At 45.3% G+C, this 72,089-nt stretch overlaps 1 protein-coding gene across 1 annotated transcript; it reads left to right on the forward strand.

The window, feature by feature from the left end:
• The first annotated feature begins 29,606 nt into the window (after positions 1-29,606).
• Positions 29,607-49,618, forward strand: opn5 (opsin 5). The gene is made up of 6 exons (XM_056295047.1): positions 29,607-29,730; positions 35,017-35,136; positions 37,682-37,852; positions 39,359-39,693; positions 43,065-43,309; positions 49,552-49,618. The coding sequence occupies exons 1-6, from the start codon at positions 29,607-29,609 to the stop codon at positions 49,616-49,618; spliced, it is 1,062 nt and encodes a 353-aa protein (XP_056151022.1).
• Positions 49,619-72,089: the final 22,471 nt, after the last annotated feature.

A 72,089-nucleotide genomic window follows, 5' to 3' on the forward strand; every position in this document is an offset into this window, starting at 1 on the left:
GGAGGGGGGGGGGCTGCCCCGCGCTGCCCCGCGCTGCCCCGCGCTCCTCTCCTTCACTGCCAGACACAGCGAGCCGCTGCGCACGCGGGAGGGGGGAGTTGGAAACAGTCGGGGATTCTTAAAACCCGGTTCCGGGAGGACTGCTGACCGATGAGAAGAGGACAAGTAAGGAACCGAACCTCCACTGTTATTGGTGTGTGTGTGGGGGGGGCGCAGTGGTTTAGAACAAATGGCTCTCGTTTAACTTTGGCTTTCTTCGGCTCGTGCGCTATAGTTTGGGTACGTATCTGACGGTCAGAGTTGGCGATGGGAGTGCTCGTGACCGTCTCACGGGCTGGTCGTGGTCTTGGGCGACTGCTGCCGATGCCGGCCGCTGCCAGATTTTACACCGACCTGATCTGCCGCAACATACAGCCGGCTTGCGGCCCCTCATTACCTCCGCGCGTGCACGGATCCATACGTATGGATCGCTTTCCTTTAATTGGATGGGCACGTGTTTAAACACTTGAGTTCACCTCAAATTGTATTTGTACAGCACCGTCTCACGCCAAACCCTGCAAAAAACCCCTCTGGAGTTCGGTTTTAAAAGAGAAGAGTGCTGGAGCAGGTCTGGGATCAGCAGCCAAACTCTTCATACTTGAGGTGCAGGGATGCTGAGTGCCGCCTCACCAGGCTTTGAAATGCTCCATGGGTGACAGGAGGAGATTTCCACCTTGTGGCTGGAGAGATCAGCTGGGGTTGTTGGCGATGTTACTCTATTATTATTATTATTATTATTATTATTATTATCATTATTATTGTTATTATCATTATTATTATTATTGTTGTTGTTGTTGTTGTTGTTGTTGTTATTTATTGTTGTTGGAAACCTGAAATGCTGAGCTGACAACCTGAAGCGTGGGTGGTCTCCACATCACCAGAGCAGAGCAGATCCACTGTAAGGCAGAACGCCTCCTTCGCCCCGTTCAGACACGCAGAACTTTAAACGGTTGGTTATTCAAAGCTGCCCAGTTTAATTAAGCGGACTGTCAGGGTCATTTTGGTCTTGTTAGGACGCGACAGCGTTTAATGTCCCAAGTCCAGTTTTAGTGAATTCCAGCTCGGGGGTCTTGTTGCGTCTCCCTGCTGCAGTTCTCCGTGCAATTTGCTTGTGACATTTTGACATAAACTAGTTTGTATGTGTATTTTGACCCTCGGAACGCTGACCGGCATTACAGCGTCTCTACAAAGTGGGCCAGACATGCCAGGGGCACCATGTCCAGCAAATAATGTTACTGTTAAAATTCTCATCTGCATCACTATAATCAATATTTATTCTAAGGGCATCTGTTTTATCCGTGATGGGCCACATTCAACTCTGAATCGTTTCTGCTGGGAAAAAAAGGTGAATTTGGCTGTGAAAATGTTATAAAACAGGACGGTTATGTTTTATTTCACCTGTTATTCGGCATTTTATGGTTATTTTTTCATCATGTGTAGGGGAAAAAAACAGTACAGGTATAGCGCGGACAAAAATGCCGCTCTTAAAAAACAATGTATGAATAATATTCATTCATTCATTCATTCATTCATTCATTCATCATCAGCCGCTTCTCCGGGGTCGGGTCGTGGTGGCAGCAAGCTAAGTAGGGCACTCCAGACATCCCTCTCCCCAGCAACGCCCTCCAGCTCCTCCTGGGGGATCCAGAGGTGTTCTCAGGCCAGATTGGACATGTGGTCCCTCCAGCAAGTTCTGGGTCTACCCCGGGGTCTCCTCCCAGTGGGCCGTGCCCGGTAAACAGCCAAAGGAAGGCGCCCAGGAAGCATCCTAATCAGATGCCTGAACCACCTCAACTGGCTCCTTTCGATGCGAAGGAGCAGCGGCTCTACTCCGAGGCTCCCTCCGGATGTCCGAGCTCCTCACCCTACCTCTAAGGCTGAGCCCAGACATCATATGGAGGAAACTCATTTCAGCCACTTGTATCCACGATCTCACCCTTTCGGTCACTACCCAAAGCTCATGACCATAGGTGGGGGCTGGAATGAAGATTGACTGGTAAACTGAGAGCTTGGCCTTCCGGCTCAGCTCCCTCTTCACCACATCGGTCCGGTACAACATCCGCATTACTGCTGATGCTGCACCAATCCGCCTGTCAATCTCCCGCTCCATCCTACCCTCACTCGTGAACAAGACCCCGAGATACTCGAACTCCTTCACTTGAGGCCACAACTCACCCCCAACCCGGAGGGAGCAGTCCACCATTTTCCGGTAGAGAACCATGGCCTCGGACTTGGTGGTGCTGACTCTCATCCCGGCCATTTCACACTCGGCTGCAAACCGCCGCTGAGTGTGAAATGATGAATAATATTATGAAGGACAAAAGTTTGAATGGGTGTTAAATGTTCCTAAACGAATCTGAAGAGGATGATATTGGAAAAACAGCTCGTGTCTGTGTGAATACCACATGACGGACGGGACTTTATAAATGAGTTTGGTGCACTTCCAGCGTGTAGAGAACACCCCGCCGTCACAGTTAGGACGAACACACCTGACAGCGCCTCTTCTGGCCAGCGGCTGCAACCTGCAAAGACGAGAAGTGTGTGTCGCCTAAAGTAGTCACAACAAAATGTGTCTGTCCGCTGGCTCTTCACACACACACACACACACACACACACACACACACACACACACACACACACACACACACACACACACACACACACACACACACTCAGACGGTGGTGCAGGTCCGAGAGTTAGTGTAACAGATGCGGTGCTTGGAGCTGTGGCGTTAGTGTTGTGCGTGAGAGAGGGAGGATTTAGTGGAGGAACTACCCTGTGAAATAGTAAAGATGATTTACTCAACTGAATTGCAGATGTCGGTTGCACACACATTGTTTGCTTTGGTAGCAACTTACACACTTGTGTTGAATCAGTGCAAACTATTTATGTTCAGTCAACACAATTACCTTCTACTGACACAAAGTTAATGAAATGTGATTTAAAAATGTAAATTAAACTCTCGTCACTTCAACATAATTATTTTAACCTCATTCAAATTAGATAAAATTACATAAAATGAAATTATAAATGTAAGTTTCTTAATTTTCAAATATATATATATATATATATATATATGAATAAGATAGAACATAGAAAACAATTACAATTAAGTATTTACAATTATGAAATAAGCAATTAATCACTTATTTTCTAATACATTTCAATTGACTATTTCGTGATCATTTTAAACACTAACCGCTTTTATTTTCATTTTATTTTCGAATGCACTTTAAATGTGCCATGGGAAGATGGCAAGATATTATATATAAAAAACTCAAGTCAGTTTTATTTGTATAGCCCAATATCCCAAGTACGTGGAATATAGTAAAAATCAAATGTGCCCAGAACTGTACAGTAATTACAGCTGTAAAGCATCAATATCACTGGACCGGTGGTTGCAGAACCAGGCTGCAGCACCACTCAGCCCGGGAGTGGAGCGCAAACAGACCGAAGGGAGTTTGCTAACAGTCCTACGTCCTGATCACACCAAGAGCCTCGAACAATGAGCTCGCTTCACCGCCGTGGCTTAGTCCTCCAACTTTGAGCCTTTCTTGACGGCTCACCCGCATCCACCGCCGTGATGATCTCCTGATTGCCTCAGAAGTGTAGTGGGGCTTGGTAGTTTACTGCAGGTTCGAAGCATAAAAGAGTCCAAACAGCACCGCGGGTGCAAGGGCTGCACACTCGAGATCTGGAGAACTATCTCTCGACGTCAGAGGGCTCGCTGCTGGCAGTGTCTTTCACAACATAGATCCCCACTGGAGATATTGGCTCTCAGACCCCCCCCCCCCGGTGAAAAGAAAAGAGCAAATTCTTTAAGGATGAGTTAAAACAATTTTTTTTTTATTTTGATCTACTCTAATGATCTCCATAGGGAAATTATGCTCTGCATTTAACCCACCCTAGCTGTGTAGCTAGGATCGGTGGGCAGCCGCCGTGCAGCGCCCGGGGACCAACTCCAGTTCGTCTTGCCACGCCTCGGTCGAGGGCACAGACAGGAGTATGAACCCTAACATGCATGTCTTTTTGATGGTGGGAGGAAACCGGAGCACCCGGAGAAAACCCACCGCAGACACGGGGAGAACATGCAAACTCCACACAGAGGACGACCTGGGATGACCCCCAAGGTTAGACATCCTGTGCCGCCCGTTTTTGTTTTTAAACTCAGACCTCATTAGTCTCATTAGGACATATGGCGTCTTTCAAACTACACAGCGAGGTTACTTCAACCATTACTTTTGGGCTAAGAAATGCAGCACTATGCAGAATCTGATCACTTGGCTTGTAAACAATCCAACAGGGGGTAATCATTTATATACCTCCAGCAAGGACAAACGGTACCATAGATGCCATGTCCCACTGTTTATTTGTACCCATGTTCTATAGCCTACACATTTGTGTTTCATAGATATCATATATGAAGGTATTTGCTGGTAGACACAGCCTGCACTGTAAGTTACTTTGGACATACGTACATAGGCTTTTTGGGGGACCCCCCCCCCCAAAAAAACTATGCCGCTTCAAAACCTTGGTTGAAAATTCAGTGAGAATTAGGAAGCAACTTGAACATGGACAGACCTTCAAATTAGTGAAATTGCTGGGTAGGCCAGATTGGTATAGAAAACACAATCAGTTAGGCTCCATGTAGGCACAACACACGTTTTACCATTTCAATTATGGCAAGGCACACCTCCACCACAGCTGCCATCTCCTGGCCGTTAAGAGTAACACTGGTGGTGGATTCATCAGTTAATCACCACTGAACTTAATAAGTAGATTATGAAGGAAGTTGAGCATCTACAGACGTATTTTCAGAATTTTGCCACCTTGAATGGTATCGAATACTCAGATATTGGGATATTTGCAACTGGAGACTTACAAATGCTTCACTAACGTAATGACAACATGGGCAAAAATGCGATTGATAATGAAATAGAATTATTTTTCCCCCCTTTTTTTTTCCCTAATTGTACCTGTCCAATTACCCCACTCTTCCGAGCTGTCCCCGTCGCTGCTCCGCCCCCTCTGCCGATCCGGGGAGGGCTGCAGACTACCACATGCCTCCTCCCATACATGTGGAGTCGCCGGCCGCTTCTTTTCACCTGACAGTGAGGAGTTTCACCAGGGGGGTAGTGTGTGGGAGGATCACGCTATTCCCCCTAGTCCCCCTGCCCCCTGGACAGGCCCCCCGACTGACCAGAGGCGGCGCTAGTGCAGCGACCAGGACACATACCCACATCCAGCTTTTTCATATTTTCAAGTCTTTCCTTAATGATGCAAAACGAAAAGTGTATCAAATTCTGCCATCGTGTATCAATTCACAAAATACACAGAATACAGTATCAGAATACAGTACACCACCAGCAAGGACGTGCAACAGGACCACATGCCCTTGTCACTTGAAAATGTGGCCACACTTCATAATGTATCAATGCATTTCCTTCAGACTGATGCAGATTTCGAGTTTTGTGTGACGTCTGTCGTGGACATTGTGAGCAGCCCTCCGGGTCAAATTCCTTGTATGTACAGACTTGGCTTATAAAACTGCTTAAAATGGCACCAAAGCACATCTCTTTTTTCTCTGAGAAATGGCACCATTGCGTTAAATAACAAAACTACATCTCTTAATTACCCGTATCTCCCCAGCTTAACGCTGAAAAGCATGATTGGAGTGACTGGAAGGTAAATGCCTTGCTTAAGGGCAGCTCGGTAACAACCTTTGAGGAGGGGAACAGATTTTCCTGGCTGGTCCAAAGAGTTGGACCTGCAACCTTTCAATTACAAGCCCATCACACTAGGTTGTAGGTCCCCTGCATCAATGTATTATGCATACTGTGACTGAAGGTTATGCTACTTAATATATTTGTTTTTGGGTGCGATGTTTATCAAAGCATCTTTGGAAGGCGACTTTGTTTTTATCACTGTGCAAGTACACAAACGCTAGATAGATGGATTTGACTCAAAGACGGACCCATGGAAGGGGAGACAGGGGAGAGAGAGAAAGAGAGAGACGGTAAGATATTGTAGATGGATAGATGGATGCTAAACAATTCAGGGATGCTCACACACAAACTCATTTAATAGACATAGGCAACCTTCATGCAAGCACCAACTAACCTGTTCCAATCAGTCTCTTTTGCCTAATCTAGAATTTTCTTCTATACTATATTCCATACCATATCAAGTCCCTCCGCCATCCTCTTTAGATTCCACAGCACATTGGTCAATGTCTGTTTTCAAAAGAGCTTAATGAATAAACTGACTTGATAATTAGATGTCAGCATGGTGCAAGACATATTTTAACAGTGCATACCTCGGGTCGCCAATAGCGCGGTGAAATTAATGTGTTTGGCGTACAGTTGCCTGCAGTTACATCGCATGAATCAACAGCATCTGTGTTTATAATTTGATGGAAGGGCTTGTTTTAGAGTTGTGTCACCCTGTGAGGATGTCAGCTATTTTCCTCCGTGCGTCCTTATGTAACGATCTGTCACTTTCGTTTTCACGACTGAGATAACAGAAAAGAGAAAAATTGAAGTCTTAGTCGTAGTGTGGCTATGTTTGGCGTTGTACCGCACTGCTTACTGCCATTTTCTGTGGAATGAGCCTTTAATTTCTCATCATATGTTCTGTTTCTATTTTGCCCTGCCTTGGATTGATTAGCTGTATTACATTGTGCACCGTGGTATAGTTCTGTTCAGTTCATTTTAGCCCGGTCCATTTCAAGGTAATTCAGTTCTGTTCTTTTCTGATATGCTCTCCTCTGACCTGTGTGTGTGTGTGTGTGTGTGTGTGTGTGTGTGTGTGTGTGTGTGTGTTTTGTGTTGCTTTCTACAGTTTGTTCCAGTCCTTTGCAGTTCCAGTTCTGCTCTGTATTGTTCTGCTCTCTCCATCCTATCTAGCTCAATTCAATGCGGTTCCACTTTGCCCTGTTTTTGTTTCCCTCATTGATCATATCTTCATAGCTTGTCGGTTCAGCTTGGTCTAATCCAGTTCATATACGTTTGGTTCAGTTCTGCACAGTTCAAGTCAGTCAGGGTCCATTCTGTTGTCGTGTTTTCACTCTGTTTGGTTCAGCTCTTCACACTTTCTTTGTTTGAGTCATTCTCCTTTTTTCTTCTCAGTTTTGGCTTTTAAATCATTATATGATTTGATGTTTTCACCTCTGTTCTGTGCTCTCCAAGAAGCCTTTCTGAATGTATTTCCTGCTACGATGACATAAACTTGTTTCCGTCGTTGGGAATTCCTGCTTTATCTGCTGCATGCCTTTTGTGCAGAGGAAAACTCCTTTATTTTAAAAACCTAAGAGCCGATCTGAGTGATGGGTAGGAAAACCGTTTTAATTGAGTCGGTATTGAGCAAACACACGTCGCCCCACTGCTGCGCACTAATCTGTGACATACTATGCTTTACCAATGTGTGAGTTGTACCAATGGGTACCAATGTGCACAGGAGGAAAGATGTGCATGTTGATTTGAAAATAGTTTATAGTTTTTGAAAGACTATGGTTACTTTTAATTAATAGCAGGGTCACCAGGGGCGCATAAGTTTCACTGCAGGGGGCCTTTTCAGTTGATCTCCGCTCACTATTACTGTTATGTTGCATGAAAGCTATGACAGAGGAGTGCTAATGCACATACTGGAACCGTGTGCAGACACACATATGTGCACAAATGCACTGTGATGTAAAAAGTAAATATGATGTGGCAAATGTTATGTTTTCTACATACAGATATACTGAGAGTTATAGGTAAACAGTGCAAAGTATATGATTGCTTATGGCATGAAACAGGCTTGAACTGTCATAAGGAATTTACTTGACTCACTGGATTTTATATATATATAAAAAAAATCCATATATCAATTAATCCATTATATATATATATATATATAAAAATCCAGTGAGTCGAGTAAACATATACATATAGACATAGCACAAAAAGTAAGGAAATGTGTGTTTGGTAGATTATTTCTTTGTTGTAGCAATGCTTCTTGGCAATAAATCGTATATCAGGCAGCTGATTGTCAGCACCTGGGGTACCAGAAGCTCAAAACAAGAGTCAATAGCAACAGCAAAATAAGCTGTTTGGCATTGGCAGAGAAGATTTGGCAAATTTTTCATGGGTGCAACCCACATACTCAGCTCTGCTGCTCATCCCACAAATGCATGTTCCTTACAAATGTGGCACCATTTAAAAAGGAAATAAACAGGCTTTCCAACGGTATAAGATTTACTGCCAAGAAGCATTGTTACCACAAAGAAATAATCTACCAAACACACATTTCCTTACTTTTTGTGCTAAATTTATATATATTTTTTTTTACTTGACTCACTGGATTATATTTTGTATATATAAAGTGAAGATTAAGGATCCGCCACAAACGCTGCCATATAGCAGATATGATCCCATACAGCAACACCTGTTATACCACTTTATATCTGTTTGTCTGTCTGTCTGTGTAAAAGTTGATGTTAGAACCAACCATGGCTGAGTTTAGTCAAAGCGTTTTTAATCTTCTCCCACATTAAATATTGAATTAAAAAAAGAATTTATCTACTCTTAGAAGTTGGGAATATTTTGCATTCCAGGTTATATTTTCTTATGTGAAGAACAGAGATGCTTCCCTCCATTGGCTGTTTCACACATGTAATCTGGGCAGTGCTCTGATGTAGATGTTGTTGGTTCAAGCGGTATTCGATCTCCAAACAACTTTCCCTGCACTGAATACACCCTCTCCTTTAGTACATATCAGTGCCTCATGCTTCATTGGGTTTTCATGGTATTGAGCAAACGTCCAGACCGTACCAGTTAAATAAACAGTGGAAATGCAAATCTTGGAGAAGAATGTGTCCTGTTGGAGTGCTAGGATGTTTTTCATTCTTTTTATATAGGATGTCACGGGACTTGGCTGACAGATCAACAGTTGCTGTTTCCATCATCAAGCTATCTTAATGGAAATTCTGAAGTTACGCTAAAAAACACTGAACGTGTTTGCCAGAAATATTCACGAACTCCCAGGTACTGCAAAAACTTTAACATTTGTCTTGCTTAAAGCCAGAAGGCTGAGGTGATTAAAAGACAATATGTAAAATCTAACTTCTTCACTCCAAGTTAGTCTTTTCAAAGCGGGTCTTTGTAACTTTTGAAAGAAAATATAGCCCATTGTGTCTCATACAAATAAAAATTGAATTTACCAGCGATAAAAGCCACTGATCCTCCATTCAGTAGACTCAGGGGTTTTGCCTGCAGAGGCTTCTGCAGAGGTGCAGGTTCTAAGTTTCTGTTCATTCCCTAGTAACTGCGAGGAAAGAGTTAAGTGGCTAGCGAAGATTCGGATGGATGCATTTACCGTCACCAAGAGTACAAAAGTGTGTAGTCGGCATTTTGAACCGGGTGGTTTCGCTGTGCCGGCTACAGGTGTGTTAAGGAGGCTCAAGAAAGGAGCTGTCCCCACACTCTTTGCGTGGAATGAGTACTCCAAACCCGCACCCAGGCTAGGTGTGTGGGAGCACTGGGAGCATCCTGCTGTTGCCCCTCTGCCAGCTCTGGGCTCCTCTGATAATGAGATGGATGTCAGCAGCTGCCTACAAGAGCATGACTATTGCATGGCTCCTAAACCCCGGCCCAAAACGAGTCAATGAGGAAACAAATAGAAGTGCTCCAAAAACAACTAGAGACCGTCCAGCTACAGTCCAAGTTCAGCCTGAGGCGATTTGCAGGTTCTGATGAGGACATTAGGTTTTACACCAGGTATGTCTGATTTGTATCATTTCATTTAATCGCCCCTGCCAAATTAACTCACCTGTTCAGTCTCTCCACCCCCCACCATGCCTCTCTCACACACACCCACATGTAGTAGATTGCAATAAGTAAGTTAGTTAGCTAGCTAGCTAGCGCTAGCATAGTTCTAATGATGCCGTTACTCACCCTTGTAGTTGTCAATGTCGAAATATGCATCTTGAACCCCTTTTCTTTTTTTGCTCGTCTGACCTACCGGGGAAGCACTCACAATGCGATGTACATCATTGACCGTGATTTTAGGAAGGTCCTGCAAACAGCGAGTGTAAAACAAAGCCATCTCCTCTCTCAACAAACCAGACCGGAAGTTCTTGTGCAAGTACTCGCACGTCGGAAGTCGAACAATGCCATCTTACGCACCCAAGCTATTATTGTTTCCCTTTTGACTCTTCAATTTGCCAAACGGTGACATCATGAAAGCGACTGAAGAGAATCCTGAGGAATGAATGAAGGAAATGATGGGAACTTGTGGCCACAGTGTTCAACAAAAGTTACATAAACTCGCTTTCATATCTCCCAAAGGCAAATAATCATCGCCAATGCTTCACCATGGGTGGCACGCACGGTGGCTCAGTGGTTAGCGCTGTTGCCTCACAGCGAGAAGATCCTGGTTTCGAACCCAAGGCCGTCCCATGTCCTTTCAGTGTGGAGTTTCCATGTTCCCCCCATGTCTGCGTGGATTTCCTCCAGGCACTCCGGTTTCCTCCCACCATCAAAAAAGACATGCATGTCCAGTCTGTGCCTCTGACCAAGGCAATAGGAAGAAATAAATGGAGTTGGTCCCCGGGTGCTGCACGGCGGCTGCCCACTGCTCCTAGCTACACACCAAGGATGGGTTAAATGCAGAGTAAATTTCATTTGTATGTATGTACAAAATGACTAATAAAGAGTATTCTATTCTTCTATTATACTTAAGGAAACTCAGAATATTACACAAAGCTGCCTTAAAACAAATACTTTTTAATACATTTCAAATGTTTGATTGAGATTGCTATCACATTAGCGCTGACATTTGCCAGATGACAGCATTCCTGTACAGTCAAGATCCAGACTGTACTGTATTTACTAATGCCGTGTCCTGCTTTTAAGTTGCCCTGGATGGAAAGCACAGTGTTGCTTTCTTCTGGTGACGCAGATCGAATGTGTCGTATCACTTAGGGTTTGAAAATCCCTGTATAAGCTCGGCTAAGAACACTAACTATCAGCTCCAGTTCTCTGACGCTGACCTGCTAAACTGTTTCTGGGTAACAAGACAAAAAATGTTTCCAAGGTTGAACCCCCATGAGGATGAACCCCCCCCCCCACTGCTCTCTACACCATGATGATGATGATAATTAAGCCCAGTGGGCCTCCTTCCTAACGAAGTATCCCGGAACGCCCCCCCCCCATATTCCAATTATAATTTCTACTAGTGACTAAGCCTCCTCTGCCCTCCACCACCTTGAATCTTGCAGGCTTTATGTCTGATTTAAAAACCAAAAAAAGTTGTGAGTCCTGTGCACATCTGTCACAAGTGCATGGTAATGGACCCTTCAGTTGAGTATGTATACACTACCGTTCAAAAGTTTGGGATCACCCAAACAATTTTGTGTTTTCCATGAAAAGTCACACTTATTCACCACCATATGTTGTGAAATGAATAGAAAATAGAGTCAAGACATTGACAAGGTTAGAAATAATGACTTGTATTTGAAATAAGATTTTTTTTACATCAAACTTTGCTTTCGTCAAAGAATCCTCCATTTGCAGCAATTACAGCATTGCAGACCTTTGGCATTCTAGCTGTTAATTTGTTGAGGTAATCTGGAGAAATTGCACCCCACGCTTCCAGAAGCAGCTCCCACAAGTTGGATTGGTTGGATGGGCACTTCTTTGAGCAGATTGAGTTTCTGGAGCATCACATTTGTGGGGTCAATTAAACGCTCAAAATGGCCAGAAAAAGAGAACTTTCATCTGAAACTCGACAGTCTATTCTTGTTCTTAGAAATGAAGGCTATTCCATGCGAGAAATTGCCAAGAAATTGAAGATTTCCTACACCGGTGTGTACTACTCCCTTCAGAGGACAGCACAAACAGGCTCTAACCAGAGTAGAAAAAGAAGTGGGAGGCCGCGTTGCACAACTGAGCAAGAAGATAAGTACATTAGAGTCTCTAGTTTGAGAAACAGACGCCTCACAGGTCCCCAACTGGCATCTTCATTAAATAGTACCTGTTAGAGCCTGTTTGTGCTGTCCTCTGAAGGGAGTAGTACACACCGGTGTAGGAAATCTTCAATTTCTTAGCAATTTCTCGCATGGAATAGCCTTCATTTCTAAGAACAAGAATAGACTGTCGAGTTTCAGATGAAAGTTCTCTTTTTCTGGCCATTTTGAGCGTTTAATTGACCCCACAAATGTGATGCTCCAGAAACTCAATCTGCTCAAAGAAGTGCCCATCCAACCAATCCAACTTGTGGGAGCTGCTTCTGGAAGCGTGGGGTGCAATTTCTCCAGATTACCTCAACAAATTAACAGCTAGAATGCCAAAGGTCTGCAATGCTGTAATTGCTGCAAATGGAGGATTCTTTGACGAAAGCAAAGTTTGATGTAAAAAAAATCTTATTTCAAATACAAATCATTATTTCTAACCTTGTCAATGTCTTGACTCTATTTTCTATTCATTTCACAACATATGGTGGTGAATAAGTGTGACTTTTCATGGAAAACACGAAATTGTTTGGGTGATCCCAAACTTTTGAACGGTAGTGTAGTTGTCGCATGTGTATGAGTCACATATGTCTCGTTTTGCTGCGGCTTAATAGCTGGCTTATTTGAGGGTCGTCTCATTGGCCCAATACCTTCCCTCTCCGAGGTGAAAGTCAAACTAAAATGAACTTATCCGAAATAATAAAATCTTATGAACTGTAAGTATAGATCCGCGGTGTTTGACGAATGTTCCTCAACTGCCTTTATGTTTCGCATACGATCATGGATCCGTGGAGTTTGATGCCACCTTGTCTTTTTCACTCTTTCCAACAGAGGATAAAAGTCTGATTTAAGTGTGAGTAAAAACAACGATATTGGTGGGGGGGGGGCAAACATAGCAGGTTCAACCATTCTCAGCCTGGTGTGTGTGTGTGTGTATGTGTGTGTGTGTCTGTGTGTGTCTGTGTGTGTGTGTCCTGGATTGCCACCTTGCTGTGATGGAGAAGCTTGCATGTACCAATGATTGATCCCAAGAGGTACAGGAGCATCTGTGCTAAATCCAGCAGAATGCTAAATAGCTTCGACCCACAAGCAGTCAGGATTATTAACAAACTGTGTCCTCCCCACAGTCACACCTACCCCCAAACCCCCAACCCCCCCCCCCCCATCAGTGCTGATCACTCGTCGACAGACACCGAGCTGTCGATATTTAAACTGAAATGGCACTTTAATGGACTGTGTTGCACCTGAATGGACTGTGTTGTCGATTGATTGTGCTTTTTTGTTTCGTTCTCTCCGTTTTTATGTTTTTTAGGGGTATCGTTTGTAGGGAACTTTCGGATGTGTATTTTTGTCTTCTCCGTCGCACTGCTGTGGGCTGGGAGAAACGGCATTTGATTTTTTATTTATGTGCGCAGGCACATAATGAAAATGACAATAAACTAAATCTTGAATCTACTTCCACAGCAGATAAATCACGCTTGTATTTCAATAGAGTCCTGCTAAGATATGTTAAAAAAAAACTTCCACTTTTGATTTTCAGCATTTATGCATCCCCAGTGTCCTGCAGGCCCGCTTAAGAGCACGTGTCTCGTGGCTAAACCAGGGTGTAGTTCTCTTTAGTTGCCTAACGGGTGGTGAGAGGTGCAACTGAATCCAGGAGACTAGAGAGGAGACTAGAGGTTGAGGCGCAGGAACCAAGTTGTGGGTGCCAAAACAACAGGAGCCCCCCCCCCCCCCCTGCAGTACAAATAAAGTTTAATATTCCCCGGTGACATTTCTGTTGCGTCAGGTGATCCTTAAATGGGGTGCAGAAAATTAAAAAAATCTGTCTCTTACACCTGAGTTGTACTTCGACTGCACAGCAGTCTCCAACGCCACCAGGTGTTCTCATTGATATTCAGGATTGGAGAATAATTAAACATTAACAGCTTTTTTAATCTTCCCCAAGTGATTCTCATGCTTTTAATGGATTCACCAGCCCTTTTTTTTTTAATAAGCAATTTCCTCAGATTTCTGATTAGGTCTTCTTTACGATCCAACAGTCTTGTAATTGAGAGACACCTTTCTGGTTTATATGGTTTCGGTCATACCATAAATTAAGAACTGGAGGTGTTATTAATTGTATAATCTGATGTAATTTTCAAACGATAAAAAAGTGCAGCATCAGCAGTAATGTGGACATTGCACCGGACCGTGGTGGTGAAGAGGGAGCTGAGCCGGAAGGCAAAGCTCTCAGTTTACCAGTCAGTCCTCGTTCCAACCCTCACCTATGGTCATCAGCTCTGGGTAGTGACCGAAAGGGTGAGATCGCAGATACAAGCGGCTGAAATGAGTTTCCTCCGTAGGGTGTCTGGGCTCAGCCTTAGAGATGAGGAGCTCGGACATCTGGAGGGAGCTCGGGGTAGAGCCGCAGCTCCTTCGTGTCGAAAGGAGCCAGTTGAGGTGATTCGGGCATCTGATTAGGACGCCTCCTGGGCGCCTTCCTTTGGAGGTTTTCCGGGCACGGCCAACTGGGAGGAGACCCCAGGGTATACCCAGAACTCACTGGAGGGACTACATGTCCAGTCTGTCCTGGGAATGCTTTGGGGTCTCCCAGGAGGAGCTGGAGGGCATTGCTGAGGAGAGGAACGTCTGGAGTGCCCTACTTAGCTTGCTGCCACCACGACCCGAGCCCAGAGAAGCGGCTGTTGATGAGATGACGAGATAAAAAAAACAAAAAACTAGTGGTGGGAATCGTCACTGGCCTCATAATTTGATTTGATTACGATTCACCTGTCAATGATTCGATTGCACGATGCATCTCGATGTATCGCATTTTCAATTTTCTATATAACTGCACGTGGCTACGTTTTCAGCAGTAAATACAAGCGGTCAGATAAACCTGAACTCCCTTTTTATTCAGAAAGTGCTTTAAAAAATCAGACTACAACAGTTTATAATATAAAAAGCTGCATCTTTTCAATACCCGTATCTGTGTGACCCAACCTCGGTGCATAAACATTACAAAAACACAAGTGCCCTGTGATGGCCTGGCGGGCTGTCCAGGGTGTCTCCCCGCCTGCCGCCCAGTGACTGCTGGGATAGGCTCCAGCATCCCCGCGGCCCTGAGAGCAGGATAAGCGGTTTGGATAATGGATGGATGGATGGATGGAAGGAGGTGTGCTGCGGTCAACAAAATTAAGGTTTTCACATAGCAACTCTAAGACAGGGCACTTCATGAATGTGCCAAACATCATAAACTCTGCTGAGGGGCACAGGTAATCCACTGAGCCCCGCTCGTGATGGGGATCGGTGATCAGCGGATGGTGGACACGCGCTGATCCACTCAGTGTGGTGCACGTGCAGCCCCAGACATCGGAGGGCATCACAAACCTGTGTAGCATAACTACACTTTTGCATTTGTTGAAGATTGGGGCACCACTTTCCAGAGGAAAGAAAATAAGGTAAACCAAATTAATCAGGCACAGATCTGAAAGTTGGGACCCCTCAATTCAGGGATCTCCATTCCTGCTCCAAAGAAGCACGCAACACAAATGAAGATTATAATTAAGTCACCTCTCAAGTTGAAGAAAATATGCACAATGATGTCCTGGAGATGGGAATATTTATTGACTAACCAATGGGATAAATGAGCATATATGCAGTTTGAACAAGTAGTGAAAGAAATTAAACAGGAATGACCGAATGAGTGGGGGGATAAGTGAAGGGGTGGATGAGTGAAAGGGCATTAAACCAACAAGTTGTTGCCAACAGAATGGATAAATGTATTAATTTGGAGGTTAGCAAAATCAGAAATGAATCTGAATGCAATGGGGGCGACTAAAGCCAATTGGAAAAAAAGGGACAATTTGGGATGGCTCTTTTTGCATCAGCTCCCATATGCAGAACGCATGGAAGATGGCACTCGGGGTGATAGACAGCTGGGTAGCGGACTTTTCCAAAGAACATCGGGTGTGCTGAAGGAGACTCGCTGGAGTTCGGGTTGCCGGAGGAGAACCGCTTAGAAGGAGTTGGTTCAGAGGTTCATCTGGGGGGATGGATCCACGTTGGAGACGCTCAGCTTAGCGGAGGCAATGCGGACGCAATACAAACAATTGGCATGTGTATTCCGGGTGTTGGTGCATTCGCTGAGAGGTGACAGGGACCGATACAATATCACAGAAGTTACAAAAAAGGTTTTAAGTACACAAAAATAGCAGGTTAAAAGATTACAAAAATATATGTGGCAAACTGGCGTGCAGTGACTAAACTGATATTTTGGGCTTCCTTGCGGTCTTTGAACGTTGCTTCCTTGATGAGCCTTCAGCTCATAAGCAGAAGGTGAAAATACGAGCCCAAGTGTAAAGACAAAAGTAGGACACTGCAGAAAGTCAAGTCAATTCAGTTTTATTTGTACAGCCCAATATCACAAATTAAACATTTGCCTCAGGGGGCTTTACAGCGATACAATATCCTGTCCTTAGACCCTTGCATCGGATAAGAAACTCTCTTTAAAAAGCCTTTGACAGGGAGGAAAAATAGGAAGAAACCTCCGAGAGAGCAACAGAGGCGGGATCTCTCCCAGATGGACAGACGTGCAAGGGATGTTGTGTGTACAGAATAAAAAACAATTTACACAACACAACATCGAAAGAGGATAACAGAATTATAACGGAATTATAAGATATATGAAGAATATGATGAGGAGGGTGCAAAGCAGTGTCCAGATGCCACCGGAACAGCCTAAGACCTGAGCCACGTGACCACCATCACCATGTAGACCTGGCAGGAGGACAGACTACCCATGCACACAGGGGAGACTCGCATCACAGCATTCACATATGCGGGAGAAGAGAAAGGAGAAGACATCTTTCAGAGCAGGGAGGGGCAACATGTTCCAGGAAGGGCCGGTGCTGTTTCAACCACGCAGTTACACACCTGATTGTATTAGTCAACCGATAGTCTTGCTCCAACCAAGCAGTCTGATTAAGGGCACTAAAGATGCAAAGTAACACCGACTGTGGGTTTCTCTTGGGAACCAGCTATAGCCTATAAGCCAGATCACCACAAATTCAATAGACTCTCTCGGGTAGCGCAGGCTGCTTACTGAACGTTATCTTTACTGTCCTATTACAGTGAGCAGTGTGTGCTGTGATTTCATAACTGGGGTGTTGCACACACAGAGAAACATCAGGCAAGCCACACGCACACAGAGTAGGCCGAGTGAATGAACAGTTGTGAGTCGAAGACTTCGTAGAGAATGTAAGCCTAGAGCAATTATGTACAGCAAAACCTATAATAAGCCAGCTGCATCTGCAGTCTCCATGGGGTTGAATACAATACAATACGATAAATTCCTGAATAAATTAAGTGTATGTTTAGCCACAAAGTAAACAGCTGCATAGCTTGCAACCTGACATTTTGGGGGAAAAAATGTGTTTTGAACATTCACCACTTTTGAAATCCAAATGGCCACTATAGAGACTATGGGAAAAATGGAAAGATTCGTTTTTGCATTTGTTATGTTCTAACGTTAGCCTCGGTTGGCAGCCAATCGGGGAGAAGGACAACTCTGATTTCGAACCCGGGTAGATGAAGCTCGTTAGCCTGTCGGGCAGTTCATCTAGGAGAAGGAAAACTGATTTAAGACTTCCGCCGCCTGACAGGTATACTTGTCTTCGGGAAGAAACCCTGAGGAAAAATCTGCATCCGTCTCCATTGGCAGTGGTCTCGCTTAGTCTTGCCACTGGTAGTAGGTGGTCTCGGACGAGAGAGTGGGTTTGATGATGCGTAACTCTTCCTCACTTCAAACAATCTGCATCCGTCTCCATTGGCAGTGGTCTCGCTTAGTCTCGCCACTGGTAGTAGGTGGTCTCAGACGAGAGAGTGGGGTTGATGATGCGTAACTCTTCCTCACTTTAAACAATCTGCATTCGTCTCCATTGGCAGTGGTCTCGCTTAGTCTTGCCACTGGTAGTAGGTGGTCTCGGACGAGAGAGTGGGTTTGATGATGCTTAACTCTTCCTCACTTTAAACATCGCATAAGTCATCAGTCATCCATCACAGGATGACTAGATGGTCCTCGTTGCTGCAACGCATGAATAACCATGTTCTAACGATTCCAAAAATGTTTAGTTTATCAACTCCCCCAGAATTTTGAACAAAAGTACATAAGGAACTGGACTAAGCATGCGAGCTATGTGGGTTCGGCGATAGCAGCGTCCATTGCAACAACCATGAAAACTTTGCATTCCAACGGTTTACTGGGGAGACCTGAAAGAATCTTCATAACTAACAAACTAAAGATCATATACATTCACTGAATGAAGGTTATTAAAATAAAATGCACATTTCTCACTAGAAATGTTATCAAATGGGATTTTAATGCCAAAACTATCTTAAAATATTGCATTTCCACTGAGAATGAAAGGAATGTCAGCCTTTTTTTGTTTTTGCATAGAGAAACTTGACATGGATGCCGGCCAAAGAAATGCAGCGGTGCCTGCGGAAGCGCTCCATTGAATGGGCTTGTTTTGCAGCCTCTACAACCTGGGTTAGGGGATTGTTCTACTCCACCCATAAGAATGTATAATTCTTATGCAATTTCTTTCCATTGAATGGAGGATTTATAGGAGTTGGGGGGGGGGGGTAAACAAGAAGTCAATTGTATTTCACAAGCCAGCAAATCATTCACTGCTGATCACGGCACAGAACTAGAGGAACACTGGATGAACCAAAAATAATTCGCCTCGTTCACCTCGCTGCCACGCAGACGTGCCACAGTCTCCAATGTAGAAACTCCGCTATAAAACTACAATTTCGGGAGTAGGATTAAACACAGTCACAGCTGGAAATCATCTCAGCAGCTTCTTCCCAATAGTTCCCATGGCCGAGCTATGTTTTCTTACCATTGGTTTATGAGTGAAAGTTGATGAGCAGACAAGCCATTTGCTTTGGTTCATTTAATATCATGAAAACCGCGATGGTTCAACCCATTTGAAGTCATTGAATAAGGGCTTGGAAATTCTGATAGCCAGATCTGTCATTTCATGTCCGACTTGGTTGCATTCGTGCGAGGGTCCGTCTAGGAGGCTGCTCATCCACAGACTGACAGGCCTTTTTATTGGGTAGATTTTTTAGTTTGAGCACTGCATATTATAAAGTTGTTTTTTTTTCTTCATATTTCTTGTTCAGTCGACCTGGGTGCTGCGCAAAAGTCTTATACGGGCAGGAGAAGCACTGGGTTTTCTGTCTGTGTGCTGTGTGTGTGTATTTCCCTTCTCCGGGTAGGTGGAAAAAGGGGTGGTTTGTTACCACGTTCGAGCACCAGAGGAGGGGGGATAGTACTCTGCACTCCTCTGGTGTTAGGCCATGTAACACAATTACATGACTGAAACTAGACAGAGACATCTGATTTGTCTTAATGCTGTAGACTTCATTATGCAAAAACCTCACTGATGTTTTATTAAATATATTAGGTAAGTGTTCAGCACATGAAATTAGCTATGTAGGTTGGACTAGACCCAGTGCCTCTTCATACCATCTCTTGTATTTTTTTTTGTGTCGTCTGCAGAGAATCAGTTTTCCCGTTAGAAAAATGTAAAATTAAGCAACAGAACAGAATTCTTACTTTCCATAATGGTCTAAAGCCCACACATTTTAAATCCCAGGATCCCTCCCATTATTGTTCATTGTCTAAACTGTCTCTCTGTTGAGCAGATAGTAACCCTTTACCTTGAAGCGCTGAAAGCACAGACTTCCTTTTCACAGTTAATTCAGGCTGACACTCCTCTCATCTTTTTCTTGTGCGCTGCAGTCATCGCAGAGATGCTGATAGTCTTTTCCAGTCATATTCAATGGCTTCAGGAGCTGTACGTCTTGCTGTTATCATTAGTGCTTTACAATATGTTATTAGCAGGTGTGAGGTGTCTTTCACCATAGAAATATGGAATTGTGCATTATGCAAAATGCAAAGTCAGGAGATACATTATTAAACCCAGGCAGAGAGAGGCCCACACATTATAGTGTTCATTGGGGCATCCTGCAGTTTGATCCATACCATAAATGGGCGGTACAGCGGTTAGCACTGTTGCCTCACAGAAAGAAGGTCCTGGGTTCGAACCCCGGGGTTGTCCAACTTTTTGGGGGTCATCCCTGGTCGTCCTCTGTGTGGAGTTTGCATGCTCTCCCCGTGTCTGCGTGGGTTTCCTCCCACCATCAAAGAGACATGCCTGTTAGGGTTGATACTGCTGTCTGCCCCCTGACCGAGGCATGGCAAGAGGAACTGGAGTTGGTCCCCGGGCGCCGCACAGCGGCTGCCCACTGCTCCTAGCTGCACAGCTAGGATGGGTTAAATGCAGCGCATAATTTCCCCACGGGGATCAATAGAGTATATCAAACCCCGCCCCCTAAAAATCTGATAACAAGTATAAAAAATAGTGTTACAGCCCTGGTGTTGTGTGTATGTGTGTCGTTTCCCTGTATAATTTGAAGCATCCCAGTTTGCAGTCAGTCTGTTCTGCCTGGCCTGAGGTTAGTGCAGCGAGTAAAGCGTTGATCGTAAGCAGATATTTTTTAAAGAGGTTGAAATTCGTCCTCCGTGCGACAGAAAGCTACTTTGAGAAGAGCTTTTAGATGAGTCTTTGCTGTGACGTGGCGGTCTATTCCGTTGCCTAACAACATGGGGACCGCCAGTTCGACTCTCTGTGTTACCTCCAGCTTGGTCGGGCATCCCTACAGACCCAATTGGTCGTGTCTGTGGGTGGGAAGCTGGTTTTGTCCTGGTAACTGCACTAGCGCCTCCTCTTGTCAGTCAGGGTGCCGGTACGGGGGGGGAATAGTGTGATCCTCCCACGTCCTACTTCCCCCTGGCGAAACTCCTCACTGTCAAGTGAAACAAAGCGGCTGGCGACTCCACATAGTATATCGGAGGAGGCATGTGGTAGTCTGCAGCCCTCCTCGGATTGGCAGAGGGGGTGGAGCAGAGACCGGGACAGCTTAGAAAATAGGGTAATTGGCCAAGCACAACTGGGGAGAAAAAGGAGGAGGACGAACAACTTAGGCACTTTGAGCATATGATAAGGTCACATAAAAGTCCTATGAAATAGAATATGAAAATGAATAATAGAATAAGACATGTGACTTGTTGCACAGTGCGTAACCCATAGCAGCTGTAGCAGCCCGGCCTAACTGACTCACACAGAGGTATGCCTTAGGGTGCTTCCATAATGGGAAAACTAACAACCACAGTGCCACCCCGAGAGAGCCACATATGAAATTAGACAGGTCCACACTTGCACTGTTGTTAATAGTGTGAGCATGTGTGTGTGTGTGTGTGTGTGGGGGGGGGTAGTATCATCTCCTTAAGCGCCTTCCCTGGTGCAGCAGAGCTGAAGAGCGGGGGACAAAAGAGAGCTTATATTTGTTCTCCTGTATCAGGGCATCCTGAATCACTTTCCTGAGGACAGTAGATGTTACTGCTCACGGAGAACATGAGCAGGATCAAGAGCAGTTTTGTCCACCAGTTTGAAGGGGGGCTCATTGTTCCGATAAGACGGCATCTATATGGGGCGTCCACGTAGCGTAGCGGTCTATTCCGTTGCCTGCCAACACGGGGATCACTGGTTTGAATCCCCGTGTTACCTCCGGCTTGGTCGAGCATCCCAACGGATGCAATTGGCCATGTCTGTGGGTGGGAAGCTGGATGTGAGTATGTGTCCTGGTATCTGCACTAGCGCCTCCTCTGGCTGGTCGGGGTGCCTGTTCGGGGGGCAGGGGGAACTGGGGGGGGGTAGTGTGATTCTCCCATGTACTACGTCCCCCTGGTGAAACTCCTCGCTGTCAGGTGAAAAGAAGTGGCTGGCGACTCCACATGTATCGGAGGAGGCATGTGGTAGTCTGCAGCCTTCCCCGGATCGGCAGAGGGGGCGGAGCAGAGACTAGGATGGCTTGGAAGAGTGGGGTAGTTGGCTGGATACATTTGGGGAGAAAAAAGGGGGAAAATGCCCCCAAAAAAGTCGATGTGTCATGTAGTTTGTCAGAAACAGTGCCAAAGAATATACCATATTTGTTGTAATATGCCACATTGGAAATAAATACTACTACTACTACTACTACTACTTTTGGCTGCTCCTGTTAGGGGTCACCATAGCGGATCATCCATTTCCATCTCTTCCTGTCCTCTGCATCTTCCTCTGTCACACCAGCCACCTGCATGTCCTCTCTCACCACATCCATAAACCTCCTCTTTGGCCTTCCTCTTCTCCTCTTCCCTGGCAGCTCCATATTCAGCATCCTTCTCCCAATATACCCAGCATCTCTCCTCCACACATGTCCAAGCCATCTCAATCTTGCCTCTCTTGCTTTGTCTCCAAACCGTCCAACCTGAGCGGTCCCTCTAATATACTCGTTCCTAATCCTGTCCTTCTTCATCACTCCCAATGAAACTCTTAGCATCTTCAACTCTGCACCTCCAGCTCCACACACTGAAAATAGACTAACCCTTAAAAGACTTGGGGTGACGTTAGCTGAGATGAAGGGTGTGTAAATTGTTTGCCTTTTCAGAGCTCAGGAGGAGGAAAGCGTCCAAGGCCACTGGACTTCAATTGTTAGAAGGGTTCCCGCTCTTCCTGTTGTTTACATGGACAGGGGAATTAGTGCCGATACGTTTTTGTCTTTACATGGTCCATTGTTCTGCAGTGTAGAATATTTTTTCCTGGTTTTATGCAACCTGACGCATGAAGGAATGTGTTCCCAAAGGGTGTTGATCACAACACGAAGGGTGTTACTAAGGGAAGTGGCTGATAAGCGTTTTGTTTTTGGGGTTTTTTTTGCCACAGAGAGGTCAGTGTCAGTGAAGCTAGCATGGTCAGAGTGGGGTAGTAAACAGCATCATTCCACACGGGCAGGAAAATGATGAGTGTCATCAATGAACATTCCAACTTCGAGAGTTTGTCTCGTGATGTCTGTTTAATCCGACACGGTTCAGATTCCACAACTTCCCTTCATGCTTGACCCATAAGCCTGCAAGGCCTGTTAGTTTTCATCGCTCATCCATTCACCAACCGGCATTTTACAGATGAAGCCCATCATCTGTTTTCAGTAGCATCCTCTGAACCTGCGCAATACATGACCTTAACTTGGTGTGATGATGTGAAGATGGGAGGTTTCAGTGGTCAGGTGATTCCTGGCTCTTCTGCTGCTGTGGACAGAGGATATTCCTGGACTTCTGCAGTTTTAGAATCGCTATCCTCAGAAATTACTCATTACAGAATACCAATCATATTCTCAGCCCTTTATTGTTGCAGCTGGGAAGAAAAAAAAAAGAAAGAAAAGAAAATTATGTCAATGTTTTCCTGTTTTGCTTTTTCTATTTTCACATTAATTTAAAAATATCAAAATAACATTAGATATATTAAATTAAATATAAATGTTAAGATAAATATATTTATAAATTAAATTATTAGTTTAATAAACCATATAATACAATTAAATATAATTAAATGATTATAATAAATATTAAATATATTCAATACAATTACATTAACATTAATTAAATTAAATATAACACTAAAGAAAAATTAAAGACGCAAAATTGATTAGAAAGCACATAGTTGGTTGTATTTTCCCTAATATTTTTTTCCCAAGAAATGAGAAATTTTGGAAAGCTGTGATAGACGACAGGAAATGGCATCCAGAGTATAATTTCTCACATAATGTGACACACTTCCAAGAAAACAGGATATAAAGGCAAGACAAAGTAGGGAGGGATGTGATTTGATTGGTGTGGAACATTGTATGATATTATTGGTGGGAGTGTTGCTCAACCGCCCACTGAAACTTGATGATGCAAACACAAAAACTTGGCTGCTTTAGAGGAAGTTAATGTAATTAGATTTTGATACAAAATATGTAAAAAAAAAAAAAAAAAGGGATTTTATTTTTCTTTATTATTTTCCTTTTTGGATCCCCCCCCTTTCTTTCTTTTCCTCCCCAATTGTACCCAGCCAATTACCCCACTCTTCCGAGCCCCCCTGCCTATCCGGGGAGGGCTCCAGACTACCACATGCCTCCTCCGATACATGTGGAGTCGCCGGCCGCTTCTTTTCACCCGACAGTGAGGAGTTTCACCCGGGGGGAGTAGCGCATGGGAGGATCACGCTATTCCCCCCAGGTCCCCCTCCCTCATGAGCAGGCACCCTGACCGACCAGAGGAGACGCTAGTGCAGCAACCAGGACACATACCCACATCCAACTTCCCACCCGGAGCCACGGCCAATTGTGTCTGTAGGGACACCCGACCGCCACACCACCCAGATGCCCCTTGTGATTTCTTATTTATTTTGGCGTGAGTTGTTGAATAGTTGCATGATATGACTGGGGAAATGAGCATACAAGTAAAAAAAAAAAAAGGTCAGGTTTCATTTTGCGTTGTTTTTAAAATTTCACTTAATCACCCAATAGTAGCCAGCATAAACAGACACCAGCAGGTCGTTCCCTCCAACAGCAGCCCTGCAGCAGCGAAGGGTGAAATATCTCACTTGCTGAATTGTGAACAGATAAGATGCCACAGGAGATCATACCTGGGCCCTCAAACCGGACATGAGTTAGCAACAGGATCTAGAAATACCCCTGACACTGCGGTCTGGCTTTTTTCTTCTTCTTTCATTTGACCTCTGAATGTTCCTCTTGAACTTATTTATGCTTCACACATAAGGAAAGCCCTGCAGGACAATTAGAGTCTTCCACTGGAAGAATGTTTATTTACAAGAGCAACACCGCTAGATTTGCTTATCTCGGTGATGAGGGCCGTCAAGATGCTGAAAGGAGCGCTTTATGTCGCTCTCCGCTGCCTCTGGAAAGCCTGGCTTGTGCTAATTGTGTTTCGACATCTACCGGAGTTCAAAGGGTCAACGTGTGAATTAGTAAAGGGGAACAAAGGCAGGAAGTTGAAGACGTTAAGATAACTCGACACAGAAGACCTTCCTGTTCACCACTTTCAGCTTCCTCTCCCTCGGGAGGGGAACAACCTGTATTTTTAAAGTCTGAGAGGTTTAACTGAAGCAAAGACAAGACATATTTGTTTTTGGTGTAACGGTGTCGAGTAAATGGGTGTCTTGTGTACTCTTAATTTTGTTTGGTTAGCTCTGCTCCCGACGTAGGTCTCAGTTGATAAGGAAAACTTTCTTCGTGAAACGTTTCATCATTCATGGTCTAAAATGTACATGTTGGCTCACAACTGGCTCTGCTGTGTGACCACTATCACAAATACGAATTATGCAATCCAACTACATTAAAGGAGCTGCAGAATGAATGTAGAATGATTTACCCACCTTGTCACAACTATGCAGTTTAACAATAACTACAGTGTCAAAATACGGTGTTGTATACACATATTGCATGCATTCATTTTTTTTTATTACCCCACACAGATGCCCAGGTACATACAAAACACCTTGAGGTGGTATATGTGTCTGTGAATGAGGAATCCAGGCAGTACTGACAAGACTTACATGCCGATTGTAGTTTGAATCGGGGGTAAGCTTATTGGAAGGCACTTGGACAAAAGATGTTTATTGTGTCTCTGCTGGACACAATGAGTCTGGTTCACCCCCATGGTCAAGCCTGCTAATCTGTATATTCACTGTAGTTTCATTGAAGCTTGAAACGAGCTGCGAATGACTCAGGTTTAATAAATAAATAGCTAGATAGAAATTGCTTCCATGCACCCTATGCATTGCCTTTGTGCACTGCCTGTTGACACCTAGTATGTCCTGTCGGACTTGAACCTATTTTTTTGGCACTTGCGTTGTTGCCTCCTGACTAGATGCTTGCTCGTGTTGTATCAACTCTCAGATGTACGTTGCTTTGGATAAAAGCGTCTGCTGAATGAAACTGCAACATTGTAACATTGTAACATTGTAGTAAGAGGAGATGTGCAGTCACCAACTGTTACATTTGACTTGGAATCAGACCATAATTGCATGAATTGCCTCTGCAGAAACATCAAAGCGGACACTGTTGCTATTGTGGAGTATATCCACAGTGTTTTCACACACACACACACACACACACACACACACACACATATATGTGTGTGTGTGTGTGTGTGTGTGTGTGTGTGTGTGTGTGTGTGTGTGTGTGTGTGTGTTGTGGTCTCTTGCAGTGATGGATGACTAATATTGAAGGAAAAAGCTTTGTCAGGGACAACAGGGGGAATCAGTTTAACCCTCCATTGGGGACAACAGATATGGTGGACAAAGTTTGAGTCAAGAGTGTTTGAAAGAAAATTGTCACTCACCATTGCACTTAAAGTGGACAAAAACAAAAAAGACTCCAGAGCTCAATGAATCATCCTCTCTCCTTCTGTTCACACAACATTTATGCTTCTTTTGTGACCCTCTAATGCAGTGTTTCTCAACCGGGGGTCCGCGGACCCCTAGTGGTCCGTGGTGTAATTGCAAGGGGTCCGTGAAAATGAAATATCTTTAAAAAAAAGATCCTATGACATTTATAGAAATAGGATTATTTTACTCAAATGTGACTGAGACCTTTATCTACCTAAACTATGAAGGGTAACAGGACTTTTTTCTCTAATTATATCTGTTTCACAAGTGTAATCTATTGTATTTTAATAAGAGCTCTCACTCCCGTTTGCATTGTTAAAAGTTACTTAATGAAAAATTCTGTTGTTACATATATCTGAAAGTTACTGAATACATATTCTGTTTTGTTACATATATCTAAGTTACAACTGAAAGCTCTTATTTTTGCCCCAAAGAGTGAATAAATGCTATAATGCAATTCAAAATGCAGTTTCTACTGTTTCTATCAAATTGCAACCCCCCTCCCCCAAGATCAGGTGGAGGGGTCCTCAGGGTAGATCAAAAATACGCAGGGGGTCCAGGACCCCAAAAAGGTTGAGAACCACTGATCTAATGGACACCTTACAGGCGTATGCCAAATATTGTAGTACAGAGACATTAAGTGCTGCTTGTTCGGCGCCCTCTCAGAAGAAACTGTATCTTCGGTCAGTAAATAGAGATCTGGTGGTTCACTGGCGGTCCAATAAACCCTTTAACCTCACAGAAAGGTTTGAGTGCGAACAAGTCAAAGAAGAGTTAAGGTGAAGAAGAGGTGCCGCCCTAAAGAGGAGGAACGTCCATACATATGAGTTTGCGTGACACTCCCCATTGAAACAAAGTTTTATTTCAGCAATACGCTAAAAAGGCGTGCCTTTTCGGTCCGAGAGCTTCATCAGACCTTCATCGTCATGCGTCTAATGAAACGTCACACCTTTTGTAAAATTTAGAGGTTTTCTGCGGGTGTCTCAGATGACGTCAGAGATAAGTGTCGTGGCTCACTGTGTTATACTCAGTAAAAACCAAACAAATGTGATGGTGCAGTGGTTTGGACCCAGATTTGTGTCTCTTGTCATTAGGTTTTGGTTCTCGGCCAGGATCTCTTGGCGTCTGCATACTCGTATGTGTGTGTGTGTGTGCTTGTGCAATTACGTAGTTATGGATGTGCTTGGACTACATGTATACCAAAATGTTTTCAGATGTCCATCAGATTACTGTGAGAACAAAGACACATCAGGCGAGAACCCCTTCAGAAAATGTCATCTGTAATACTAAAACACAGACGGAAAAATGTGTCTTTTTTGTGGATTTTTTTTTTTGCCCCTTGTTCTCCCCAATCGTATCCAGCCAATTACCCCACTTCCTGGTCTCTGCTCCACCCCCTCTGCCGATCCGGGGAGGGCTGCAGACTACCACATGTCTCCTCCGATACATGTGGAGTCGCCAGCCGCTTCTTTTCCCCTGACAGTGAGGAGTTTCACCAGGGGGATGTAGCACATGGGAGGATCATGCTATTCCCCCCAGTTCCCCCTCCCCCCTGAACAGATGCCCCAACCAACCAGAGGGAGGCGCTAGGGCAGCAACCAGGACACATACCCACATCTGACTTCCCACCTGTAGACTCGGCCAATTGTGTTTGTAGGGACCCCCCACCAAGCCGGAGGTAACACTGGGATTCGAACTGGTGATCCCCGTGTCGGTAGGCAACTGAATAGACTGCCACGCCACCCGCACGCCTGAAAAAATGTGTCTTTGGCATGTGCTAATCCGTAAAAACAACCCAACTGTGTCTGGAGATATCCTGATTAACACTAAGTTCAATCTTCCTTTAGTTTGGCTTTGGTTTTCTGGGTTTTTGGTGTCTGTGGGTTTTATGTGTGGGCGCTCTTGTAGGCAGGTAGGTACAACTGCCAGCACCATGTGCTTACAATAGGCAGCCAGCACCCATCTGCTGATGAACGGGAGTTTTCAAAAGGAAAAATCCATACCCATGTCATAGACCCTGGACACAATGAGGACGAGCAAGGTTACACGTTCCAACAAATCGATACAGCAGAACAGCAGTAATAGTTTTTTTTTTTAATAGCCTGCTTCTAGGACAACTTATAAAATGTGCTTCAAAATCAATTCTAACAAAAGACACAGAGGTAGGGCTCCACAAATTAAAAATAAGATGCCGAAAGCAAAGACTGTGAGAGTGCACGGGGGTTGGGGTGGAGGGAGGTTTACAAACATCCATTATCCATTATCCAATCCGCTTCTCCCAGTTGGGGTCACGGGATGCTGGAGCCTATCCCATCAGTCATTGGGCGGCAGGCGGGGACACACCCTGGACAGGCTGCCCGTCCATCACAGGGCCGGCGCATTCACACCTAGGGACAAATTTGGCCGATTCACCTGACCTGCATGTCTTTGGACTGTGGGGACTGTGGACCGTGAATCCCATACAAGTGGACAGACAAAATAAATAAGCCTCATATTTTGCCACAAAATCTCTCAAGCAGGAAAACCATAGAACGCCCAGGACAATAGGAGCTCGCTAAGATTGCTCCCATTTCTAATTGGGCCTCAGATCCCTGAGCGCGATCCAGCATGGCAGGTCTTGCTGAACCTGAAACAGCTTGTGGAGCTTGTGGTTACCCCAGTCCACAACGTTGAGTCTGTTGCAATCCTCGAGAGCAACATTTCTGACCATAGGCAAAGGCAAAGAGGTGTTTCCTCACAACCGACTGCTGCCCAGACACCGTTACCGAGAACACTACCCGAAACTAATCCGGTTGTTTGGGTCTCCTGTGGGACTTCGGACCATCAGGTTTACAAACCCATGTTAAGATGCAATAAAACCCCGACGCAGCAAGATATATTTGAATAAACTCTAGTATATAAGTAGATGGATTTGTTTACCATCCCTCTAATCCCACCATTGAGATGACAGTTGTGCTGCATTTCCATTCGGTGAGCGAGGCTGTAAAATTGCACAGGATGTTTGCAGGTTTCCTCCGTCAGATGAAGACATACATCACCAAGGTAGTCCGTCTCGAGCGGTGACAACTCTGGCATCGGTTTCTGATTGTGTGTGTGTGTGCTGCACCTTTGCACATACGTGTGTTTTTTTTTCAGGCTGACGTGTGTTGGCGCATGCATGCGTGTGTGAGGAAGTTGTCACTATTGTTCCATCTTTTCCCTCCACTCCGCAGAGGGTCTCTGACACCCCCACCCCCCCACATTCCTGGTCGTGATGGAGAACGAGACGTGGCTGCACCTCCCCTACGTCCCCCACTACCTCCTCCGCGGTGACCCCTTCGCCTCTCGACTCTCCAAGGAGGCCGACATCATCGCCGCCTTCTACATCTGTATCATAGGTGAGCGGGCTGCGGCCGCAGAAAACAGTAGAAGCAAACATCCTCAGGCCTACCGAGAAATGATAATGCCGTCTCGAGGGATTCGCCATCGTTTCGGGAATTTTTGCCGTCGCCGCAATCCGCTGGCGACGGCGCCTTGCAGAGTCGTGTGTTCAATACAAAGGGAAGGTCACGCTTGCTGCTAGGTAAGAAAGAGGACATTTAATAGATGCTTGCGGTGTGTGGGGTATGTTTAAAGATGGGGGGGGGCATGGGGGCTTAGTGGGTAGCACTGCTGCCACACGGCACCACAGGGCCCCTCTGTGGGGCGTTTTCATGTGTCGCGTGGGTAGCGAAATCAATTTAGAAACGTCATATCTAAGCCCTGACTTCTTTTGCAGTAGCTGTAAAGAGCAAAAACCACATTCGTTTTTACTAGCTACCCCCCCCACACACACACACACACACAAGACGTTTTGTTTTTATAGCAGTGTGTTACGGCCCTAGAGCCGTGTGTCTGTAGTTTTCCCTCTCCAGGTGATGCCCCGCCTCCTGTGGAGCTGCTGATTGAGCCCAGGTGACCCCAATTCCTCATCAGCTGGGTATATAACTTGGAGAGGGACACCCAACAGTGCCAGTGGGCCATTGTTGGTAGCAGTGTGTGGAGAGAGAAGGCCAGTGGGCCACTGTTGCCAACCAGAGAGCAAGCTCTTGTGTATTTACTCCTTGAGAAGGAGGGTGAAGCTAATTAGTGTCCTTGTTTTGGTTTGATCTGAGTCTTTGTTAAAGCCTGGTTAGTTGAGGGCCAGCATCTTTAGTTGCCGGTTTATCTTATAGTTTGACTAAAGGGTCTTTTTGTTAATAAATCTGTTTTTACACCTGGTTCCGCCTTCCACCTTTCTTATCCCCCCCGGGATACTTTTCTTTGTTACTTCCCCTCATCCCCTGGACCTTTTAACGGGGAATGTAACAGTGTCATAATGACAGACTTGTGAGAGTATATAAAAGATGGTTGGCAACGTTTGTGATCGTTTTACTTAATTTTAACTGTGGTGTGTGAATGGGATGTCCCTTATCTGGTTCCAGTTCAGAATGGGAGAGTTGGGGGTGAGCGAGGGGCGGCTGGTTAAGCAGTTTGAGGCAGGTGTGAGATGCAAGTGGAGCTGGAGCTTGAGGCAGTTCTGGGCATTAAGGGTGCAGCACACACATTCCCATTGCCACATTTAACAAGTGTGACACGCCAGGACGCGTGAAACACATTGTTTGTGTTAAAGCTGTAAGCTATGGTAGTAAGGGCTCACTTGCCCTTTCGGCTTGTGGTGGCCAGTGATACAGAGAAATTGTAAAAAGAAGTCAATGAGACGAGGATCCTCCAAAATAAGACTTTTATTGACGTATCAACAAAGTCTGAGTCAGGTCTGCAGAGTGACTGAAAATCAGACAAAAGCCTCCCTGTCTTTATACCATTTACAAATCTAGTGAACAACCTACTTGCATCAGTCAAGTCCTGCTGTTAATCAGGGTCCTTGTTGATCAAGACACGTTGGCGGAGCAGGAGCCTCTCTATCGGATGACGTTAGGATGTCTTCAGTCATCCCCCTTTGACAGTCTAATGGTTGTCTTGATATGCTGCTACTACTGCTACTTCTGTTTTCTGCATAATAATGGTCACACTTACATGATGGAATGTCACTTATCCTACTTTTGGGCATAAACAAGTTTATCTTCTACTGACGTTATGTCCTGGTTATACGGCCCTATGCTACTTGCCACAATTGCTTGTCACTCTAGTCACATGAAATGACAGATACCCACATGTGCCCTTACATACTACCACTGTCAAACAGAGTGGCTCGGCACTCTCCTGACTGTTTTTTTTTTAAGTGCCCTGAGCTGATGAAGCGATGTCCCCCTTACGTCACTTCTGTAGCAGTAAGATTCAGTTAATTCTAGGGCGAGGTTTTCCCTATATCCTCATGCTAAAATCGACTGTAAATACACATTTTAAAGCTGATATTTAAAGAAACGTCCTCACGGGGGTCACCTCCTTTTGTTGATGACCTTGCATCCTTGAACGATTTAAACGTTTTTAATGTTTTAAACGTTTTATACAGCACTACTCAAGAGAATTTTTTTGTACCCTTTAAAGCTCAGTGTTAACATTCCACCTGTTTTTACTAGCAGTTTACCAATACTTTATTCTGTTGTCCATCTCCCGTGAGTTAGCTTACACACCTGATTAATAAAACTTATTTGAACTCTTAAGAAAAAAAGCACATGCAAATTCCACAAAGAGGATGATTTCCCACCCCCCCAAAAAAAAGGTTGGATGACCCTGGGGTTCGAACCCAGGACCTTCTTGCTGTGAGGTGACAGCGCTAACGACTGGGCCACTGTGCCGCCCAATTCTATAGGATCTTGAACAGTGAGGCTTACAGTATTGTAACGTTCATGGTAGACACGTTGGTCCTTGACTAACGGGTCAGACCCTTTAGTCAACTGGTTAACGTTGTCGCGGGAGACGGGGGTTCGCATCCCGGTTGTGGCGGTTGCCGGGCTGCCCCCCTAATTTGCTACATTGGTGTCAGAAGTGGGATGATGAGACTGTGAGGTCATCGGAAGCACGTGCGCCCAGAGGTGTGAGGGAGTTGATATGCTGAAGCGCGGGGTAGTGTAACATTCATAGATAAGTAGACACGTTAGTCCTTGACTAACGGGTCAGACCCTTTAGTCGACTGGTTAACGTTGTTGCTTGCAGTGTGGGAGCCACGGCTTCGCGTCCCGGCTGTGGCAGTCCTGGACTGCCCCCCCGAATTCGCTACAGTATCTTCAAAGAAGGTTGGATCAGTTCATCTGGATATAAGGTTTATTGACAGATACGCTTCATCACTCAGCTAAGTGACATCGTCAGTCTAAACTGACTGCAGGTACCCCCACCCCTTATAAACAATACAGTACAATACAGTTGCATAACGACTGAAACCAACAACCAGTTTCATATGCAAATGTGATTGTGACCATTAATTAGAGCTTCAAAGGCCATGTGTACTATTCACAGGGAATTTGGGAATGTTTGCAATCTCAGCATTGTAAGATGTCCAAAACAAGCTTTTGGACATGAATCGGAGAACCGAGTCAAGGACGAAACCTCACCTCACGAACTTATCCACGCGAAGCATATTTGTGTACTCATGCCAAGTATAAAAGTGAACTAAAGCCAAAGATTGGAGCTCATTCCTTTTAGGGGGGTGAGCCCATGCACATATGTGTGGTTGAATAAAGCTTTTTGGAAAGACAGATTGCTGTGGAACTGCGTTCTTATTCTCACCAACGTTGTTAGCAAACTTGCCACGACAACTGTAATTGCTGCATAGATTGTACAGCTGCAAATTGTGGTCATGTCTTGTGGTTGACGAGGCAAACGAACAACACCTAAGGTAAACCTGCTGGCCCGGCTTTTCTTGTTTTTGAATGCAGAAATCTCAGGAGTGAAAGGCTCACCATCATCATCATCAGTTCTGTAACCTATGGAGGTCGTAGGAGCACAGCTTATGCCTCAACATTGGTTGAGTCATCATTGTGTTTCAGTAGGGGGAGTACCTGGTGGTCCCTATTTCCTCTCCAGGTATGGATGGCCGTTGGTTCACAGAGGAACTCATCCGCCCTTTGACAGGTTTTGTTTTTAGTCCTGCTGGGTGTCCACACACCCTCCTCACAACAACCCAAGGGTTGAAGTGGGGGCGCCGGTTTAGTCGCCGACGACCCGACGGTTGTACCCAGGACGCTATAAGGCTACAAGTTGTGTATTTCAGTGAGTACTGTATTGCAACCCTAGCTGATATTTATCAGTATAAACTGTTAGACATAGCGCCTTTACATCTAAAACAAAAAAAACCCCAATTATTCAAGTTAAGAAATCAACCACTACACACAATAAACAATAAGTGAAAACAACCGCAATACAATTACAGACCAGAATAAACCTAATAAATATATATATGTATGTATGTGTGTGTGTGTGTGTGTGTGTGTATATATATATGTATATGTATTTAAATATATATTGCTCAGTGACTCTGTATTTAATTAAAAGTAAACAGATCAGTTGATTGTCAGTGGCGCATATATCTGGCATATATCTGAATAGACTGACTGAGGACGCCATCTGTGTGGCTGTAAATACAGCCATCTCTCACCTGGAAAGACCCAACATCTACGTCAGGATGCTCATGGTTGATTATAGCCTGGCATTTAACACCATCATACCAAACAAGCCGGTTGACAAACTCTACAAATTAGGACTAACTCCCTCCATTATGCAGTTGGATACTTGATTTCCTCACCAACCACCCCCAGACTGTAGAACTGGGCAAGCACACGTCCTCCACCCTCATCCTGAGCACCAGCATCCCCCAGGGGTGTGTGCTGGGCCCCCTCCTTTATGCACTGTTCACACATGACTGCCAACCCATCCACAACTCAAACACTGTTGTTGAGTTTGCGGATGATACAACAGTCATCGGGCTGTGTACTCTAAATACAGACGACAAAAAAGTTGAACTTGAACTTGATTTTCAGCAGAAGATAAATTCTATTTTTTTTTACATTTCCATTCTAACTCATTTCCATATTTCACTTTTATTGTGTACACAGTACATGCACCATTCCCAACACTAAAAAACCCTCCTTAAGCAAAGACATTCACTCTTTGCATGGTCCGGATGGCATGAAAAAAAAGAAGATTATAGTATCGCAATTCTGATTTGATTTCTGGTATTAGATGGCGATGTTCAGAGGTGTTCCTCGTCTCATACATATCAGTTGCTATGTATGTACAGCAGTCAGTGGAAATGCTATTTTTGTTTGCCTTTAGCATCTGAAGCGACCAAACCATTACGTTTTAAGGTGTTCAGATGATAATCAGCTTCAATTTTCATTACTCCTTTTGTCCTCAAATGCGTACTGCAAAACCAATTTTAGATGTTCTGATTGGGGAACAACTCCATATACTGTGGTTGACATGCAACGGCTTCGGATGAATTTATTTACCAGGTACAGCCCAGTAGTCTACCAAGAAGCCCTTGCAGTAAATAATAAGCTAATCATGCAGATTTTCCCCCGCACGCCACGATGAGAACACAGATAACCCTGAAACCACAGTTATCACCTTCACACAGGTCTCTCTGAGCCTAGCACCGCCCCAATAGCTTTATGATATCTGCATGTTGATTTGTGTGGCTGTTTCTCAAGATTACTCACCCCCCCCACCCACCCCCATCTCTTTTTTTCTCTCTGTTTTTTCTGCAGGAATTATGTCTACAACGGGAAACGGCTATGTCATTTACATGAGCATCACACGCAAGACCAAGTTAAAGCCACCTGAGCTCATGACAGTAAATTTAGCATTCTTCGACTTTGGAATATCAGGTACTGCTATACGTTTAATCGATGCAACGGTTATCAGTCAAATGTTATGGGAGAACTATTCTCCTCTACCCTTTTGCGCCAGCTTGTTAGCAGACAAAACTATACTATTTGTGACGTCAGGGAGAATACTTAGGGTATTTCTTCAGCTTGTCCCTTTTAAAACATCATCTGGCCCTGTGTAGTATGTCTGAGGACAGTGAGAAGCATAAAGGACCCTTGAAAGAGAAGGTGGGCGGCACGATGGCGCAGTGGTTAGCGCGGTTGCCTCACAGCAAGAAGGTCCTGGGTTCGAGCCCCAGGGTAGTCCAACCTCGGGGGTCGTGCCGGGTCGTCCTCTGTGTGGAGTTTGCATGTTCTCCCCGTGTCTGCGTGGGTTTCCTCCCACAGTCCAAAGACATGTAGGTCAGGTGACTCGGCCGTACTAAATTGTCCCTAGGTATGAACGGTTGTGTGTCAGCACTGTGGTGGCCTGGCGGCCTGTCCAGGGTGTCTCCCCGCCTGCCGCCCAATGACTGCTGGGATAGGCTGCAGCATCCCCGCGACCCTGAGAGCAGGATAAGTGGTTCGGATAATGGATGGATGGATGGAAAGAGAAGGTTTAATGGCACGTTGTGCACAATTATTGCAACAACAATGAACAGCAAATCATAAATGTCAAGGGCTCCGTTCAGTATTTCACCCTCCCCCTTTCAATGTCAGTCTGTCAGTCTGATGATAAAGGCTTTTAATACAGGAGGCAACAGCGCCATATCGGCCAGTGTCTTGTTCTCTCTGTGCATGGCTGCTCTCTCTCTCTCTCTTACTATTGTGTGTTTGTGTGTATATATATATATATACGTGTGGGCGTCCACACAAGGTGGGCACCATGGCTACCTGCTGGGCCATTCTCCCCACCTTCCATTTAGCTGTCCTTTGCTGGCCTGTGTAACTCTCTGCATTTAGTTTTCTTTGCTATGTGTTTAGCTACACACTCTCCATCACAATTGGAACCCAACTTTAAGCATATCTTATTTAGATCACACAGGCCGTCCTTTAACTTTTAACCCGATGAACACAACGTTTTGACAGGGATGAAAAGGTTTCATCCGGTTCACGAAAGGATGGGTTTTGCAATACGCTAGGCTTGATTCTCCGCTTGTGATAAGTATTCAAATCCACACCCATGGTGCCATGAGGACAAGTCAGAGATTACAGGGAGGGGCAGCATGGCTCAGGAGGTGGAGCCCCAGTCCTGGCCTTACCCCGATGCCCAACAGTTCTTCATCGTGGACGCTGACGCCAGTAATGGGGATCGGAGCTGTCCTCTCCCAGTGGGGAGGAAACGGGGGGCGTGCTGTGGCCTACTTCATTCGCACCCTGAGTCGGGCACGCGAGCTGCTGGCGGGGGTTCTGGCGGTACAACACTTCCGGCCGTATTTACACGGCAGCCACTTCCTCATCTGCACCGACCACGCCTGACTTACCTGGCGCTTGAACTTTAAACACCCCGAGGGTCAAGTGGCCCGATGGCTGGAAACCCTTCAAGGGTATGACTTCGAAATCCAGCATTGGGTGGGGCGACATCATGGCAACGCCGACGTGCGGCACTGGAGTGCTGCTACTGCCAGCAGCAAGAGAAATGGGACCATGAGGAGAGGTGGTCCCCATTGACCACACAGCAACTCAGGCAGCAGTAGGAGGCAGATGTGACCCTGGCGCTAGGGAGGGGCTGGCTGGAGACAGGGCGGCGCCCCAGATGGACAGCGGTGTCAGCGCTGGGGCCCGAGGAAAAGGCCTACTATTCGCATTGGGGCTACCTTGAGCTCCATGACGGGTTGGTGTACAGGAAGTGGCAAGCTCCCGGACGAGGGAGTGACCCTCTTGCAGCTATAGGTGTCCCGTGGGCTCCGTCCCCAGGTTCGGGTCCAGATGGTCCGTGGCTCGGTGGGGGCGGGGCACTACAGGAACACCAAGACCCTCCCCCACCGCCTCAGGGGCGAATATCAGTTTCCATGTGGGTTTTTTTTTTCTTTTTGCTGTCCACACTTGATAAAGCAGTCTGATTCCAATGTGGATATGGCGAACGTTAGATTTGAGCCGGCAGTTTGAATTCAGCATGACAGAATGGAGTACGAAACAAGTGAAAATCATATAAAGGATGAAGAATTGAGGCACCAGAGATCGCCGAAGACTCTTGATTTAAAAGATAATTGTTTGAAGCACTGAGCTACTAGCTCATCTGTTCACGTGTCAACTCTTTTTTAACTGCCTTTTTCCATGTTTTCTCCTCCTTCCTCACCTCCTTTCTCTCCTTAAATCTCTCCTCCTTCTATTCATCTCCCTTCCATTCTGTTTTTCCTTTTTGTCCACCCACCTGCATGTGTGACTCTTCCCACTCACCCCCTCGACCTCCTCCCCTCTCTCCCCTTCATATCACCTTCCTCTCTCTCTCCATCTTCCTCTTGTTCCTCCCCTCCCTCTTCTTCGTCCTCTCTTTTCTGAACCTCGTCTTCCTCCCGACTGCCTCCCGACTGCCTCCTGTCCCCCGACTGCCTCCTGCTCTTAGTGACGGGGAAGCCTTTCTTCATCGTGTCCAGTGTCTCCCACCGCTGGCTGTTTGGCTGGGAGGGCTGCCGCTTCTACGGCTGGGCGGGTTTCTTCTTCGGCTGTGGAAGCCTCACCACCATGACCGTTGTGAGCCTGGACCGGTACCTTAAGATCTGCCATCTCAGATACGGTACGTCAGCATCGTTTCTAAATGATGGGTCAGGCGCCCCCTAGTAGGGCCCCAGTGAGAGACCCTTATTTATACCGTTATTTAATGAGTTGAGCGAGTCTTGATTAATGAGTTAAAGGTTTCGGGGTGTCCGGGTGGCGTGGTGGTCTGTTCCGCTGCCTACCAACACGGTTAATCGCCTGTTCGAATCCCCGTGTTACCCCCGGCTTGGTCAGACGTCCCTACAAATACAATTGGCCGTGTCCACGGGTGGGAAGCCGGATGTGGGTGTGTCCCGATCGCTGCACTAGCGCCTCCTCTGGTCGGTCGGGGTGCCTGTTCACGAGGGGAGGTGGAACTGGGGGGAATATCGTGATCCTCCCACGTCCCCCTGGTGAAACTCCTCACTGTCAGGTGAAAAGAAGCGGCTGGCGACTCCACATGTATGGGAGGAGGCATGTGGTAGTCTGCACCCCTCCCCAGATCGGCAGATGGGGTGGAGCAGCGACCGGGACGGCACAGAAGAGTGGGGTAATTGGCCGGATACAATTGAGGAGAAAAAGGAGGAGAAAAAAAATCAGATAAAGGTTTTGTTTAACACACACACACACACAAGCAAACACATACATACAAGTACATAGATAAGCACATGCATAGAAAACTCCTGCATACACACATTCATAACCACGCACATATGCACACACACATAGATGCACATGTTATTTTGGTACATGCCTGTTTGTGCACCGGTATATACATACCTATGTCCAGCTGCACATGCATGGACACGTGTGCTTGGGTTACGTGAGCGTGTGTGTGTGTGTGTGTATGTGTGTGTGAGTGTGAAATTGCAGGATTAATTGGCTGCATACGTTTGTGTGATTGTGTGTGTGCGTGTGCACATGCACATTTGCAGCGCAGTATCTTATTTGTGCACCAACTTGTGCAACAGGAGCTGTACAACATCCTTTTTAGGATCTCAGCAATATCTTTCACTTCTGTGCAATTCCACATACTTCACATCGACGCCGTGTCCTTCATTTGTGCCATGACATCAATTTGTATTGTCTGTTCACTTGGCTTGTTAATTACACTGATCGTCTCTTCCGTTGTAAACGGATTTCTGTGTAACGGAGAGCAATGGGCCAGTTCAAATCCCTTGCATGTGACTGACATGTTGAGGTGTGTTTGACCGTTCGCTGTACGTTTTTCTTCACACATACCCGCTCTCCAGAGTTTTACCCTCCTCCGTACCCTAACCAGGGTCTGAATGTCGTCCATATAACCCCGCCCTAAACCTTCATACCCCACCTACTCCCTGACTGGACATGTATTTGTTTTTCCTTCTGTCCTAATCTTGTGTAGCCTTGTTTATGTGTCTTCTGTTTACCTTTACATCAACTTTTATTTTGGAAAAGTGCTCTGAAATATTCATTGCTATTATTATTGTTGTTGTTGTTGTTGTTGTTGTTATTATATCTCTCTAGCTTTACACCCCTCTCTCCTCTTGCATCACTCTCCTCTCAGGCACGTGGCTGAAGCGCCAGCACGCCTTCCTGGGCCTGGTCTTCGTGTGGCTGTATGCAGCCTTCTGGGCCACCATGCCCCTGGTGGGCTGGGGAAGCTATGCACCGGAGCCCTTTGGCACCTCCTGCACCCTGGACTGGTGGCTGGCGCAGGCCTCCTTGTCAGGCAAGACGTTCGTCATGGCCATCCTGGTCTTCTGCCTTATCCTTCCCAGCGGCATCATCGTCTTCTCCTACGTCATGATCATCGTCAAGGTCAAGTCCTCCGCCAAGGAGATCTTGCACTGTGACGCACGCATCAACAATGGCCACAACCTGGAGATGAAGCTCACGAAGGTGTGTGTAAAACGGTGGCGTTACAGGCGGTGGATGCTCGAGTCCACGCTCAGGCAGGTGTAGAGGCCACGCAGAACCGCTGTCTTGGCAGGAGAACTTTGAGTTCTCTGTCAAAATGAATTTCGCCGAAACAGTTATAGATTTAAAAGACTAGACAGACCACCAGCCCTTACTGGATGGACATGCAGATTATTAGCGGCGAAATGTCCCTTTAAGGCCACTGCAGCCCAAGTCTGAATTGAAAATGTGATGCTTAAGTGTGAAAATCTCACACACACAAAACTTTCACAAGGAAACACCGAGTTCAATATGAAATAATGAACCTAATTAATAATCAGTAATTAACTATTTCATTTTCTCTTAGTGCCACTAGTCAGAATTTTAGTCCCCCCCCCCTCCCCCCGTGGGTCGTCCAGGTAGAGAGTACTACATACACTGATACAGTAGTATGACAGCGCACAACACCCTCTTTCCTTAGACCCTTAAAAAGTAACAGGCAGGGCGTCTGGGTGGTGTTGCGGTCTATTCCGTTGCCTACCAACACAGGGCTCGCCGGTTCGAATCCCCACGTTACCTCCAGCTTGGTCGGGCGTCCCTACAGACACAATTGGCCGTGTCTGCGGGTGGGAAGCCAGATATGGGTACATGTACCTGGTCGCTGCACTAGCGCCTCCTCTTGTTGGTCGGGACGCCTGTTCGGAGGGGAGGGGGAACTGGGGAGGAATAGCGTGATCCTCTCACGCACTACATCCCCCTGGTGAAACTCCTCACTGTCAGGTGAAAAGAAGAAGCTGGCGACTCCACATGTATCGGAGGAGGCATGTGGTAGTCTGCAGTCCTCTCCGGATCGGCAGAGGGGGCGGAGCAGCGACCGGGATGGCTCGGAAGAGTGGGGTAATTGGTCGCATACAATTGGGGGGGGGAAAGGGGGGGGGAATCCAAAAGAAAAAAGAAGAGAAAGAAAAAGAAAACAGAAAGAGAAATATCAGGTAAGCCCTATTTTTATGAAGGCGTCATTGGTGCCAAACAACTGAGCACCTGTGAGAGGTGAATTTGTAGTTGTAGAAAACAGTTCCACATGTGCGTCAGTAAATTTGAAGTCACAGATCCGAGAGCTGACACTTGAGCACGATCGCTCCAGGAAATATCTCAAGATGTTTGTGGGGCAACTGTGAGCTCATCACCATGCCAGTTGTGATCTTGTGGTATTTTCTGCCAGTTATCGTTCTTCAGCCCGGCTCCTTCGTGTTCTTTGTTTCCGTGTTTTTGTCGTGAAGGGCAGAATGCTTAGCAGTAATATTAATCAGTGGCTTCCCCTTGTACCCGGCCGTCCTCAACTCTGGATTGTGTGACATCACTGATATTTATACCCAGCATTTTTCACGCAACGGTTACCGCAGTTATGTTTTACAAGTCAAGTCAGTTTTATTTGTATTGCCCAATATCACAAATAACAAATTTGCCTTGACGGGCTTTACAGCAACACAACATCCTGTCCTTGGACCCTCGCATCGGATAAGAAACAACTCCCTAAAAAAAAAACCTTTAACAGGGAGAAAAAAGAGGAAGAAGCCTCGGGGGGAGCAACAGAGGAGGGATCTCTCTCCCAAGACCGACAACGTGCAACAGATTTACACAGTTTACACAATGCAACGCTGAAAGAGGACAACAGAATTATAAAAAGTGTGGAGAATACGACGAGCAGGATGCCAGGCAGTGTCCAGACGCCACCGGGCCAGGCCGGGACCCGAGCCACGCCACCGGCATCACCGTGTAAAAAGCAAAACCCCAACCAACCAACAAGCTGATGTGGCGTGCAGAGGATTTTAGTCCTCCTACAAACAGACTGCTGTGTCGTGTCTCATGTGTTGCATGTGAGCAGCACAACAACTGAGAGTGCTGTTACGCGTATACCGATTCCCCGAACTATAAAACTAGTATTGTCAGAAATGGATCATCCCTGCTGAGAGACCGTGCATAACGTTAACCATTAAATGGAGAAGGATGAGGAAGGGGGGAGGGGGGGCAAGAGAGAGAGAGATGGTGGAGGGAGATAGCAGATACAGAGAGGAGGGAAACCTGATGCTTTTTTTCTTCTTCTGAAGTCATGTTGTATTGGTGTAGCCGTTGAACACAGTGAGGGTCTAACAGGGCTTTAACTCGGGGAGCTGCTGTTAGAGAGCACTACATACACTGACACAGTAGTATGCCAGCGCACAACACCCTCTGTCCTTAGACCCTTAAAAAGTCAAAGGCCGGGCGTCCGGGTGGCGTTGCGGTCTATTCCGTTGCCTGCCAACACGGGGTTCGCCGGCTCGAATCCCCACGTTACCTCCAGCTTGATCAGGGGCCCCTACAGATACAATTGGCCGTGTCTGCGGGTGGGAAGCCGGATGTGGGTATGTGTCCTGGTCGCTGCACTAGCGCCTCCTCTGATCGGTCGGGGCGCCTGTTCAGGGGGGAGGGGGAATAGCATGATCCTCCCACGCGCTACGTCCCCCTGGTGAAACTCCTCACTGTCAGGTGAAAAGAAGCGGCTGGCGACTCCCCCGTGTATCGGAGGAGGCATGTGGTCGTCTGCAGCCCTCTCCAGATCGGCACAAGGAGAGGAGCAGCAACCAGGACAGCTCGGAAGACCGGGGTGATTCGCCGGATACAATTGGGGGAGAAAAGGGGGGGGGATCTTAAAAAAAAAAAAGGTAAATGGCAAAAATGTCGGGAAGAGAAAGGCTGCAACCGAAACTGCATACTATGATACTGTTCAGTATATCAAAATAGTATTGCTGAGTGTTGTAAGTACGTCCGAAACCGTAGCATGCGCCACAGAGTATGTGAAAAGTACCAGGATGTCATACTGCATCCAGAGAAATATCACAGTATGCAAACACTGCAGAGTACGCTGGAATGAATATCCCACAGTGCACCGCGATACTTCACGACACTGACCCACAATAGCAGAGGCCAGTGAAAAACCTAAGCAGCAGAATGATAGAGCCATTTAAATGTAGTAATACTTTTCACTACGCTAAGCAAAAAGTGGTTAAAATGATCTTTTATTTTTGCATTTTAAATAAAAGATGTGGGTCACAACACTGGTAGGGGCTTACACGTTGTGTGTTGTCATGAACCTGCAAAGAGCTGAAAGGAAGCGTCACGGCTCTACGACGAAGCAGCATGTCCGAATATCCATTATACTTCTTATTCACATACTACTAGTACGCTGGAAGACTAATAGTGCACATATGCACTCAATGCAGGTCATGTCCAAACCCGGGATCAGTGAAACGATACAGAACGTACACAGACAGGGATATACAGGAAGCTGATGCGGGGTCGTCCTCTTGTCTCCCTTTGTCTCATACCCCCCACAGGTGGCGATGCTGATCTGCACTGGTTTCCTGATCGCCTGGATCCCTTACGCCGTGGTATCGGTGGTGTCGGCCTTCGGCAAGCCCGACTCGGTGCCCATCGCCGTCTCTGTCATCCCCACCCTGCTGGCCAAGTCCTCGGCCATGTACAACCCTATTATCTACCAGCTCATCAACCTGAAGCACTCCTGTGTGAAGTCGTCCTGCTTCCGGGTGCCGAAGAAGCACAGGAATTTTAAAAAGTCGAGGTAGTGATCCCTGGAATCATTTGCCAGTCATGATTACTGAATTATAATGTTGTATTATTATTCAAGTGTTAGATAAAACAGCACAGTATACAACCCACTGACTCGGGTCTCGTCAGATCTGGCTCAGGATCTTCCTTGGCATGTTTTCCGTTCTCTCCCCCGACCGTATGTTTCCTGACACGCGCCACTTTCTGTCAAATAAGGCAAACGTTTCCCCAACCTCCTCCAAGAAGAAAACATGAAAAAAAGGCACACGAACGCACAGCATAATTTTCTCTTGGGTTAGTTTGTGTAGTTGTTGTTGTTGAGGTAAAATTGCTCTCTTTCCATGCGTGTGTGCATGTTGTGTGGGGTTTTGTATGTGTGTGTGTGTGTGTGTATGTTAATCCGCCAATATAGCTTTCCAAACGTGAACTTAAAGATGCTGCATGTTGGGTCCGGGTGGCGTAGCCGTCTAGTCCGTTGCCTACCAACATGGGGATCGCTGGTTCGAATCCCCGTGTTACCTCCGGCTTGGTCGGGCGTCCCGACAGACACAATTGGCCGTGTCTGCGGGTGGGAAGCCGGATGTGGGTATGTGTCCTGGTCGCTGCACTAGCGCCTCCTCTGGTCAGTTGGGGCACCCGTTGGGGGGGGGGGCGGATAGCGTGATTCTCCCACATGCTACGTCCCCCTGGCGAAACTCCTCACTGTCAGGTGAAAAGAAGCGGCTGGCGACTCCACATGTATCGGAGGAGACGTGGTAGTCTACAGCCCTCCCCAGATCGGCAGAGGGGGGTGGAGCAGGGACTGGGACGGCTCAGCAGAGTGGGGTAATTGGCCGGATACAACTGGGGAGAAAGGGGAGGGGGGAGAGATGCTGCGTGCTTGGTTTTCAACCTGCCTCGATGCACATGTCACCCCTCTGTTTGTGTCCAAACACTGGCGAGCTTTTCCTGCCCGCATAACTTCTAAAACCTTGTTGCCGTTCAAGGAACCATACCGACAAACCCATATTACTGTGAACTCTGGTAGGCCAATAACTCCCCCCTCTTGCGATGTAACAAGTTCCAGGTCCTGACTTTTCTCTCGCCTGTCCCCAAAATGGTGGAAGAACCTCCAGTCTCCGGCAGAGATGCAGGCTCGCTTACCCCCTTCAAGAAAGCCCTCAAAACCTTCCTCTTCTCGGCCTACCTGAATCCTCAAATGGCCTCTACTGGCACTTTGCAGTTTATATGATTCAGCATCAGCTATTGTGCCCTCACTTACGTAAATACTATTATTATCGGTGTCGACTGTTGTGTCCTCCTCCTCCTACCTGCAGTCTACATTTCATGCTCTTGTTGCAATAATTTTCTTTTTACGGTGATTTGTGGCAACGTAACTCTACTTTGTTCTTTGGCTGACTTATTATCCGCCTCTCGATGCTCGAAAGCACACTTACACGAAATGCCCTCGACGTGAGCCGCACTCACTATATAATATGATGGCTTTTCTAGTGCTCTCTGATGCCTGAGACAGGCGAATTAATCTGCTAATTGCTGACTCTTGTATGTCGCCTCAGATAAACGCGTCTGCTAAATGAGTAAATGCGAAAGGGCACGCAGTGGGATACTTTAAAATGCTCGCCGATATGTAGAGCGAAAACATTCAGCTTACTTTAATTTACCTGAGGACGAATCTTCCACATTTGACTGCCGTGCTATAAAATACTATGGGATGCGGCGTTGTTCCTCAGGGAAATGCTACCTGACGGCAATCGATTCAAATAAGCATCACCAACATGGATCAGCTGTTGCGTGGCATACGTCCGCATTAAGAAAGTATCAAAAATGTTATTGTTCAAGTGTGCAACATCATTAATCTCTGCTACATTTAGACTCGCCATCTCTACTTAGACTTGCGTCCTTCATTCACACAGGTCTTATTTTCTTCTACTTTCCCATGCTGTTTCTCAGACTCACCGACTTGAATACAAATAAGGGCATTCATTCGAACTGTGCACGCTTCTTCTTCTACTTCTACTGGGTGTCCCACAGTTTGGGCACTGACATGATTAATGATAATTGTAGCGAATGTTGTGGAAACATCCCAGACAATATACTCATTATTATGATTCAATGGGCTCGGTCACTGCAAGCCACGAGGATGTTCTTAAAAGTCGAATGACGTCACCGATACAAGGCCAGCTCTAGCCTATTTGCTGCCCTGAGTGAAGTTGTGCGAGCACCCCCCCCCCCCATCTAGCTTACACACAAATTGCACGAGAAATCCTGCAGGTTCAAAATCATGACCTATAGTCACGAGCTTTGGGTAGTGACCGAAAGGGTGAGATCGTGGATACAAGTGGCTGAAATGAGTTTCCTCCGTAGGGTGTCTGGGCTCAGCCTTAGAGATAGGGTGAAGAGCTCGGACATCCGGAGGGAGCTCGGAGTAGAGCTGCTGCTCCTTCACGTCGAAAGGAGCCAGTGGAGGTGGTTCGGGCATCTGATTAGGACGCCTCCTGGGCACCTTCCTTTGGAGGTTTTCCGGGCACATCCAACTGGGAGGAGACCCCGGACCCAGAACTCACTGGAGGGACTACATGTCCAGTCTGGCCTGGGAATGCCTTGGGATCCCCCAGGAGGAGCTGGAGGGCATTGCTGGAGAGAGGGACATCTGGAGTGCCCTACTTAGCTTGATGCCACCACGACCCGACCCCGGAAAAGCGGCTAATGAGATGAGATGAGATCATGCTGGTTGTAAAAACAAGCATGTATTTACTTAATAAAGACACTTAACAATGACTTTTTGACATAGTCATGGTAATTTACAAGACAGTGCAAATGGCGAAATAAGTAATGTAAAAGTATGATGATAACATGAGATGCTAAGGTTTCCATTGGGAATGATGAAGAAGGACGGGATTAGGAATGAGTATATTAGAGAGGCGGCTCAGGTTGGACGGTTTGGAGACAAAGCAAGAGAGGCAAGATTGAGATGGCTTGGACATGTGTGGAGGAGAGATGCTGGGTATATTGGGAGAAGGATGCTGAATATGGAGCTGCCAGGGAAGAGGAGAAGAGGAAGGCCAAAGAGGAGGTTTATGGGTGTAGTGAGGGAGGACATGCAGGTGGCTGGTGTGATAGAGGAAGATGCAGAGGACAGGAAGAGATGGAAACAGACGATCCGCTGTGGCGACCCCTAATGGGAGCAGCCAAAAGTAGTAGTAGATGATGATAATATTAAAATAAAATAAATTGTAAACAGTGTGTAAACATGTAAAAATGTAAACTTTTTTGGGGGGTCAAAAAAGTGAGCCAAAAAAATTAACAACACTGGACTGCACTGTATTCAAACTACATACACAACTTACCTGTTAACAATATATCACTTACTAATGCACAAAAAATCTAAAGTTCCATCCATCCGTCCATTATCCGACCCTCTTATCCTGCTCTCAGGGTCGCGGGGATGCTGGAGCCTATCCCAGCAGCCATTGGGCAACAAAATCTAAGTAAGCCCATATTTGCATATGAAACTGGTCATTGGTTTTGGTTGTTTTGCAACTGTTTGGTTTATAAGGGGTGGAAGTACCTGCAGTCAGTGTAGACTGAAGAGGTCTCTTAGATGAGTGATGAAACGTATCTGTCAATAAACATGGTGTCCAGTTGAACTGATTCAACCTCCTTTGATTTTCTTAGCTGGATTACTGAGCATGCATCAAGACATTTTGACATTCTTATAGTTTCAATTATCAGGAATCAGGAACATTTGCCTTTACCCCCCAGCCCACAGCAGTGCAGCACAAAGACTAAAAAAAAAACACATCCAAAAACTACAAGAAATACAAGAACACGCATATCCAAACTAACACAAATATCCAAACTAAACAAAAAATCCCTGTCCAAGGGAGCGAACGTCAGCCAGGACCACTGTCGGAACTGTGGGTCTGCGTGGGCTAGCAGTTAGCTTAGCCTGCCCCGCTTCTGCATCCTGTCAGACTGACCGCCCTCGGTGTTATCAGAATCCCGGTGTTATCAGATCAGAATACTTCATTCATATCAGTTATTGGAACTGCCGGTCTGCATGGGCTAGCAGTTAGCTTAGCCTGCCCTGCTTCTGCATCCTGTCAGACTGACCGCCCTCGGTGTTTCCTCCGCGGGTGCGGCTCCAGGCAGGGCCGTGGTCCCTGGGCCCACCGGACGCCACAGAGCAGGCTCTCCCAGCCGACCCAGCGCCAGCTCTCCCACCCAGTTCCACATATGCAGGCTTTTTGAATTCATGATTTTCAACAATATTTCTGTACGGTATATATGTTGTCGGGATAAACACCCCATTAGCAGCCATATATACTGAGCAGTCTTCTGGGTGTCTGAAGTGCTGCCAAAATTGCATTGAAAAGTTCACTGGCGGACACTTTCCAACCCAATTTCGGTGCATTTCAATGCATTGGACTCCTTAGCTGCAGTTGAGGGTGAAGAGCGGAGCATTATAAAAAAGACTCATGCGGTCTGGGTGCGGGGTATGGGGTGCTATAGGGGAGCTCGGCTCCCCTGAACAGGACATGACGAAAGCCCACTTTGAGAAATTTAGGGGACGCTCTGAAACAACGACCATTTTTGTGTCACAGAATGTAGATTTTTATTTTTCTGCACAGTAAGCTCCCTGAAAATGAATAATAATAGTAAAAATGTGCCGATGCCGTTTATTCGCTCATTACAATTGCAAAATCCAAACATTCCTCTCCGCTATAATAAACATAATACTGTCTATTCCAGCTGTGGCCGTCCATGCCCGGCTTTATGTCCCCACTTGAACTTCTCTCCCCTGAGTTGGCTAGCTGTACCCATCAAAATTTAGCACCAGTACAAACTCCTTTATATTGGGCTTTTTTTCTCCTCTTCCTTGCTCTGTTTTTCCCCTCGGCCGCTGACACGTTTGTTCTTTTCAGCGATGTGAACTTGGCACTCCCTCCATCCCCTTCCCAGAGACTGCCAAGAGCGCACTCTCTCAAAAGGGGATGATTGACGGTGTGCCCTGTGTGTATTGTCGTGTGTTATTAGGAGAAACGAGGAGCTGACGGTGGACTAGAGAAAATTTCCCAGCATGCCCCGGGGCGTGCGCTCACTTATTGTTCCATTTTTGTCCCTTTTGGTGCTGCTGTTTGAGGTATTGTGTGTAGGAAATGCGTTACCTGTTATTGTGGTTAATATCTGACGTGATTTATGCCAGATATGTGATTTGCCCACTTACGGGCATTATTGGGGTGGAACCGTGGGGGTAGGGGTGGTTGCATTGATCAGCCCCCCTCCGGCTTCATGTACTATGTTGAGCTTCGTTGAAGAGAAAGCCATGAAAGGAAGAGTTTCCTATATCAAGAAGTTGCTATTTCTCTTCCAGGTGGTTTTCAACCCTACGGTAATCACAACAGAAAAGACCCCCCCCCCCAAGTTTGTGGCCCTATCAATAGATGGCGCCGTAGGCGGTCGCCCATGCCTAAAGCCGGCCCTGCTGATAAAGCACTTCTTACAAAGAAGATAGTCACAAAGAGCAGCAAACAACACTAGCGGCTTGTCTTCCAAACTGAAATGTGTGTTTTCCTGTCGTTTTGTTGTGTGTTTCCACAAGTATTTACATGGTAACGGGTCTCATGCTATACCCTCACCGCTACTTCATTTTTCATGTGTGTGTGTGTGAAGTCAACCATAGCCCAATATCAGAAATTGCAAATCTGCCTCAAGGGGCTTTACAGCAACACAACATCCTGCCCTTAGACCCTCGCGTGGGATAAGGAGCAGCTCTTAAAAGTACCCTTTAACTGGAAGAAAGAACAGGAAGAAACCTCGGGGAGAGAGGAGGGGTCTCGCTCCCAAGACGGACAACGTGCAATCGATGTTGTTCATCCATTGCACGAATCCGCTGGAGGAATGCGTGTGTGTGTGTGTGTGTGTGTGTGTGTGTGTGTGTGTGTGTGTGTGTGTGTGTGTGTGTGTGTGTGTGTGTGTGTGTGTGTGTGTGTGATGGCCTGGCGTCTGTCCAGGGTGTCTCCCCGCCTGCCGCCCAGTGACTGCTGGGATAGGCTCCAGCATCCCCATGACCCTGAGAGCAGGATAGTGGTCTGGATACTGGATGGATGGATGGATGGATGGATGGGTGGATGGGTGGATGGATGGATGGATGGGTGGGGTCATGTCATCACTTCAAGCAGATGTTAAGCCTGTTCCAGCCAGTTTAAGCCGTATCAACCAGTAAAGTGTTGCTCTGTTTCCCCTCTCCTGCAGGTTTTACACCATATCCGGCACTTTGAAAGACGCACCACCAGCGAACGAAGCTCACATCGAGATTTGAGACGGGCACGAGAGGGGTGTGACTCTTCTCCGCCCCGCCCCCCTCGTGACAAGACAGTTTTGCCTCGTCGCGTGCCCTGCGCCGTTCACACGCGGCCTGTTGACTGCTATGAAATGATCACGTGCTTTGGTGTTGTTTTGGCTCGTGTTGCCCCCGCTGCTCTACATGACGCCCACAGCCCTGCACTTGATAGTCCCGCGGAAGCACATTTCCCCCACAAGGGCAATAGCTTAATCCGTGGAGGGGCTTTGTCTTTAAAACTGGGGTTTCAACATATACGGAACACGTCACGTTCTTGACAGCCCCCCCCCCCCGCCCAATGCTACCACATGTAAGCCAACTCTGTGCTTTGACGAAATGGGACACGGCGCTGATTTACCACAGGGGGGCGTTTCACTGAGGGACGCTGTGTTGAAAGCAGCGCTTGTCTCAGGTCTGAAAATGTTGTCAGATCTGGAAATATTTCCGTCTAAGGCCGGGCTACATATACGAGATGTAGCCTCTCTTAAAAAATTTTAAAAATCCAGGCGTCCGGGTGACGTGGCGGTCTGTTCCGTTGCCCACCAACACGGGGATCGCCGGTTCGAATCCCCGTGTTACGTCCGGCTTGATCAGCCGTCCCTACAGACACAATTGGCCGTGTCTGCGGGTAGGAAGCTGGATGTGGGTGTGTCCTGGTCACTGCACTAGCGCCTCCTCTGGTTGGTCAGGGCGCCTGTTCGGGGGGGGGGGGAACTGGGGGGAATAGCGTGATCGTCCCACGCGCTTCGTCCCCCTGGTGAAACTCCTCACTGTCAGGTGAAAAGAAGCGTCTGGCGACTCCACATGTACCGGAGGAGGCGTGTGGTAGTCTGCAGCCCTCCCCGGATCAGCAGAGGGGGTGGAGCAGCGACCGGGACGGCTCAGAAAACAGAGTAATTGGCCGGATACAATTGGAGAGAAAAAGAGGGGGGGGCAGAAAAAAAGCCCCCCAAATCCTGACATATTGTTAAACTCCTGATCCTTCCCTAGGGGTAAAACAATGACATTTTTAACAATAGTTGCGAACTCGGGCTGGATACAAAGCCCGAGGAGTTGAGTCGGAAATTCGGCTTGACGCACTTCCTGGTGATCAGTTCTGTTCGTGTCCCCCCGGGGTTTGGTTGCGCTGTCGGGTCCTCGTCCTGGCGCTGTGGCTTCACCATTTGTACAGGCTGTTGTCTCTTTTGCACTCCTCCACCCGCGGCTCTTTGCGGCTTTTCCCCCTGGCGATGGAGAGCTGGGCCGAGCCGCCGCAGGAAGGACCATCTCACAGGGACGAGGACGTCTCTTTAAAAGCTGACGCACAAGTGGGACTGCAGGCCAGCGCAACTGGAACGGGCGTTTTGCGCGAACGTATGCTTTCACATGCACGCCGCCGTGCGCATGCGCTAAACAGACGCACACGCAAACAGGACAAAACAAGCGCGAATCTGCTTGACGAAGTAAGCCGTCCCTCTGCACGCGGAGATCAACTCTGATCACGTGGGACTGGCTGGACACACCCTGTTCTCTTAACCGACAGACATACACTTTGCCATCGGCCCCTTTATTGTTTATTAACCAAAGAATTTAAATTGTACTGCCAAGGCTACGAGAGGGATTAGGATTGATTCAGGGAAGTTTTGAAAGCGATACCTTTTTTTCTTCTTCTTCACAGCCGCTCACGCGAGAGACGTGATCGTCCACTGATCGTTCAGTCCGTCACTGGTGTCTTAACCAACCGCGCACCTCGCATTCGCCCTGGGGACCGCTGATAGTCTGCCGACAGAAATGCCACTCAAACGGAGCGTCCGGGTGGCGTGGCGGTCTATTCCGTTGCCTACCAACACGGGGATCGCCGGTTCGAATCCCCGTGTTACCGCCGGCTTGGTCGGGCGTCCCTACAGACACAATTGGTCGTGTCTGCGGGTGGGAAGCCGGATGTGGGTATGTGTCCTAGTCGCTGCAGTAGCGCCTCCTCTGGTCGGTCGGGGCGCCTGTTCGGGGGGGCGGGAACTGATCCTCCCACGCGCTACGTCCCCCTGGTTTAACACCTCACTGTCAAGTGACTCCACGTGTATCGGAGGAGGCATGTGGTAGTCTGCAGCCCTCCCTGGATCGGCAGAGGTGGGGTGGGGCAGCGACGGAGATTGCTGAGAAGAGTGGGGTACTTGGCCAGATACAACTGGGGAGAAGGGGGTGGGGTAAATAAATATTATTCCAAGAAGGCAAAGCAGGATGAGTTGGGGGTTTTTTTTTAAGTTAAGAAACAGACAAAAAAGCCTGAATGTTGGAATTGATAGCGGATCCCCAGGGCAGCTAAGGTTGGGGGCTATCTACTTTTGGACTCTAACCAATAGAAAATGTCCCTCCGTAGCCATGCATATCACTCTGGAGTTAAATGGGAGGGTGGAAGTGGCAACTGTAAATTCATCATCACCGATGAAGCAAAACGCCTAAAGGCAAATCAGCTGAGGACTTTTGTGCCATCTGTCGCAGAATTAACACGGTGAAGACTGTGAAGCCATCTTTTAAGTTTTCACTCATTTGTTTAAGAAACACAGTCGGCCTTTTCCATTTGACCTCCGGCTTTGTACTGAAGGCATTTAGCCCAGTTCGTTACTTCAGCAGCATCCAATGTTTTCGATGGAGACATTTGATGTTGCAAAGAACAAACCTATCTGTTATGTGGGAGTCTGTCTGCGTTCACACTGCACCTTAAATCCAACTCAATTCTGTACCCCCTCCCTCCTCTCTCTCTCAGGGGACACATTTTAAAAAAAAAGAAAAAGGCATTTAAGGCAGTGAACACAGGAAAACATGGTAATACTAAGCTTCAATTCCGATTTCGACAACATTCAAATGTGGTCCAATACATATCCAAAATGGCCGGTCATCCAGCCGAAATCCAACTGGTAAAACTGCTATTTGTGTGGATTTTCTTTCACTGCCAATGGCTCAGATCACTGTTGTCATTGCTGTCTGTTGACATGCTTAACATGTACTGAAATGTAAAGAAATCGGACCTGAGCTTAGAATCGGAATTGAGCATGAAGGCCTGCAGTGTGCACGCAGTCTCTAACAATCAGTTACTCATAACAATTGTCTTTATTATTTCACATAGTAATACACTGCTACTTCATTTATTATCTTTACCTGCTTGATCTTATTCAGTGTTGTAGGGGCCACTACTTATAATGTTTTAATGTGATACTCACAGCTTTGGTGATCGCACCATCTTCTACCTTCAGAAACAGAACACACACAGTTTATTATGGGCACACAATGGATGTTGCAGAAATAGGACCTCTGGACTTGTTTCAGCCAACTTGGCTGCCTGCCCCACTTTCCCAGTGTATTCACTGTATGGAACGCTTGATATAGTAATTTTCGAATGAGGAGAAAGATGCTGTTTTCTCCGGGGAAGTCGTCTTTCAGGTGACACAAAGTGAAGGTATGATGGAGAGGTACTTCAGGCCTCCTGGCCAGCACTTGGCTGTCAGAGACTGAGTAATATGCAAGACAAACTGTCCACGAAATTGCTTCACTGCGTTTCAACCATGCCATCTGTCACACATTTCTGGACCTCTGAAACCTTATCTCGTGAGGTGATGTGTTGCTGCTAAACTCAATGTCGTCGTTTCGTCCTGCTGGATCCCTTGTACACATCTCCCACTGGCTATGCTTTGTGTCTTTACTGGACCTCTGCTGTTTAAATGTATGCCATTCTGCATTCATCGTGGCGCAGACGTTGAAGGCCACGTGTTTGGACCTGCCCTGTTCATATGTCAGACAGTGGTTTCAGAACATCAGATATGTTTTTGTTGTGTTTGCATCCGTAAGAAGTAAGACTGACATTTTTGAGGGTCCGCAGACTTGCCAACTCTCTTTAAACCATGGTACCCATGGGTGACGTGTCAGTGGCAAGCTGTCCTTCAATTCTGTATTCATTCACTCGCAATACTGGACAGCATCCCTGCTCCAGACACTGAACTTTGTTATGTACATGTTCTACTAGCTTTATCCATTTGATGTGGGCTGAATGATGGTGAAGACATGATTTGTACTGATGTCAACAAAGAGCAAAACTGAAACAGAAATACATTTTCCAGGGGCATCCGGGTAGCGTAGGAGTCTATTCCGTTGCCTACCAACACGGAGGTCGCCAGATCGAATCCCCGTGTTACCTCCGGCTTGGTCGGGCGTCCCTACAGACACAATTGGCCATGTCTGCGGGTGGGAAGCCGGATGTGGGTATGTCTCCTGGTCACTGCACTAGCGCATCCTCTGGTCGGTCAGGGCGCCTGTTCGGTGGGAGGGGGAACTGGGGGGAGTAGCGTGATCCTCCCATGCGCTACGTCCCCCCCCTGGTGAAACTCCCCACTGTCAGGTGAAAAGAAGCAGCTGGCGACTCCACATGTATCGGAGGAGGCATGTGGTAGTCTGCAGCCCCCCCCCGGATCGGCAGAGGCAGAGGCGGTGGAGCAGAGACCGGGATTGCTCGGAAGAGTGGGGTAATTGGCCAAATACAATTGGGGAATAAAAGGGGGGGGTCCAAAAAAGGCACTGTACTATTTACCCTGGATCATAAATCTGACACAACTGGCATATCTATACGCACTGCAAATCAAGATGACACAGGTAGGAAAGACTTACTCTCAGGTCAGGAAGTTCAAAAAAACTGCATATCTATTGAAAAAAAATGTTTATTTGTCATAGCTGGGTGAACAAAAGGTATTTCTTGTGTAGAGATTTTATTCATATTTGAACTGTAAGTGGCGAATTGAGCGTGACACGGTCTTGGTCCGTTTGGTAATGACACGAAAGCGACTAAAACGACGTCCTTGTTTGGCATCAAACTTAATCTCAGGTATTGGTCGTCAGTTGTTTGGCCCGGTGTTTGGCTTTGAGTGCGCTTTATTCTCTGCCAGTCTTTTTTTTTTGTATATTGATCATTATTCAGTACGTCTCCCTTTTTAAATGTCATTCTCTGTGACAGCAGATGGGGTTCAGTCAAAAAGCACATTTTCAGTCTTTACACCATTTGGTTCTCTGTGAAAACCTGCTTGGATTTGGATCTTTCTTCTTTGTTCTGTAAACTTAAATCATCAAACACACTCTCCATGAAAGGTATTCCTTTGTGCTTTGTATACTTCCTCTACAGCGTCTCTTTTGTAAACTATTTTTTTTATATTCAAACAGTAATTACTTTCTTCCGTATGATTGGTCATGGACCCGAGAAGAGTGATTGGAATTCATGGCTTGGTAAACAACAACAACCACTGATGTATTTTCACTGAGTATAACCATGCTACGCTTGATATGAGGTATTGCTCTTGGTCATATTGTCTTATATCATCTTAAATCGACAGTATCTTGAAAATGGAGACCTCACAACAACCTTATTTTCAAATTTTTTGCCATTGTGCCTTTCTGTTTTAAAATGTTACTCACCGGCCTCATTTTCAAATCAAGTCAAATTTAGTTGTATAGCCCAGTATTACAAAATGCAAATTTGCCTCAGTGGGCTTTACAGCAATACAAAACCCTGTCCTTAGACCCTCACATCGAATAAGGAATAACTCCCTAAAAAAAACATTCCTTTAACAGGGTGGAACAATAGGAAGAAACCTCAGAGAGAGCAGCAGAGGAGGGATCTCTCTTCTAAGATGGACAGACATGCAATGGATGTTGTGTGTACAGAATAAAACACAATTTATAGAACACAACATTTAAAGAAGATAACAGAAATATAATGGAATTATAAAATACATGAAGGATATGATGAGGAGGATGCCAAGCAGTGTCCAGATGCTAACAAAACAGCTTAGGACCTGAGCCACACAAGCACCATCACCATGTAGACCTGGGGGGAGGACAGACTACACATACAGACAGGGGAGACTCGCATCACTCCAGTCACATACATGGGAGAAGAGACACGAAAAGACATTAGTCACATGTCAAAGAGAGAGAAGGATATAACATTGAAACAGGATAATATTATATGGATTTATAAGATATATAATGAGTGTGATGAGGAGGATGCCAAGCAGCGTCCAGGTGGCGAGCACCATCACCGTGGACACCTTGCAGGAGGACAGGCTACACTTGCACACAGGGGAGACTCCCATCACACATTCACATAAATGGGAGAAGACGGAGAGAGACATTATTCAGAGAGCGAGGAGACCAGACTGCAATAATCTATACTCTATAATCTTGTCAGCAGGACAGAGCTTGGTGAATTCATTGAGACAGAAACTGACCCACCATGCAGTACAGGTAATGAAGTACTCAGTTTAAAGGCAACTAATTGTAGGTTAAGGCAAAAAGATTAGTTTTAAGTTTGGATTTATAGGACTCAACAGAATCCGATTGTCTGATGATAACAGGCAGGTTATTCCACAAGAACGGCGCCCAATAGGAAAAGGTCCTGCCACCTGCTGACTTCTTTTTAACTTTGGGTACACACAGGAGCCCTGTATTTTGAGAGAGGAGAGTTTGAGGTGGATTGTACGGTTTAAGGAGATCAGACAATGATGATGGGGCAAGCACGTTTAGGATTTTATAAATCAGTAAAAGCAGCTTGATGTCTGATCTAACATAGATAGAAAGCTGATGAATGGGGGCAAGAATTGGTGTAATATGGTCAAATTTTATAGTTTTAGTTAGGATTCTAGCTACAGCATTTTGAACCATCTGAAGATGCTTAGTACTAGCATGTGGCAGACCTGAAAACTCAACATTATAGTAATAAAGGCTGGATGAAACAAATGCTTGTATTAGAATCTGTGTCAGCCATGGACAGGAAAAACTGAATTTTAGCAATGAGAATTTTATAAATATTTTAGAAAGGGAAAAAAGGTGGTCAGGGTGATTTCTTTAATGTGTTTATCAAAGGAAAGGCTGTGCTCAAACCTAACACCAAGACCTTTAGCTGCCATACTTTGTGAAATCACAGAGTTGTTGAGCATTATGGCTACTTGATCAAATTCATGCCTATATCTAGCCGGGCCAACGACCAACATCTCAATTTTATCCAAATTTAAAAGCATGAAATTTAGTGACATCCAATTTTTCACAGTACCCAAGCAGGCCTCTAAAGTAGTCATTTGAGTATGATCATCGCCCTTATAGGCACATACAACTAAGTATCATCAGCATAGCAATGGAAATTTATTCCATAACTGCATATAATTTGGCCAAGAGGCGAAATATAAAAGAAAAAAGTAGAGAGCATAGAACGGAGCCCTGAGGTACGCCATACGTAACGTCGGATAATTTTGATGTAATATTAATATAGCACTGTGTTTTTCTGGATAAGTAGGAGGCAAGCCAGGAGACACCTAGGCCAGAGACACCAAAATTACAATTTATTCTATCTAATAGTATATAGTGAACAGTGGTGTCAAAGGCTGCACTAAGGTCCAGGAGTAGAAGCACAGAGGTGGACTCAGAGTCCATAGCTAGTAGAAGAAGATCGCTTACTACTCTGGTCAGAGCAGTTTCAGTAGATGAGAGACCCTGAAAGCCAAATGAAAAAGTTTATATAAATAGTTTTCTTCTATATGGGTCGAAAGTTGTTGATACACAAGTCTCTCTAGTACTTTAGAAATGAATGGAAGATTGGAGACTGGTTGATAGTAGTTAAGAGACTCTGGATCGAAGTCCAGTTTCTTAAGTAGAGGTTCGACCAAAACTGTCTTACAACTGCTGGGAACAATGCCAGTAGTAAGTGATAAATTAACAATGTCTAGCATTGTGGGTCCCAGAAAAAGCCAGAGGTCTTTAAAAAGTTTTGCTGGTAAGGAGTCAAGTAGGCAAGTAGTTGGATTTAGAAGCTGACACAACCTTAGTTAAAAAATGAAGAGAGATAGTCTCAAAAGCTGTAATAACCAGGACTATCTGTGGTTCATTGTATAGATATGAATTTGGTAAGACAGAATCTGCAGGAGTAGCTGGAGTTGAACTAATTCTGTTTCTAATCCCATCAACCTTATTACAGAAAAAGTGTAGAAACTCTTGGGCTGTCAATGATGAGCAGTGCATCTAGTGATAATTGAACTACGCACAGAAAAGAGCGTAATCAGTTGGACAAATTAAGAGGTTAGAGAGAATATAGAAGAGAAGAGAAAGTAAGGGATTAAACAGAGGTAATCAATCTCATGAAGCCAAATGTCATTAAACTGGAAGTCCGAAGAACAAAAGCTGTAGGCTAACGCCTGACTGCTGGCTTGTAACAGAACACTGCAGATCAGAAACGGAACCCTACAACGAATCCTTCAAGCTAGGCTAAACTTGAAGCTAGTAAATGCTGTAGGCTAATGGCTGACTTCCCCCAAAAACTGTCTCACATCAGCAGTCCTCAGAAGTGGCTTAATACCCACCATTAGTCAATTCTAAAACATGTATAAAGGGATAATAAGAAGTAGTTCTCTATATCTATGTACACCCCTTTTTATCTTTTTATACATGGGCACCACCATCACTGTCTTCATCTATACCACTTTTTAAACCCTTTTTGCTTAGATGAGTAGGTGGAGATGGGCTAAAAACAAGTGGTCACTCTTTAATAGATATCGTTTTACTGTTTGCAGAGGACTTTGAGTGAATGTGAGCCAATTTTTGGGGGTCAAGATTGTCACACTACAGCAAAACTACTTAATCCCTCCCCCATAGCATAAAACGTAGAGAGGATTGTAGGTTATATTACATTAAAACTCTTATGCAGTGCACTGTAAAACAGGCGACCCCGAGTGATCGCTGATCATGATGATGACGATAACCTTAAAACAGGACTTTGGTTCTCTGTCATTGATGGCCAGAGTGTCTTTGAACCAGCTGAATGATTTTCATTCACCATCATTCATTTGGCCCGTCACTCTTGGGGGAGCATAGGCCATTGATGACTTCTCTCCATTGCAGCCAGTCCTGAGCTCAAGAACGGGTTGATTTGGGGTTTTCTGTTTTTGATGTTTCTGTAACTTTAGTTGATTTTACAGGGTGAGGTAGTTGGCCTCACACCTAGTTTCTTACCTGGAGGACTGGGAGGTTGCCTTTTTGTCTGGCCTCTACCCCTTGACGTGTCCGGTATGGTTAGACCTACTGTGGGTGTAAACCCCCAGCAGCTTAGGTCTCTGGGTCACTGAGACACTCAAGCTTCTCTGCCACGTCAAGGCAACAACCCACAAGAGAAGCTGAATGATTTTACTTATTTATTGATTTTTGTTTTGTTTTGAAGATCCAGGTTTGACTGACTGAATCAGACATGTCCTTAGTATCTGTAAGGTTCAGAAATCAGATTTTATCCACCCTGGTAGACCAAATTGTAGCTGTACTGTTCCAGCAGAGTCTGAAAGATGGCAGGTGGACCGGACTGTACTTGCTAATAGCACTGTCTTAAATCCATTTACTGAACGTTTTGCTGCCATGTTGCTTCACTGTAATCGATTGGCATACAATTTGTGAAGGAGGACACTACTCAAAAGTTGTCAGGACAGAGGGAAACCTTGACCTTTTTAATCTGCTATTTTCCTACCTGTACCTGCACTTTACACTTCCCTTTAGAAAAGTACTATCCATTTGTTGTTGTTATTGGTGGTAATGGTGAGCCTGTTAAATGATGGGGAAAGCTTGAGTTGTTAATTTCTCTTTCTATGTGGTGATTGTGTGTGTGTGTGTGGGGGGGGGTTCCCCCCCCCCAAAACTGGCTTTGCCAGGTACACCCTACTAAAATTCAACCTTTCCATGTCTCCATTTAAGGGATGAGTGCTTGTTTTCCAGCGTGTTCCCTGAAAGCACTTCCCTGTCTTGCACTTTCTTTCACTGCTTTTCATATTTTGGGACAATTCACAAATGTAACACAAAGTTTATAGCACAAAATGGAAGAAACATCACAAAGTTAAAAAACACTCTATTTCTACCTTACCATTATATTGCAAAATTCCTTGCTGCGTTATAGAATTATACAAAAAGACGGGGTTGTAAGAGGTTTCTTTTTTTTTTTAAAGATGTAATCTCACGTATTTTGTCCTAAAACGTCACTGGTAGTGGTAAAAATGTTCACCTGAAGATGTTACCTTGTACCATTCCAGTGAGGTGGTGGTGTTTGAAGTGCCATGTGTCACACGTCTTTCTGAGTAACCCCACACTATGATGAATATATTTTCCTCCCTTTATTTTGTATTGAAAATGTACAACACTCCAAATCCATTGCATTGTTGTGTTCTTTAAAGTCTTGGAGTAAATTGCAAATAAAGGTATAATAATGAGCATATACTGAGATGAAACACACTTGTCTTTTTTGTCAGATCTGCTCCAGTGCATAGATATTATGATTATTTCTTAAAAATTAACTCTTGTCAGTATTCTCAAAATCTCTATTCATTTTTGACTCAATATGTACATGTGTATTTTGCACTACCTGTCCGTGTACTGTATGTGTTGAACTGCTTTATTCACATTTATACCATGGTTACGGAAAATACTGGTTTCTGATGGACTGGAGGGTGTGCATTAAAACAGCATAATGCACACATGCGCAGGCAACTTACATCTTTAAGAATTTTAATTTTTAAGACTAGATTTTCAAACAGTAGCCAAGTCACGTTTATTTGTTTTGCCCAAAATCACAAGGTAGTGCTGGAGGTCAGTACAGTATACAACAACATACGACACCCTCTATCCTTGGACCCTAGACCCGAATAAGGAAAAACCCCAGAAGAAAAACCTTATCATGAAAAAAATAATGTGCTGGATGTACTACAACAAAAAAAATTACCCAAGAAAAGCACAAAATAAAAACAATGAAATGCACAACAACCCACAATGACAAATTAGTCCGTGAAGACAAAATAAAGAAGAGAAAGGAACAGGAGATAGGAGCATAGTGGCCACCATATAACACACTGAAGAATGAGTGTTTGCTTTAGGTTTGTGCTATTGGCATGAGACCAACTTGCATCCTTTCGTGTCAAACAGAGCCCCATTCTCCTTGTGTAGGGATCAGTGGTTCTCAAGTCATGTCCTCAAATACCACTGCTGGTTTTTCTATTCTGCCAGGAAGTTCATTGCATTCACCTGTTGTTCCAGGTCAAAAAACCTCCTTGATTGGAGGCTGGAGCAAGTGGGATAACAGGTGAATGTAATGAACTATCTGGCAGATTAGTGGGCTGGTACTTGAAGACCTGCTTGAGAACCACTGGTATATAGACTTAGCACAAAAAGTAAGGAAATTTGTGTTTGGTAGATTATTTCTTTGTGGTAACAATGCTTCTTGGCAATAAATCTTACACCGTTGGAAAGCCTGTTTATTTCCCCTTTAAATGGTGCCACATTTGTATGGAACATGCATTTGTGGGATGAGCAGCAGAGCTGACTATGTGGGTTGCGGCCATGAAAAATTTGCCAAATCTTCTCTGTCAATGCCAAACAACTTTTTCTGCTGTTGCTATTGTAACCGGTTATTTTCTTGCCCGGTGCGGGATTCGATACGGGGTGTACTGCACCACAAGGCGACATCACTAACCGCTCGGCTAAAGGGTCAGACCCGTTAGCTAGGGGCTAACGTGTCTTATTAGTAGTTTACACTATTGACTCTTGTTTTGAGCTTCTGGTACCCTAGGTGCTGACAACCAGCTGCCTGATAGAAGATTTATTGCCAAGAAGCATTGTTACAACAAAGAGATAATCTACTGTAGAGGCGCTCAGTCAGGAGTCGTGACAACTTTCTCTTTCGGCTACACAACGTGCACCATTTATTCCTTCACCATAACGAGAACGACAAAAACCCGCGCAGCGGAAGTGTGTCACTGTAAACCCGAACTGAGAAAACAGCAGCTGTAAACAAACGTTCCTACTAGCTCAATAAGGGGAATTATGTACCCCTATAACCACTACACTACTGTAAACTACTAATAATACACGTTAGCCCCTAGCTAACGGGTCTGACCCTTTAGCCGAGCGGTTAGTGATGTCGCCTTGTGGTGCAGTACACTTCGTATCGAATCCCGCACCGGGCAAGAAAATAACCGGTTACATTGGTGGCAGCGGTGGGATCCGGAAGTGTGCAGATCCTCAGAAGTCTCTTCGGAGCGCGGGAATAACAAAGCGCGAGGGCGCGCTTCCGGGGAGGGTGAGGACTGTAAACTACTAATAAGACACATTAGCCCCTAGCTAACGGGTCTGACCCTTCAGCCGAGCGGTTAATGATGTCGGCTTATGGTGCAGTACAAGCCTTATCGAATCCCGCACCGGGCAAGAAGATAACCGGTTACACTACCAATCACACATTTCCTTACTTTCTGTGCTAAGTTCATAATAAGGGCATGGCGTGGCGTACTGTAACGGCTCGGCGCTTCCACCGGCTCCTGCTTCCTGCGCGTTTCCGGTAAAGAGGTGCTGACTTCTACCAAAGAGGGTCCACACCAAGTCAACAGCGATTGTGAGTTTGTAGCGTGTTTGTACGGTTTCGATAAAGATTCGTGTGTTTTCTGCAGTTTCAGGGGGATGAGGACCAGTCTTGTCAATTTTACTTTTAATGCTCTGGATCCGATGCTCGACCGTGTGAAATGAAGGGTTGTGCGTATGAACGTTTTCTTTCTAACCCAGCACGTCACCAGCAGATTTCACTAAATTGGTCCTCCTCTGTCTGGCCGAGGGTGTGTTGAATCGTGAATTTAATTGCTTTAGTGTTAGAATGAAAACCTTTTATACACATGTAAACTACTAAGACACGTTAGCCCCTAGCTAACGGGTCTGACCCTTTAGCCGAGCGGTTAGTGACGTCGCCTTGTGGTGCAGTACACCCCGTATCGAATCCCGCACCGGGCAAGAAAATAACCGGTTACACACATGATTGTAGTTTCACCAGATCTAATTAATCTGGAGTATATTGATATGGATCTCTGCCTAGACCCCCCCAAAATAAAATAAAATAGTGAAACCTTCAGCTGAGTACTAATCTAGAAATGAGGTTTTATAAAGTGTTTTTACTAGCTTTACCGTGAGTATAGGTTTACCCTGAAGCCTCAAGTCCTGTAGGTTGCTGTGGTAACTGAAGCCTTACATCACATGACTCCTTATCATGAATGAAATGTGTGACATGAAAATAAGATTTGAGGCTTCTTTCCAAAATGTTAAAGGCTCTCCATAGAGAAGCGGTGTCATCTTGCTATTTTTTACATTTTCTAATTTGATGACAGCCTTGTTCAGGCGAAGGAAGGTGTGTTGGGGGTTTTTTTTCCCATTTTTTTCCCCCTCCCAGCAACTGTGCCCTGCTTTCATTTCTTGCTCTGGATGGCGCCCTTGTTCCAAGAAACTGTCTTTACCTGCAGTGTGGTGATTATGATCTCTAGTTTTAATATTTATTTTTCCTGAGATTCTCTTTTTCTAGGACCCCAGAGACACATACCCAACAGCTGTCCTTGTTAGCCTAAATTACACTTTTAGATCATATTGTCGGCATTTATTCACGGCTACTGTTTTTGTTCAATGTGATGACATCATCCACTCTTAACTTTTTTTTGGAAAATGTTTAGAAAAATATTAATAAGAGCAGTTTTGGGGAAAAAAATTTAACAGTTCTACAGCAATTCCCACCCCTAACCCATCCGTCCGCAGGTACGACGTGAACCAACGCCCATTTATTCTCCTCCCATCCTGTCATCCCTCTTACCATGTCTAACCAGGCCCACTGTATTGTCACTGTATTAACAATGATGCAAATCTCAAAAAAATCAACAAGCCCTATGTCTTTACATCATCGCTCTGTGTTACAGTGACTAACAATAATGACAGCAGTTCTACCTATCCAAAGGAAAATCAATAAAGGGAGGAATGTTGCCTGTTAAAATCAAGATAATAAATGGCATATGTTCATATAAACTGAAGGGTAGTGTTTAAAGGTGATAAAGGGTTGTCCCTTTTTATACAAAAACTACTTGTTGAGCCTCTAATAGGGTTTCATTCTTTCCAATTTCATGAATAAATTCATTCATAACTAGAGGACGCTACACTGTCACTGTACACCACAGGGTGGTGCACTTGTTTATTTCACTATTTCTCCTTTTCTCTCAATCTCACAACTGTCCCTGTCATTGTGTGTGTGTGTGTGTGTGTGTGTGTGTGTGTGTGTGTGTGTGTGTGTGTGTGTGTGTGTGGTTCCACAGTGTTTTAAGAAAACCAACATTGTGCCTGTACCTCTAGAAAACACCTGTCTCTTGCCTTAATAATTACTGACCTGTTGCTTTGACCTCTGTTATTATGAAGTGTCTGGAAAGATTGGTTATATCATATAAAATTCAACATTCCTGCTACCCTTGACCCATTACAGTTTGCCTACTGTTCCTATAGATCTGTAGATGATGCTACCGCACTTGCTCTGCATACTGCTTTGGTAGACCTTGAAAAGAAAAATACCTCTGTCAGAATGTTGTTTATTGATTTCAATTCTGCTTTTAAAACAGTTGTACAGTCCAAACTGGTGTTGAAACTCAGGGGTCTTGGTCTGGTCAACTCAATTTCCTGACAGACGGGCCCCAGACTGTGAGAATAGGTAAAACATATTCATCTACATTAGTTCTTTGGACCGGTGCGCCTCAGGGCTGCTGTCTCAGTCCCCTGTTGTACAGTCTATTAACAGACGACTGTGTTGCCAAACATGACAACGGCATCATTAAATACGCAGATGACACCACAGTGATTGGACTAATAAGCGACAGTGATGAGAGGGCCTATAGGAAGAAGTGGAAGATTTAACCACATGGTGCCATGATAACCTCTCTCGAACCACTCCCCCTCCGTTTGCGCGTTCACACCGAAGTTCGCCATGTTAAGGGCCGTCCCAAACCAATTAGCGTGGAGTGGGCTTGGAGTGCGAGTGGACTGTCAAACCCTTAAATGGCGAGTCTGCATCGGTGCAAGCTCAGAGTATGGAAGTGCACCTGCGTACGTGATGCCGGATATAAATGTAAGTTCCGTCTTCCTACACTGTCAATTGTTTTAGATTGGCTACAGTACTCAAACTTATGGTTTCCTCGCATTGTGATTTCACAGCCTCAACCAGAATTGCATAATGTGGTGTCAAAAGATAAACCAAAAATAGAAGAACATCGCTTGACTTGTAGCCAACTCACAGCCTGCATTCATGCACAGCCAACATAAAAATAAATCAAAATAGACCCAGGTCTATGTCAAATTTACATCATATTCCATTATTTACAGGGATGGTGGAACAGACAAGGCAGCTGGTTAGGCTGCTGCATGAAAATGCAAGCCTAGTCACACAGACAAGAAATATAGCCAAAGAGGCATAGGGGTAAGTTTGATCATTGCTCATTATATAGCCTATTTATGTAGGCTATGTAATTATATTGATATCGTTATTACAAATCACATTGTAAACAATTTCTTCCCATAAATCACTTACATCTTTTTTTTCTGTGTGCACTCCAGGGAGTCTCAAACAGGTTTTGTTCATTATAAGAATGCCATTTACCAGTTTTTGCAAATGAACTCTTCATATGAAATATGATAAGCTAATTGTGGCTCATGTTATCCCAGGCTCCCTTAAGAGGGCTGGGTAGCCCACTCACACCAAAGACAAACATTCCTCCCCCCCCCCTAATGTTGTGTGTTGTACTACAGGTTTGTGATCAAAGAGATGGGGCTCCATGGTGTATCCTACAAACAAGCATAAAAAAGTGGGGAAAACCTTCAGAAGAGATGCAAGGTGATTTACTTTGTCTCTGTTTAAAGGTTTGCTGTATTGCTGCTGAGAGCTAGCATACTGCACATCATTATCCACAGGAACTGAAAAAGCCTGTGACGGGAGGAGGAACTGACCAGGGGGAGGACACCCCAAAGTCCTGGCCCTACTTCACTGACATGCATGGGGCACTGGGGTCAAAGCCCCCTATAACCCCCCCTGTTCCAATTGCCTCTGCATTGGCGAGCCCCACCATTCTCCCCGACGCCAATCCAGAGGGTAGTCCTGCTCCCACTCTCCACCCTAGCCCCTCTAACTCCCCATCCCCCAGAACCTCCCCCAGCCCTGGAGGACCATCTACATCCCACCCCACTGATGTGGACGTGGATGGTGACCTCACACCTTCATCTGACACTCTAACACCAGCTGCCAAGAGGATGAGAAAGGGGGAATATTGGAGTTCCTCCAAAAAGAGGATCGGCGTCACATTGACTTTATCCAACAATTGGAGAGATTATTGAGGAGTCATGTTGGAAATTCCCTTTTTTTCCCTTTTTTTTCAGATTTGTCCAGCAGACATCAGTTTTGCTTACTGCGCACAAATAAAATGACAAGATTGTGTTTCATAGATTTTATTCAAATTCAACATAGCCAGTGAGCTAGTAGAGCGCAACATTAAATTGTTTAAAGGTAGTCATGCTCCTGCTGGTGCTCTGGAGGGAGGGGAGGTTCATTCCCATAGTCGTGCTGCTGCATATGCTCAGGGAGGACAGCAGGTGCAGACAGGATTGCAGCCATATGCTCTCTGATTTGATTCCCAGTTGTTTCTCGGCCACCTGGTGCATCATGGTGAGGAACCTGGGCATCTCCATCAGGGTTGAAGTCTTCCAGCTCTACGATATCATTGGTCTTGAGGCGCAGATTGTGTAAGAATGCACAACAAGCAATGATATCTGGGGCAAAGGCTGGTCTGACCTCCAGTGCCTTGAAGAATGTGGCCCTCCATCTCGCCTTCATCATCCCAAATGCACGGTCAACCACTGAACGGGCCCTTGAATGGTGATGGTTGTATCTCTCCTGGCTCCGTCCATGCAGAGGAAGGTGTAGGGGGTGATGATGCCTAACAGCGTTTCTAGGCATGAGTAGCCACAGTATGCAAGAAGGAAGAACCTGGCTGTAGATGGGGCTATTCCTCAGGACTCTGGCATCATGCACAGATCCTGAGTATCCTACATAAATATCCAGGAATCTGCCAGTTGCATCACAGATGGCTTGTATCTGGATGGAGAAGAAGATTTTGTAGTTGAGGTAGTCAGCTTGGTGCAGACGCCTGGTGGCTTGATGCGGATGTGGCATCCATCCAGCACACCTGCTACATGGCTAAAGATGGGAGTGGAAGCCAGCTGGCAGAGCCCTTGGCTGATGTTGGGCAGTTCTTCCTGGGTTGGTAGTTTAATCATACAGCCCAGCTTTGCCTTGATCTCATCGGCTATCTTGTGGATCACCTGGTAGACAGTGGACCTAGGGACCCCAAATGCACAGGACACCACTGAGCGGGATAGCCCATGTGCCAGGCTGTAAGATCAAAATTAGGATCTTCAACTCCTGTCCAAATGTATTTATAAAGCACATATAAAAACAACTTGCATTGACCAAAGTGCTGCACAAGCAGGCAAAAGAATAAAGCACCTGTCCCTTGGGTTGTGGATGAGCCTCCGCAGCAGTGCCATTGACTGCCGAGTGACTGAAATCCCTCTTCAGGCATGCCTCTGGGTCATTGTAGACCTACAAAATGGGCACTGCCGAGTTTAGCTGCATGTACATTTTGCCTCCCTGAGAAAAGACAGGACATGTTTTTCCATGAACAAATAAACACAGAGTTAAACAGAACGTTCACCCAAATGTAAACAAAGCATTAATTTGGGGCCTGCAGTAATTTTTCAATAATTGATTCACAACCATGTGATGTATTTTAGCTAAAGCAATACTTTTATTCCACAACTTTCTAACAGCTCTAATGATGCAATAGTTTGTTATTATTATTATTGTCTAAATACAAATGTCGCCAATGACACCTTTAATGTAATTTTCAAATCTAGTCAGACAATATAGGGTACAGGTGCATCTCAGAAAAGTACAATATTGTGGAAAAGTTCGTTTTTTCCCATAATTTACTTCAAAAAGTGAAAGTTTCATATATTCTAGATTCAAAAAACAAGCCTTTTTTGTTTGTTTGTTTGTTTTAATTTTGATGATTACAGTGTACAGCTCATGACAATCAAACAGCCAATGTCCTAAAAAATGTTTGGGTTTTCATGAGCTGTAAGCTGTAATCATCAAAATTAAAACAAATAAAGGCTTGAAATATTTCACTTTGTGATGAATCGAGGATATTTGGCAGCTGCACTTGTTGAATCAAATTAAGGGAAGCAATGGACTTTTCTGTGATATTCTAATTTTTTTTAGATACACCTGTAGGCTACACCAGAGTGCAATTTGACTTGTATAGATCACCACTAAAATATAGGCCCTAAGCCTACAGAAATATTTACGTTTCATTAGTATTGCAGTTGCTGTATTGATTATGTGGCCTACAACACAGATGTGAATAAAAATGGTTGGGTATAGAAACTGTCAACAATGGCCATGTTATATTTGGCCTATGTGTAAAAGTCTATTAGGAGGCCTAGCCTATTTTACCACTTCAAGTGGCCTCATAGCAAAAACTTTCAATCAGAGCTGGGACAGTGTGGAAGGACGTTATTATAGCTTTTAATGATATCGAAATATATTCATTTTATTTTTTATCCTTTAGGCCCTATTCAATGGAATGGTAACGATGCCTGCTTATTGCGGTGCGCGTTGTTTAGCCTGACTGACAGAAGTCACTGCAAGTCCTTCCTTAAGTCTCTCATTTGACCTTGTCTAACAGTTCAATGAAATGCACTACATCCATTGCACTGCAGTGACTCACCTCTTGCTGGTACAGCAATGTTGCAAGAGTTTGTAGACGCTTTCGTCTCCTGAGAGCAGTGATTCTCGCATCGCACACATTGTGTAAAAGCAGTGCAGCCATGCAAACAAGGGTTGCATGGCGTCTGTCTGTTGCCATGGTGACGGCTGCTTCCCTGTTCCGGTGGAGTGGGAAGTCCGTTCCACATTTGGCTGTCCATTTATACACCCTCCCCCTCAATTGAGAGTGCCCTCCACAACTGCGAGTGAAACTTCATTTGGGGTGACACTCAGAGTGGGAGTGGGTGGTTTGGGATTGGGCCATACTCATCTACATTAGCTCTGTGGACCGGTGCACCTCAGGGCTGCTGTCTCGGTCCCCTGTTGTACAGTCTGTTAACACACAACTGTAATGCCAAACATGACAACAACGGCATCATTAAATTCGCAGATGACACCACAGTGATTGGACTAATAAGCGACAGTGATGAGAGGGCCTATAGGAGGAAGTGGAAGATTTAACCACATGGTGCCATGATAACAACCTCTCTCTAAATGTCAATAAGACAAAATAATTCATTGTTGACTTTAGAAAGATCACAGTAAATCAATTTCCTATTTCCATCAATGGGTCATCTGTTCAAATTGTGGACAATTTTAGATTTCTTTGTTTACACATCACAGACACCATCACATGGTCTCTCAACACCAATTGCATCCTCAAGAAGGCACAGAAAAGAGTGTATTTTCTGAACTTTTATCACAGTACCATGGAGAGTGTCTTGCCAGGCTGTATCACTGTGGTTTGGCAGCCTGACTGCTCAGGATCTGACTGATTCAAATGACTGTAAAGACACCAGCAATAATCACTAGCATGGAACTACCACAACTTCATAATAATTACACCACTCACTGCAAAAGGCAAGTCCAAAACATCATTTAGGTCATCAGCCAACCCGCTCATGTCTTGTTTTCACTCTTGCCATCTAAAAAAACGTTACCAGCGCATCAAATCACACATCACCTGTCTCAGTAATAGTTTCCACAGGCAATCAGGTTGCTGAACAGCTGACGTACCTTACATTGTTATGTCATTGTGCTCTTTTCTATAATGTGTGAATTCATGTGTGCATGGTCTATGTAGTGTTGTTGGGGGGTGGTGGTGGTGTGTTCTTTTGTGTTAAGGCAGAGAGAGCCAGAGCACAATCATTTCCTTGTGTTCCAATATAATAAAGTTGAACTTGCGTACAACTGAGAGGAATTGGGGGTGGAGGTTAATTTACGTCACCCACTGTCTGTTGTCATAATGCAGGTTGCAGAATATGAACGGCCAGTTATGATATAACAATAAACCATGTAATGCAGTCAGTCAGTGCCCAATTTAAGTTCTATTTTCGTTCAATTTTTTTGTTTTATTTATTTGTGTGTTTATTAATTTGCTTACTTATTTTACAAGTACAATGCACAATTTGAAAATAATTGCAACAGGGTTAGCTACAAACTATTTAGCATCTACAGGTCTTGGGTACAGTTGCACCAACCACAAGACAAAACCGCAAGAAAAACGCCCTGTATAGGTTGTTTTTGTGTATTGCTTTTTGCACAGTTCAGTTTGTTATTTAATGCATTAATACCCATTCTCTATATATGTCTTGTTTTCCTTCATTTTTTTCACCCTCTTAATATAAAAACTTACCTGTCCTGACTGTTAGTTGGTGATAACACTCTCTACCTGTTTCACCCCGTTTATTGTAAAGCGACATTGAGTATTAGAAAAGCGCTATATAAGATTGATTTATTATTATTATTATTATTATTATCATTATTAACTTGCAGGCGTTAAGTATTTAGGTGATTGGCTGATACACTGTTTTTTACCACAATAGCTGCCAATGATATTTAACCTAATATATTACAACAGACAGTAGTTTCACCAGTATTCAGAATAACATATTACGTTCACCCACAAACACATTTACCCGTTACAAACCCCCATGGCCAGTAAACATGAATCTGATTCTGATATTGGGAGAAGGATGCTGAATATGGAGCTGCCAGGGGAGAGGAGAAGAGGAAGGCCAAAGAGGAGGTTTATGGATGTGGTGAGGGAGGACGTGCAGGTGGCTGGTGTGACAGAGGAAGATGCAGAGGACAGGAAGAGATGGAAACGGGTGATCCGCTGTGGCGCCCCCTAACGGGAGCAGCCGAAAGTACTACTAGTAGTAGTAGTAGTAGTAGTAGTAGTCGTAGTAGTAGTTGGTAGTAGATGATTCCGGTTTCTGATGTTGGGTGTAAAGTAGATGTGGCGCAGCTACATCTTACATGGTAATGATCGTCTAGCTAACATAAACGTTTACTTGGCTATTTAAATGTGTGCTAACTCACATTAGCTAGCTACTGTGAACTTATGCTAACGTTATAGCCTCCAGTAGCCCACATTAGCACCCATTGCTCTTTATGGTAAACATTAGCGTTACGTTAGCGTTAGTTTCTCAGAATCAGAATCATGTGTTTTGGCCATGTAGGTTCCGTGGCTCTCGCAGTGTACTTAACATAGAATAACACAACAATCTTCAGATATATATATATATATATATATATATATATATATATATATATATACACACACACACAAGGAGTGACTATATACAGGTGAAATAAGAGGTGATAAGGTGCAGTGGTGGTGCAGAGAATATATCCGAGATGCTGAAATAGATGTTAGCAGGTTACTTACATACATGCCGGAGGTAGATGGACATGACGGAGCGTACCAGTATACGTACAGTATTTACACAATGGTTGGATTTATTTGACAGTGTAAAGTGTTCATTGAATGACGGCCCGCGGAAAGAAACTGTTTTAATATCTGGTTGTTTTGGGGTACAGTGCTCTGTAGCGCCTACCAGTGGGGAGGAGTTGGAACAGGTTGTGACCAGGGTGTGATGGGTCTGCAGTGCTGCTGCCTGCCCGTTTCCTGAGTCTGGAGGTGTCTAAGTCCTGAATGGAGGGCAGGCTGGCAGCAATGATTTTCTCTGTAAAAGTATAATATAATAGTACTATAATGTTATAGTATATAGTATATTCCTTCCATATTATATCAATCAATCAATCAAGTCCTGTGTGTGTGTGTGTGTGTGTGTGTGTGTGTGTGTGTGTGTGTGTGTGTGTGTGTGTGTGTGTGTGTGTGTGTGTGTGTGTGTGAGCCAGGCCGAGGTTTACCAAAACATGGCAGGGAAAAGAAAAAAGGTGGACGTCAAGCCATTTTTTGCTGGCTCAAAATGCCCCTGTGTAAGTAGGAAGACCCCTTTAATATCACAAATCCTAGTTGATAAAGTCCTCATAGAAAATGAAGGAAGGGCTAATACAAATGTTCAATAATTGTGCCATTAGACAACAGCAGTGAAACAATGTGTGGAGGGCAGCACCACACAGAGGGACAGAGACGGGGAGTCTCAGCTAAGGTGTCACAGTTGTAGCAAGACACTTGTATGAGAAGCCGTGTCATTTTTAGAAAACCCCATGTTTGTGGTTCCCCCGTAAGAGATCTGTGCCCTTGCTATCGATCTCCTCCGCTCCATTTCAGCACTGTTGACGCCATTATCGCCACCCTGTTGAGCCGCCAAAACAACTCTGGCCTGCTTTGGGACTGATCGACGTACTGGTTTGAAGAAATTCAACAAATTTGATCGTCTTGTTGATATTTTGTCAGTTCCCTGTTCGTTGCTGAGGTTATCCTAATTCAACTAGCAGTAACATTAGCTCAACTAACATGCGCAAAACTCACACGCTTCAGGTGTCAGAGTGTCTTGA

The sequence above is a fragment of the Lampris incognitus genome, chromosome 15 (genome assembly GCF_029633865.1).
Source record: "Lampris incognitus isolate fLamInc1 chromosome 15, fLamInc1.hap2, whole genome shotgun sequence".
NCBI lineage: Eukaryota > Metazoa > Chordata > Actinopteri > Lampriformes > Lampridae > Lampris > Lampris incognitus.

What these genes read in the sequence shown, in the direction of transcription:
- opn5 (XM_056295047.1), top strand. Translation starts at nt 29,607, where the DNA reads ATGGAGAACGAGACGTGGCTGCACCTCCCCTACGTCCCCCACTACCTC. An exon ending in GATCTGCCATCTCAGATACG is followed by an intron (nt 37,853 to 39,358) that starts GTACGTCAGCAT and finishes CTCTCCTCTCAG; the next exon opens with GCACGTGGCTGAAGCGCCAG. An exon ending in TGGAGATGAAGCTCACGAAG is followed by an intron (nt 39,694 to 43,064) that starts GTGTGTGTAAAA and finishes TACCCCCCACAG; the next exon opens with GTGGCGATGCTGATCTGCAC.